This window comes from Nicotiana tabacum, chromosome 10 (assembly GCF_000715075.1).
Source record: "Nicotiana tabacum cultivar K326 chromosome 10, ASM71507v2, whole genome shotgun sequence".
Classification (NCBI taxonomy): domain Eukaryota; kingdom Viridiplantae; phylum Streptophyta; class Magnoliopsida; order Solanales; family Solanaceae; genus Nicotiana; species Nicotiana tabacum.
Window position 1 is genome coordinate 128,818,141 of NC_134089.1, and position 72,089 is coordinate 128,890,229.

General features: G+C 38.1%; 1 protein-coding gene, 1 long non-coding RNA gene and 1 other non-coding gene across 3 annotated transcripts; 1 reads left to right on the top strand and 2 right to left on the bottom strand.

Moving 5' to 3' along the window:
- Positions 1-2,518: 2,518 nt before the first annotated feature.
- On the bottom strand, positions 2,519-9,389 carry LOC107810719 (uncharacterized). Its single transcript, XM_016635530.2, has 4 exons — positions 8,885-9,389; positions 8,421-8,530; positions 4,153-4,257; positions 2,519-3,330 (listed from the first exon to the last, which is right to left on the bottom strand). The coding sequence occupies exons 1-4, from the start codon at positions 9,249-9,251 to the stop codon at positions 2,605-2,607; spliced, it is 1,308 nt and encodes a 435-aa protein (XP_016491016.1). The 5' UTR covers positions 9,252-9,389; the 3' UTR covers positions 2,519-2,604.
- A 10,892-nt stretch (positions 9,390-20,281) lies between these two features.
- Positions 20,282-20,388, top strand: LOC142165689 (small nucleolar RNA R71). Its single transcript, XR_012696338.1, has one exon. It is a non-coding gene; the product is annotated as a small nucleolar RNA R71 (small nucleolar RNA).
- A 24,245-nt stretch (positions 20,389-44,633) lies between these two features.
- Positions 44,634-49,818, bottom strand: LOC142164760 (uncharacterized). Its single transcript, XR_012695723.1, has 2 exons — positions 49,202-49,818; positions 44,634-46,629 (listed from the first exon to the last, which is right to left on the bottom strand). It is a non-coding gene; the product is annotated as an uncharacterized LOC142164760 (long non-coding RNA).
- Between the last annotated feature and the right edge of the window lie 22,271 nt (positions 49,819-72,089).

Consider the following 72,089-nt stretch of genomic DNA (forward strand, 5'->3'; position numbering starts at 1 on the left):
GTTGTTGACTAATGAATAGTACTTCTTTTCGGTCTCACTCGTATAGCTTGTTTGGTCAAACTTCTAAAATCAGTTTATCTTCTACTTTCAAAAAAATGCTTTTGATGAGAAACAGTTTGTCTTTGGCTAATTAATTTGAAACGCACTTTTGAACAGTAATTAGTGTCTCGCCAAGCTTTTAAGAATGGAATTTTTACCTCCTATAGCAAAGGTTAACACCTTATTTATTTTAAATAAATACCATTTAAAAATTATATTCTATAGATACTTTTTAAGGTTTATGGCAAAATATTTAATTTTGATTACTTCCTAGCCCTAAGCCACTAAATACTCTAATCAGTTACACTTTTTTCTTTCTCTCTCTACTTTGATACATCTCATTCTCTTCCCTCATCCTATTAAAATTTCCGATGGCGGAAGGGAGACAATCTTTGCTTGAGTATCACGGAGTTCCAGTTTATCAATCTATGGATAGCTTGAAATCCAATAATGGCATATTTTGGGGTTTTGCAGTATTACTTCATATGTCATGAATGTATTCTACTGGTTTGATTCTTCTCCTGGTTGCTTCGATTCACCGAGCAAATACCCAAGGCAATATGCCGTTTGAGATGGCTGGTGCCTGATTTCAACACGTTAGCTACTGACGGATCTAAGAAGTACGATTTTGTCGTGCAAAATAACGGTAACGTTGTGACATTGAAGACGAAGATTGTGAAGATTACCGGAACTCTAATTGATGAATAGCCGTTGGCTATTTTTATGGTTTGTTGAACTCTAATTTGCCGGAAATTAGAGTTTGTTCTTGAACAAAGACGATGAAGTTTGGGGTTGAGCAACTTGATTTTCTGTTAATATATTTCAATGTATTTTCATGTATTTCATTGTATTCATTATCTTTTTTTCTCATTGTATTTCAATGTATCCCACTATATTCTATGTATTTCATTGTATTCACTGTCTCGCTCTATACCATGAATGTATTCATAAGTTTTTTTTAATTAATATACTTTATGTATTCAGATATATTATATAATTTCTCTGAAGATTGCTATGTTTTTGGGGTATTTTTCGGTTGAGAATCTTTTTTATAACTGAATCTCATGTTTCACTCCATGAATACAGTCAAATACACTCGAATACAATAACTGATTAACTGGACTTCCCTGATTCACGCCTATTTTTGCTATTGTATTCATGAATACAACAGCTTAAATACATCAAATACATCTTATAACCACATAAAAGGTATCTATAATCTGTAATATAGCAAATTGTATCTATAAATGGCTAACTACTACTAAAAGATAGTGCTTTATGAAAATTTTTCTTTAAAAATTGATTCTAAGTGTATTTTTCTCAAAAAAATATTTTTGGAGAAAAGTTAGGAGTACTTTTTTCTGCTTCTCCTTAAAACCACCTTTTTCCATTAAAAATTTGACTAAATACCTCAATTTTTGGCCGAAAGCACTTTAGGCCCCAAAAATCACTTTTGCCCTCCCAAGAAAAAGCTTGGCCAAAGAGGCTTCTAAACCACTACATGTATTGCGTTTTTCCACAACGCCGTCTGCCAAACTATAAAATAAAACAAAGGGAAAGAAAAGAAAACCTAACAAACATAAGATAATTGGGGAGAATGACCCTTACTTTGATCTCACCAAATCTTCCATCTCTATCTTCAAAATTCAAAGGTTGCAGCGAATAGTGTGTTTGGTATGACGAAGCCATATAGAGTGAAAACTACTTTTCATGCTTGATATATACACACTCTCATTAGTAAATTGGAAAGTAAATTACAAAATATTTTTGAGTAACAAATATCGTGTCTTCCCTCGGAAATGTTTTCCTCAAAAAATGACTTCTGCTATACCACTATAAAATAACTTCCCCATTAAAATATTCTCGAGAAAAATATTTCAGTCATACAAAACACACCCGATCTCAAAGTAATTGGCTCTTTTCATTCCAATTAATTATTCTCAAATTATTTAATAATGGAATGCGATGAAACCGGGTCAAACAAAATAATTACTGATGATTCTTATAGTTTATTACAACTAATTGGAATTGGAATATATTGATGATTGCCAGCAGAAATTGGCAATTGTTTAAGATCATCACTGTTGTAGACCACTCCACTTTCTACATACAGGGTTTAATTAGAAAGGATCAAGTGGGTAAACATAAGGTGGTGCTTAATTCAAAACATTTCTTCACACTCTGGTTTTTCATTCTCAAACAAGAAAAAGAAAAAGGAAAGAGCAGAAAAGTCTGGTGCATAGTTCAAACAAGAAAAAGAAAAAGGAAATCGCCATGGATTCCACAATTTGACTATTTATATGTGGAAGTGGTCTCAACCTTTAGGATCATCTTTATCCATGAACTTTTAGACAATCAAATTACTAGTTAGGTGCTGCTATATATGTGGAAGCGGTCTCTCCATATTAGCACCAAACCAAGAATTTACTTTGGTATCGCAGCTTCAGTTGACCAAATTGGACTTTTAATACGAGTTGTAGAAGCGCTGAAAATCAGAATTTGACATTTTGTGCTGTGATTTGAGTACACGGAAAAATTTCCCAAAGGATGAGGTTCAGTTACACATTACAATGTGTCAAACCATGAATCAAAATCATCCATAATTTTAGACTTGGAGACCGGTTGAGAAGCAGAGGCTGTATGACCAGCAGTGGAGTTTACTTCATTAGATGGCAAACCATCGTTTTTGTTAGTTACAGTGGATGTTTCTCTGAGAAGGTCATCCAGTGAATCATCCAGACTGAGATCTGATATTGCAGGTTTAGCCAAATCATGGTCTCTCTTGGGCTGGCTGGAGTCCTCCGACCTAGATGAAGTCCCTTCTGATAACGGAGTTGGTGTTCCTGCTTGTGCCACGGAGCAAGGACTAGACTGATCAATTGCATTAGTGGATTCAAAAATTTCAATCTCACTGACTGAATCAAGAAGCATGTCAAGCTCTGCTTCTGCAGCTGTTGCCTTAAATGCAGACGGTTTCTTCGCAACAGAGCTCGTGTTTAATTCTGAAGCACACAGTAGTGAATCATTTATTCCAGCTCCTTCAGATTTTCCAGCCTCGTCCCCATAAGCACTCAAAGGGTTAGAGGGCTCATCAGCTGAAGTTGGATGCCAACTGCTGCCGGTTGTGGTGCCCAGATGCGAGAATTCAGAATGCTGATGTCTGTTTTTGTTGCCTTCATAGACACTAGTGGAGGTCAATGAATTGGAATCTTTTTCCGCGGTTGAACTCTTGCTTGAAGATAGACCCCCTTGACGTTTCTCTTCAGCTGCTGCTTGCGACGCCTCGGCGCACTGCCAGTTATGCAATACATGTATTAGACTAGATTACGAGATACTACAAAGATATCCTACAGGAATTCACAAAATAAAATTTTACACAATTATTGAATATTCTGAACTATAAAGTACTTGATTATCTTAGCTAGAATGGCCGAGAAAGGTACAGATTATTCTGAACTATAGTATACTCTATATATGATGTAAATCCCTACTTCTTTGGATTTACAGTGAACAGCCTGGAGTCACAAACATCAAGACGGTCTCAAGCAGTAACTATACAGAGTCATTAAATATGACAACAGCCAAAATTTTAGTGTCCAACACAAACTACAGAATGAAAAGAAGAAATGAGGTAATGCTGCATTCAACTTAAAATGATAGTTTAGAAAGGCATTGTGTGACTGCAGCATATTCTAACCAACCGAGAAGGTATTATAGCTGACATCCCAAAACGACTAAACACAGAAAACAAGGTTATCTTGCAGGGTAAAGAGGAGATTGACTAGAATTTAAAGCCTTACAAAAAAAAAATTCTCAATAATGGAACACTTGTCGCTAACTATATATGCTATATAAGACGAGAAATCGTTTAATGCTATTTTAGCACACTGAAGCAGTAACATAATAAATTTTTTGGAGTAGCTGGAGAGGAAACCATATATCTTTTGATGATTCATCTGCATCATATATACTAATGCAGGACTTTTCTATGAACAGACATTGCCGCATCTCAATTAAATGAGAGGTCTCATGTTTCCAGCATATATAACCATTAACCAACATTAAATTCTGGGAGATATAACATAGAAGGAAATCATAGATAAAAGTACATACTGGTTCCAAAGGAAGAAGATCTGGTTCAATGAAAAGCCTCTCTGATAGACTTGCTCTTTCAAGCTGCTCTGAAAGAGCATGCAGGTCAAGTGAAAGAAATGATGCCTGCAAATATAAGAGTGGCATAGTTATCATTGAGTTTAACCACATGGTAGTCTAGCATCTGGCTATCAACACAGGAAATAGTGAACGTCAATACACATCACATCATCAGGAATAGCTAGTGAGCAAGCATCTCTTGCATGTAAACAACTTTCTTGCCTTCATCGGTGGATAATCTTACTGTCAACTGATTGAGCCAAAACACATAAAGCATGTCTCATTTGACAGTCCATTGAAAGAATGATAGATTTCACTTAATTTATAAGGCAGGTACATTAACTGTTAGTAAATCTAATAAAGCATAGTTAACTTATGCATACAGAGGAGTCATCTATGGATAATTGGAAAATATTAGTGTAGCAAAAGGTACATGTTACAAAGCCATACGGTAAAGGAGTGGATTTTATTCAATCATAGCTTGATTTAGGAGGTTATGCAAATACACCTCCTCTTCATACTACAGCTTCTGTTTCTATTTGCTTCCAATGAATCAGCAGGGTCTGAGACTGACCAACCACCTATTTAGGTGGATTAAGGAAGAAGTCTTGGTGACTTGCAAAGATAAAAGTAAAATTCTTAATGTTAATCTTTCCAGAAGTCTGTATGGTCTGACACTAGCCTTCTTAAATTGATGGAAATTCAAATAAGGAAATTGTTTTGTTAAATAGTTGCCCCACATTGTTGTATAAGAGTTATTCTATGCCTTTTGGGTTGGGTGCTCATATTAGTTCACATGGTATGAAAAGCCATATTTTGCAAGCCCATTCTAATGCCTCGTGAGTCCCCATTAAAGTCCATGTCTGGATTCCAGAATCAGATTATACGTGCTGGAGGATGTTAAGTTATATATGTCATACGTTGGGGGCAAAAACGCATCTAAATAGTTTTAAAAACGTCTAGGCCACTTCATCGAGTGTCTTAATTTTTGAGTTGGATACTTAGATCTTTTGGTATTAGAGCTTGGGTTCAAATCTCATTACCACGGCACCACCCATAAACAAAAACATTTTCATGTTCTTGGCTCAAGAAAATCAGCCTACACTTAAGGAGTCTTGTTCAAGATCAAAATAAAAGATAAAAGTATCCCCATCTAATAGCTTAGACTTTTAAATTAGATCGTTTTAAAAGGCACAAAGAAACAAATTCAGATTGTAAAATTCAATTGCATGTATTACTTGTATTCCTGGAAGGATGGGAAAACTATTTTTAATTTGCATGATGTGCTAGACTTGCTAGAATATTTAGGAATTTGATGAATTCAAGCCTAGCTTACTTTTTTTGTAATTCCCCAGTATCAGCTTGATACTGTTTTTTAATAAAATCTTACCAAATGAAAAAAAAAATTAGATCGTCACAATTTAAAATGACATAGCAGGAAAACTATGTAATGATTATCTCAAGATTATACTACTCATTAGAATCGTCACAACTTAATATTGATATAGCAGGAAAGATCTATAACAACTAACAATCAGCTAAAGATTATGCTTCTCACTGGAAATCTCCGGCGTGGCTTTTCTTTAACCACGATAAAGCCAAAAATCTCGGGCTTAGATGACCTTACAACAAAGAATAGCAAAGATAATGCACATGGACGAAGGCAACAGGGGCCAATGGGTGTAATTGAACCGACTACCTTTTGGCTTATGTAGACACACATCATTGCGCCAAGACCCATCCTCCTTAGTTCTAAATATACAGTAGAACAATATATAAAAGTATACTCCCATCATTCCAGTTTATATGAATTTATTTCCTTTATAGTCCGTTCCAAAAAGAATGGCCCATCTAAATTTGGAAACAATTAACTTAAAATTCGCATTTTACCCGTTATGACAAGCTTTTACAGCGATACAAGTTTTATCGCATATCTGAAACACAAGTTTCAAAAGTTTTATAAATACTATGACACATTTAACACCACAAATTTCAAAAAATTTCTTTTTTCCTTCTTACCCTCTATGTCCAGTAAAATAGATTCACATAAATAGAAGCTAAGGGAGTATATAGTAATACTAACAATAGATTCACATAAATAGAAGCTGAGGGAGCATATACTAATACTAACCTTAGAGTTAATTCAATCCTGAAAGCTAGCTCATTAGATGAGGACAACAACCCATTCTACAACCAATGTGGAAAATGCCTGCCGCACACATATGACTGGATATTTGGAGCACACCCTTACGTAAACCAAGAACGAGCATGAATCTGGCTCTGATAGTGATACCATGTTATGAAAATAGATGTTGTGCCTAACTCGATCACAAAAGCTAGCGCATGAGGTGAGGTTGCCCAAAACCATATAAGAAGACAATATCCCACCATTTCAGCCAATATGGAAAACTTAACACTAAGCACACACCCGCTACCATAAGGTCATAGTGGGTACTACGATGTCCGCCCAACAATTTGCTTCTAGTTAACAAACTAGGACATACGTGACATTTCAGTAAAATTTTGGAATATAGGGCATACATATGCACCCTAATTACTTAATCCTCCTTCTAAGGTTATTATAGCAGTTCATCCAAATTCTCCACTTGTGGAATATGAATGTTTATGGCAGCCCACAAGAAGAAGGTTCATATACCGAACGAGTTGCAAGACATGGACAAGGCTGGACCAAAGAAGTTCGTCAGAGTTGGAAACAAAAAGAAAGTTGAAGGAGTTTCTGGAGGTAACTGAGATATCTTGGAGATGAAAATCCAGATGTATTGCCAAGAAATAAGGACATAGAAATCTTTCTCCAAAAAAAAAAAAGGAGACAGAAACATCAACCTTTTCTAGAAAATGAAAAATATACAAAGAAATACAATCATATAGATAAGCTGAAAGTGAAGGAAGATTGTCACTGATCTTATAGGTATAACTTATAAGCAAGAAGATATTATGGTTTTGTACCAAACTGTTTCAACAGGAGGAGCAGTGCCGAGTGGCGGCTACTTTTTAAAAATGGTAATTTACCAATTCTACGCGAGGGGGGCAGAGTGTGGCTCCAAAAACCATTCAGTGAAAAAGAAATGAATGAGTTAGCAAAGGTACATGATGGTGATAAAACCCCAAGTTCATATGGAGACACAATTCATTTTATAAAAAATACTGGTTAAGTAATTAAGAAAGATTTCATGGATGCTCTTCATACACCTCATTTTATGGATATTTTTAGTCACTTCTATCAACTTGAATTCACTTAAAGGAGTTCTAAAGCATCTTACAAAATTTTGGTATATTTATAGGTTTGCAAAGAAAAATGTTTCCATTTGTAACCGATGTTATCAACGTAAAAGTCATGAGGAACATATTAATCTGTGTTCCTGCAATATGTGGTGGCAAATCAGCTATGCGTTTGTCCCTTTGGCTTTGTGGATTTAACTTGATTATGCAATGTTCGTGTAGAGTACCATTTTATGCGGCTAAGAAAGGCGGGTGGAAAAATAAAGCAGATGTATGGAATATAAATTATTTTCTTTTAAATAACCAAAACCCTGTGCTAGCTGGACTGACCTTAGTCACAAGTTTAAAACACATGGGGAGCATGGGCCCACTTCTCTACCCTACTTACACATAGTACCAGGCTTCTATCAGCGGCAGCGTTCAAACCCGTGATGTGCGCTCAATCCCCACATAACGTATTGTGCTTCCTTACCACTGAACAAAAGCCCTCGGGGAAACACAGTTTCTGTCTGTATATATTTTGGGTTAATCTAGAAGGAGATGAATCAGAATTGTTTCGAAGGACGAGCTGAACCAATACATAGGCTCAAACACAAATTCCTCTATTTTTGGCTTATGGTGTAACATGGCAAATCTATGTGACTTAGATACTTCACTTGATTTATCCATATAATGTGGATCCCATGATTAATGTCGAGCTAAGTTCTTATCACTGTAGATATAATGAAGTGTTGTTTGAGGAATAAATTGCTTGTTTACAAGAAAGATTACAGTTCATTTGTTCCTTCCCACAGTTTTTCTATTAAAACAATAGAATCAAGAACAATACCATTGTAATAGAAGTTTCTAGCCTAACCTAAATGTTTGTGGCATTGAAAACAGAGATTAATTGTAATAAAAGAATGGTATCAGCATCCCAAATTTCTGTCCTTATAATTCCAGTAAATAAGACCAAAGACCACCCCATGGATTGAGATCAGAAAAATCACCTTACTCGGAGGAGGTGCCTTATCTTCCATTGCAAAATTGTCTTCCGCTATCCATGACAACTTGCTTTGCCTTTTGGCAGAGAGTAATGCACCAAGCCCCTGATAAAAGTCTAAAAGATATTGGGTCAGTGCACTATAACTTTGCAAAAGGAAATTTCTAGACTGGAAGAGCCACAGAAAGACTTGAAATACGGGAGTCTGCCCAAAATTTCGTAGTGTAACAACAATAACTGAGCAATGAATTTAAGATGCAATAAAATTGAAGACAAACCTTCACATTATCAAGCATTACATTGAGGTGGTAAACTAGTACAGCCAAAGTACAGCCAAGATAATATTTCATTATTGAATTATTGAAACATCACTTTTATAACTATGTTTCTGAATCTAAACATGCGTGAGACTGCTCTGAGTCATGCCCAAAAGCAGTATGCATACATAAAAGTTCTGGGACAAAGCATTACCATCTAAAACATCATCATATAAAGGAATACTCTCAGAAGAATATTGAAACTGAGCCTGAGCCTCGGAAAGCAAATACGCATAATCTGCTCCTTTACTTTTCGGCACGACCACATCACTTGCCTTATTTGCACCTCCCTGGGGTGCATTTTCAGAATCAGAAGCATATTCTTCTTCATACCGATCCCAATTCGAAGGGAGCTTCGATTTAGGTTTTTCCTTAACTTGCTTGACAGTAGGCTTCTTATCGCCGGTAGTAGAAGCGCCAGAACCAGCGGAAGAAGCCTTAGATGCATGATGTGGATTATGCTTCTTATTTAAATGTAATGAATGAGCTCTCTTCGACTTTGCCAATGCTTTTGCATCCATTTTGCTGTAATCTCAAATAATCACCTCTGTAGAACCAAAGAATTCCCAATTTCAGTTAGGATACTTGATTCTGGATCCACGTTTGGAAGATCAGAAGTTCGCAGAGTGTGGTTTCAGGTTCGGGCCTTTCAACTGGGTGCCCAGTGAGAGGTCGGGCCGGGTTGTTGGACTTTGGGTTTGAAAGTCCAGTTGAGAGGGATTGGGCCGGGCTATAGGATTTCGGGTTTGAAAGCTAATGGACTTTTTGCGTAAAAATTGCACGGGCGTCCTATTTGGTCGCTCCCATTTAACCTATACCCATTTTTTTAAATTTTTTAAATTTGTACCCACTTTTTAAATAATTTCAGCCCCTTTTTCCTCCTCCTTCGTTTTCTTCTTCTTCTTTTTTTTGGGGGGGGGGGGGGGAGTTGGCAGGGAATTGTGTTGTTTTCTAATTATTTTTTCCTAAATGTTATTTATATGCTGTAATTTGTGTCTGAAAAGACAAAGATAATTCAATTAATGTATATTGATTTAATTCATTGGAATAGAAGCTTATATCATTTGTTTACTGTCATAGATCCATGGTCACTAAGTCGATCGATGCATATCATAATTCGAAATGACACTTACAGAGATGTGATTAAATGGCGTTCGTTACCAAAGTCATTTTTACCCAAGTTTGGACCTAGGGACAATATAGATGGTACAACAAATCACAATTTAGAATCAAAAACTTTTGTCATAATGGTTGAACCAAACATACAATAGTTGCAGTGAAAGCATACATTCAAGAGGAAAAAGGGATCTCTTTTAAAAAAACTTCAGCTCTACAAAAACTTCAGCTCGCCAGGTACAAAACAAAACTTCAGCTCTAGAGCTGATGTTTGCCAGTTACAAAACAAAAACTTCAGCTCTAGAGCTGAAGTTCGCCAGTTACAAAACAAAAACTTCAGCTTTAGAGCTGAATTTTGCCAGGCCAGTTACAAAACATAACTTCAGCTCTAGAGCTGAAGTTCGCCAGTTACAAAACAAAAACTTCAGCTCTTAGTGATTCTTTTCATGATAATTCTGTTCTTTTCACGTTTATTGTTTCCAAAATTTATGATTTAGATACTGTTGGCAATCTGATTATTTATCTAGTATGTTAAAAAGCTTTTTCAAAAACTTCAGCTTATATAGTGCTGAAGTTTTTACAAATGAACTAAATAACTTCAGCATCTTCTGCTGAAGCTTTTGAAAAAGCTTTATGACAAAACTAATGAATCCAGGACAAAAAAAACTTCAGCTTATTTGGTGCTAAAGTTTTTACAAATGAACTAAATAACTTCAGCATCTTCTGCTAAAGTTTTTGAAAAAGCTTATCCAGGACAAAAAAACTTCAGCTTATTTAGTGATCACGCCCAACTATGCCTTATAAAAGGACAATGCGGACGTTGCAAATATAACCTGAGTATTTATGCCCAGAGTCGAATCCACCGAGAATTAACCTATCAATTACTTTCGTTGGACTTACTAAATTCTTTAGAATCAACTTCCCCAAACGTTGTGAATAACAGTTGATGGTATATTTAATAACTAAGATTGAAAGTTAATAAACAGTTGTAAACTAAATTTGCTTAAGTTGTGAACAATAATGAGAAAGTTCTAAGGTGCATGCATTGGGTTGATAATGAATTTTTGATTTGTTTAGATATGTAAAAATTTTCTATAGTAGGATAAGGTCAAAATGCATTACTCATAGTGATACAAGTTAGTGATTTCCCCTATTGATGGAATCCCTTCTGTTTATATTTCATATAGATTTACCAACACATCTCTATCAACCATGAACACCCTTTTTACCTTGAATCTCTCCCGAGTAATCACGATAATTTACTAGACGCACTCTCCCGAGATACGCTAGCTGGCTTTGTTTATTATAGTTCACTTTAGATTGCACCCAAGACTTCATTATCCCTAATTCCGCCTTTAAACCCGCAGTTATAGATCCCTCTTATACTTTGGGAGTGGTATTGTTCAACAATTACCTAAATATGCACTCTCTCCCGAGTTATGCATACTAAATAGGCACAACTAATTGAGGATCCTGTCAATTAACTACAACAAACACGTAGTTGAACAAATAGAGATTAAACTGGCAAACAATATTAACATAATCAAGAAGTTCATCCTTCAATAGGTTCCATCAAAACCCTAGACAAAGGATTTAGCTAGTCATGACAATGGGTAAATAAACTATGAAAATATTCATGATCAAAATTGCAAGAAAAATAAAGAGAAGAAGAAAATATGATGTTTTGGGTGATCTCTCAAACTTGTTTCTCTTGCCAAAGTACTTTCTAAACATTACATGCCTCCCTTGGACGAGTTCTATTGTTTAATATAGGGTTTTGGGCTAAAAATCCCGTGTTTTGCACTTCAGTCCCTCAATTTTCCGCTTCATATCGCGGTCCTACCGCGGTCACGCCAGGACCGCGACCAACTAGCCTCTCAGAATCCGCAACAGCCTTCTGCCATGGTCCGACCGCGGTTACGCCGGGACCGCGGCAGTCCATCTCCAGTTCTGGTTTTGCTGCCTTCGCGTGGTGCACTTAGCGGATATTGTAAGATTGGCCTCTCTTTCTCCGTAATTGATCTCAAAAGTACTCCATAGACTTCTTTTATTGTATATAGCCTGCAAAACATGAAAAGTACTAATCAGAGCATTTTGTTATCACTTTTTACCATAAAAACTATACAAGAAGGTGGTTCTTTAGGGCTTAATTATAGTTCAATTCACCTATTATCAACACCCCACACTTAAATCTTTGCTCGTCCTCGAGCAAGTTGAACCACACTTCTAGGCCTAATCGTTCGATGCATTACCCAGTTTATGTCACACCCGCCATTATGAAAGAACAACCTAAGCAGTGCAACAGCCACACCTCATATGAAGACTCTAATGCCATGCCACACTCGTGCTTACTTTAGTTACTCTAAACAGAGGTGAAAACTTGCCTTTTCTTCCTGAGTCACATGCCCTTACATAATATTTCTGAGAGAAGTTCCACACACATAAAATCAAGCAACAATGAACTATAGATAGAACGAATCCACTCACTCTCGGCAAAGAACATTCACATGCCACACAGATGCACCATAAGCTTGCCCTTAGTGTAATACTCTACTAATCGAGTTGTTCAGTCCAAGATCAAGAGGAGTTTATTTGGTTATAATGTAGGCTAAGGGACGGGTAAGATATATTTGGATATAGTGACTAACCTCCCTAAGCACTTTTAATACAATTGTTCCCTTTATTCCAAATTTCATGTTCAACCCAATCATTCTTCCACTTTTCATAGGCTACCCACACCTTTTTTTTAACAGCCATTGCACCATTCAAGTATTTTCCTAATTTTCCTTTTCCCACTCCATTACTACCCCACACTTTGACTTTTATATGCTCTTTAACGATTCAAGTGCTTCTAGGAGGTACAGGTTCAAACAGTCAAACTATTCAAACACATGGAAGTAGGTTGTCGTAAGATTATCAAAGAACAGGCTTCAGGCTCGAAGGGGTTAACTATGGCAATATGTACAGGTGGATTCATAATTATACAGGCTACATAAGGAAATGCCTCAATCATCTCTAAGACCAAACAACTTCTATTTAGCTTTGCAGACACACATGGCAAGTTCTAGGTATCGCATGCAAGCACAGAATACAAGTATTATCTCACACACACTTGGCATGTAACTCATTCCGAATTAGTTTGTCAACACATTCACGTGAGCGTTCAAGAAAGACAAGGTGTGCAGAATTAAGGCATAAAATTACGAGTCTACAAACGAGCCTAGACGTCGCACCCTCAAGTTCGTTTTAGTTATTTGCAGGTGTGTACATTACGGGTTGCATTCTTGCCTTCACCCATCTTGGTCCAATAGAGTCCTAAGGGTTCTAAAAATATTAAAGAAAAATCTACCTGACCCGGTTCAAGAAAAGCCCTTGGAAAAGAACCGTGGTCAAAAGAAAAACCAAGGAGGAATTACTACACTACCTAAAAAGAAAAATAAAATAAAAAAAATCTAAATGGACTACTTCCCTCAAGAGTACTGTCCAAGTGGTTCGTCCTCAGGAAGAGTCTCCTACATTTATTTATTTTACAATCAATGTATATGTATACTAACAATACACCACTAAAGCAAGTCTCTCACCCCACACAAAAAGAATATGGCATGTCCCCATGTCATAACACAAATAAAGTGCAGAAGGGTAAGAAGACTTCCCTAAGCGTCAATCGGAGTCGAAGACGGTGCTGGGATCCACATGAAAAGCCCTCCCCAAAGCACGGAACCAAGCCATCATCCAGCTCTCAGAAACTGACATGCCGCTGAGACATGGCATCCATACGCACATGCAGGCTATCCACCGAGGAACGAAGATCTGCCACCGCTTCCTCCAAAGAATACAACATGGGTCGGCTGAACTGTGATCTAGAGAACCCTGCCCCAGTATCGGGTTGCTGAGAGGATCCGGCTCCATCATAGGATCTCCTGGATAGTGCCATGGGTGTTGGGGCATCATCCTCATCATCAAGCTCAATGGTTGTGGGTGCATCTCTGCCCACTGTGATCTTTGAAGCTCTGAATGTCGCTTTTGCGGGCAAAGCTCCATCTGTAGGATTGGTGGGGACACCATCCAGCAGACACAACCTCGTCACAAGTGAGGGGAAGTAAAACCCCTTAGATAGCAGAGGTGACCAAAGGATCATTTCCTCTCCACTAATTCTCGCCACATCAAAGTCTTTCTTGGTGACGAAGCACCACACCAATAGAGCCCGTAGGTGGTTCACATCTGTCGTGTTGCCTGTGGGCAATAACCGGCTGCAAATAATGGTGAACCAGCACTTAGCCTCATATGTGAACGACTTGGAGTGAAGGGTAATGTTTTCCTGTATCCAGATTGGTCGACCCCCTACGCAGATTGTCTCAATCATAGTGTCCCAAGTGACCCCTTGGGTGTCGTGGTAATGATCAATATCACCAGTGAACTGGGGCAGCTGCAAGACCTGGGGAATCTTCAGAATTGAGGCATCCACCACCCTGCCCCGCATAATCATAGACCGTCACAAATTTTCCGGGCAGTTCGCGTAGAACTCCCGGACTATCATCGGGTTTGCTGTCTCAGGTTCATCAAACAAGAACTCCATCTCCCTCCATCTGATTTCCTCATACATGTCTGCTTTTTCCATACGGAGGGCAGCCTTGTCAACAGGAATCTCAGGGATAAAGCTTTTGGTGGCCTTAGCATGAAACGCGTCCTCGGCCTCCTGTGACTGGAACCTGGTGGCATCATATGTTGGCATTTGGGAAGTTCTTGCCGAGCTTTTTCGCCTTTTTCGGGCCATATTACCTCCAAACAATTCAGGGTAACAATCAGATGCATCCTAACCTTCTAAAAATCGCCCCCAAGTTAAGCACAATGAAAACCCAACCATTTAAACATCAATCATGGCCAAAAGAAGCAAATAATGGATAAAAGGAAAGAAAAGGAAGAAAGAAAAAAAATACACTAAAACACTACACTAAGTTATGTAAAAGAAAGAGAAAAGAATAGAGAAGCTTACCTTGAGAAGTAATGGAAGGGATAGGTTGTGGAGAGAGAAAGATGGAGAAGAAAGGAGGGGCAACAATGTGGGTTTGAGGGATGGGAGATGGTGTGAAAGAGAGAAGAGAAGAGAGAATGGGATGGGGGATGCGGGTGGTGGGAAGAAAAGAAGGGTTTGGGGGAATAGTGGGGGTTAGGTTTATTAAAAAGGGGGGAAGAAAATAAAAAAAAGGAAAAAAAATATGCACTTACCTGGCCCGCGTTGGTCTGTCGCGGTCCTACCGTGGTTACGCTGGGACCGAGGTAGACCCCTTTCATAGGGTTGTATCTGACCGCGGTCCTACCGCGGGTACACTGGGACCGCGGTAAACCCCTTTCAGAGGGTGTATTTGACCGCGGTCCGACCGCGGTTAGCTGGACCCGCAGTCTGGGCGTGTTCCTGCTACTTTTTTTTGAAGTTATGCATTACACTTACAACACATTCGTGGGTTGCCTCCCACGCAACGCCTGATTTAACGTTGCGGCATGATGCAGATGAGCGTATTTAAGGCTCGCTCGACCTCTGTGGTTCAGTCAGGTGTAGCTTAGACACTTCCTTTGGTTCGCTCATGCCCACATATAGTTTCAATCTCTGCCCATTGACTCTAAATGTACAAGATTCTTTCTCTGTGGCAATCTCGAGAGCACCTGAAGGGAAAACTTTGACCACTCTAAATGGTCCAGACCATCGCGACCTGAGTTTACCCGGAAATAGCCTTAATCGTGAGTTATAAAGCAACACCATATCTCCAGGATTGAAATTTCGCTCCACAATTTTCTTGTCGTGCAACCTCTTCATTCTTTCCTTGTACAACCTTGTGCTCTCAAAAGCAAGATGTTTGAACTCATCGAGCTCATGCAATTCTGTGATCCTTGTTGTGCCCGCAACCTCGATGTCTAGATTCAGCTGTTTCAGTGCCCACCACGCTCTATGTTCAAGTTCCACTGGCAAATGGCAGGCCTTCCCGAACACCAACTTATATGGTGACATACCAATCGGTATTTTAAAAGCAGTTCTATAGGCCCAGAGTGCATCATCTAACTTTTTCGCCCAATCAGTTCTTGTGGCGTTCACAGTCTTGGTTAGCACACTCTTTATCTCTCTGTTGAACACTTCAACCTGCCCACTAGTTTGCGGGTGATAAGGGGTAGCCACCTTATGGCGTACATCATACTTTGCAAGCAACTTCTAGAAAGCTCTATTACAGAAGTGGGTGCCTCCGTCACTGATAATCGCTCTTGGTATCCCAAATCTGGTGAATATGTTCTTCTTCAAAAACCCCACCACCACTCTTGCATCATTAGTGGGCAACATTGCAGTTTCTACCCATTTGGACACGTAATCCACAGCAACAAGTATGTACTTATTACCATAGGAGCTAATGAAGGGACCCATGAAGTCAATCCCCCAGACATCAAACACTTCCACCTCTTGAATTGGGTTCATGGGCATCTCATGGCGACGGGAAATGTTCCCGGTCCGCTGACATTCATTGCAGCCCTTCACCCATTGGTGCGCATCTTTAAACACTATTGGACAAAAGAATCCGGCCTCAAGCACTTTCACAGCTATCCTGACCCCTCCAAAATGTCCTCCATAAGCCGATGCGTAACAAGCCTGCAAAACAGAAGATTGTTCTATCTCGGGGACACACCTCCAGATCATATTGTCAACACAAATTCTAAACAGGTAAGGCTCATCCCAATAATACATGCGGCAGTCATGATAAAACTTTTTCTTTTGTACAGATGAAAGGTCATAGGGAACTATACCGCAGGCCAGGTAATTTGTAAAATCTGCATACCATGGCACTTTCTCAAGATTAGTAGCGAGCAACTGCTCATCTGGAAAGGTTTCTAGAATATCTTCAGCCTCAACTGCATTTTCAGCTCCCTCAAGTCGTGATAGATGATCAGCGACTTGGTTCTCTATGCCCTTACGGTCACGAATTTCAAGGTCGAATTCTTGCAGTAGCAACACCCAATGAATCAGGCGCGGCTTAGACTCCTTCTTCTCAATCAAGTACCTGAGAGCTGCATGATCAGTGTATACAATTACCTTAGAACCAATCAGATATGATCTGAACTTGTCGAAGGTAAACACCATAGCCAACATCTCCTTCTCAGTCACAGTATAGTTCAGCTGGGCTCCACTCAGCTTTCTACTAGCATAGTAGATTGGATGCATCAGCTTGTCCTTCCGCTGTCCCAGCACTGCCCCCACTGCGTAGTCACTGGCATCACACATGAGTTCGAATGGTTGCTCCCAGTTGGGGCAACAATAATAGGTGTTGTGACCAGTCTCTTTTTCAGCTCCTCGAATGCTACCCTGCAATCATCAGAAAACAAGAAAGGGTGATCTTTTTCTAACAACTTACAGAGAGGGTTGGCAATTTTTTAGAAGTCTTTTATGAATCTCCGGTAGAAACCGGCATACCCAATGAAGCTTCTGATTGCTTTGACTGAAGTTGGATGAGGTATTTTTGCTATTACATCCACTTTAGCATGATCCACCTCAATTCATTTGCTTGACACCCGGTGCCCCAAGACTTTGCCTTCTTGTACCATGAAGTGGTACTTCTCCCAGTTCAAAACCAGGTTAGTCTCGATACACCATTTCAGCACACGCGTCAGATTTATTAGGCACTCATCAAATGAATTCCCTACCACTGAGAAGTCATCCATGAACACCTCCATTATGTCCTCTACCATGTCAGTGAATATGGCCATCATGCACCGTTGGAATGTGGCGGGTGCGTTGCATAGGCCAAAGGGCATCCTTCGAAAGGCATAAATGCCATAAGGGCAAGTGAAAAAGGTCTTCTCTCTGTCCTCCAGTGCAATGGAAATCTGGTTGTATCCTGAGTACCCGTCCAGAAAACAGAAGTGTGACCTCCCTGTCAGTCTGTCTAACATCTGATCAATGAAGGGAAGTGGGAAGTGGTCTTTCCGGGTGGCTAGATTTAGCTTTCTATAATCCATGCAAATTCTCCAGTCCGTGACTGTTCTTGTAGAGATCAATTCATTGTTATCATTCTTAACTACCGTCATACCACCCTTTTTAGGTACACATTGAACTGGGCTAACCCAGCTGCTGTAAGAGATTGGGAAGATAATTCCCGCGTCTAACCACTTTATTACTTCCTTCTTCACCACTTCCTTCATGTTGGGGTTCAGCCTTCTTTGGTGTTCCCTGGAAGGTTTGTGTCCCTCTTCCAGTAGAATTTTGTGCATACAGTAGACGGGGCTGATCCCCTTTATGTCTGCCATGGTCCACCCAATGGCAGTCTTGTACTCCTTAAGTACCTGCAAGAGTTGTTGCGCCTAAACATCTAACAAACTAGATGAGATAATAACAGGTAATGTGGAGTTAGGTCCAAGGAATTCATACCTGAGATGGTTGGGTAATGGCTTTAACTCCAGCTTTGGTGGTTCTTTGATAGATGGCTTGGCTGGAGAAGTCTCTCGATTTTCCAAGTGCAAGGGCTCAAATTCTAGAGTTCTATCCCATAACCCTCTACCCTCTAATGCCAACACCCATTCCGCCAGTTCCTATCCATTCACCTCATCCAAATTCATCAAACATGCATCAAGGGGGTCCTCAATGGTTATCACCTTATCATCAGTCTCTACGATTACATCCACGGCATCAATAAGAGAACAATTGGCGAATTCACTTGGTCGCCTCATAGATTTCTGCACATTGAATGTTATCTCCTCATCGTTCAATCTCATCTTGAGCTCCCCGGTTTCACAATCAATGAGAGCTCTCCCTGTGGCCAAGAATGGTCTTCCCAAAATTATGGGAATCTCTTCATCCACTCTGCAGTCTAAGATCACAAAATCTGCAGGGAACACAAATTTCCCTACCTGAACTAGCACATCATCCAGTATACCAGAGGGTCGTTTCACTGTCCTGTCAGCCAGCTGCAACAACATAGAGGTGGGTCTAGCTCTTCCAATGCCCAGCCTCTTATAAATCGCCAGGGGCATAAGATTGATGCTGGCCCCTAGATCACACAGTGCTTTAGCAAAAGCAAAATTACCAATAGTGCATGGAATTGTAAAGCTCCCTGGGTCAGATAGCTTTTCTGCAATTGGTCTAGTCACCACTGCACTACATGTCTGAGTAAGAGTAACTGTGGCCAAGTCTTGGAAATCAAACTTTCGGGACATCAAGTCCTTCATCATTTTTGCATACCCAGGCATCTCCTTCAAAGCTTCAATCAATGGCATGTTTACCTGGATTTGTTTCAGCATTTCGAAGAACTTCTTGTATTGTTCCTCCTTTTGATACTTAGCCAGCCTCTAAGGGAAAGGTGCAGCAGGTCTCTTCTTCCCAATCAACTGGGATTGATCCTTATCAGCTGCTACATCAACTACTGGTTCCTGGACTGTCTCAGCTTCTTTCTCGGTCGCATTCTGGATGCTATTTTCTTCCTGGGTAGGCTGGACTGGCACCTCCATCAGTTTCGTTGACTCATCCAGCTCAATGGGCACTAGTATAAGTGTCTCAGCTTGTCTAGTTTCTCGAGCCCTCTCTTGATCTACATACAGATCTCTGCCATTACGTAGACTTACCGCCATCAGCTGCTTTGGGCCTTGATCTTTTGGATTTATCTAGGTGTCTGCAGGTAGTGTCCCATGAGGACGATTGTTCAGAGACAGAGAAATTTGGCCCACCTGCACTTCAATATTCTTGATTGATGCATCATGTGCATCCACTCTCTCATTAGTCTTTGCATTAAACCCAATAATTTGCTGCATCATTGCCTCAAGTCTAGCAAACCCATCTTCCTGCCTTCCACCATGCTGCTGCTGAGGAGGGTGATACCCCTGCTGCTGATTCTGATTATTATATCCCTGTGGCCTTGGGTAAGGTGCTATATTGTTAGGGGGTCTCATACCTCCCATGTTTCCATTGTTGAACTGTGGATGGACTGGCCTGTATTGCTGATTTTGCTGGCCCCAATTCTGACCACCCTGTCTCTGGCCTCCATAATTAGACACATAATTCATGTCTTCAGGGTAGTGGTGATGATCATGTTCTGCATTCTATTGGTTACCGATTGGCTGACTAATGCAAGATGTGCACAAGCCCCCATTAGTAGTATCTATAATGTGTACATGCTGTTTCTGCCCTGACTCTTCCACCTTTTTGGTGAGTATACTCATCTGTGTCAATAAGGTGGCCATATTTTCAGCCATAGAGTTGGATGGATCTAAGGGCACTGAGTGAACCACTGGAGTGATCGGTGCATTCCTGGTTGTCCATCCCGAATTTTGTGCCATCTTGTCGAGCAGACTCTGGCCTTCTCTCCATGTTTTGCTCAAAAATGCTCCACCAGCTGAAGCTTCAACAATGTTCTTCACGCTATCTGACAATCTCATGTAAAACCGCTGCCCCAACATCAGATCTGGAATACCATGGTGCGGGCATATAACCAACATCCCTTTAAAGCGCCCCCATGTTTCATGTAGTGTCTCCATTGGTCTCTGTTTAAAACTCAAAATTTCATCAATTTGTTGAGCAGTCTTATTGGGTGGGTGGAACTTGTTATGGAATTGCCTGACTAACTCATCCCAAGTTGTTATAGAATTTATAGGAAGTGAGTTTAGCCAAGTCTGAGCAGCTCCTGTCACTGAGAATGGAAATAATAACAGCTTGATTGCTTCAGGAGTTACGTTGGGCTGCCTTTGGGTTTTGCAGATAGAGAGGAAGTTCTTCAAGTGCTGCTGAGGATCTTCGACTTGCGACCCCGAAAATAGTCCCTTGTTCTGCAACAAGTGCAACATGTTATTCGTAATTTGGAATGACTCAGCCTGTATCTGCGGAACTACAATGGCTGTGGACAAATTTTCAGCTGTGGGTTGTGCCCAGTCATAGAGAGCAGCCTCTGGCACTATTGGTACCGCTGGGTTTTCCTCGTGATCCCCCATGACTGCTTCGAATTGTGCAGTTGTTGGTTGTTGTTTGTTTTTCCGATTAGCCCGATTCAAGGCCTTGAAAACTTTCTCGGGATCTGATAATGCTTCAAATACTTCACCAGATCTCGATGAGTTTCTAGGCATGCACCTGTGCAACCAAGTCAACAAACGTTAAAATTTCAATGTAAAAATTGGGTATTGAGAAAAAATGACTACAATAAGAATTTTGTACTTCTTTCAATTGTAATTGATAACACCGTTAATTCCCCGGCAACGACGCCAAAATTTGATCACGCCCAACTATGCCTTATAAAAGGACAATGCGGACGTTGCAAATATAACCTGAGTATTTATGCCCAGAGTCGAATCCACCGAGAATTAACCTATCAATTACTTTCGTTGGACTTACTAAATTCTTTAGAATCAACTTCCCCAAACGTTGTGAATAACAGTTGATGGTATATTTAATAACTAAGATTGAAAGTCAATAAACAGTTGTAAACTAAATATGCTTAAGTTGTGAACAATAATGAGAAAGTTCTAAGGTAGTGATTTCCCCTATTGATGGAATCCCTTTTGTTTATGTTTCATATAGATTTACCAACACATCTCTATCAACCATGAACACTCTTTTACCGTGAATCTCTCCCGAGTAATCACGATAATTTCCTAGACGCACTCTCCGAGATACGCTAGCTGGCTTTGTTTATTATAGTTCACTTTAGATTGCACCTAAGACTTCGTTATCCTTAATCCCGCCTTTAAACCCATAGTTATAGATCCCTCTTATACTTTGGGAGTGGTGTTGTTCAACAATTACCTAAATATGCACTCTCTCCCGAGTTATGCATACTAAATAGGCACAACTAATTGAGGATCTGTCAATTAACTACAACAAATACGTAGTTAAACAAATAGAGATTAAACTGGCAAACTATATTAACATAATCAAGAAGTTCATCCTTCAATAGGTTCCATCAAAACCCTAGACAAAGGATTTAGTTACTCATGACAATGGGTAAATAAACTATGAAAATATTCATGATCAAAATTGCAAGAAAAATAAAGAGAAGAAGAAAATATGATATTTTGGGTGATCTCTCACACTTGTTTCTCTTGCCAAAGTACTTTCTAAAACATTACATGCCTCCCTTGGATGAGTTCTATTTTTTAATATAGGGTTTTGGGCTAAAAATCTCGTGTTTTGCACTTCAGTCCCTCAATTTTCCGCTTCCTATCGCGGTCCTACAGCGGTTACGCCAGGACCGCAGCCAATTAGCCTCTCAGAATTTGCAACAGCCTTATGCCGCGGTCCGACCGCGGTTACGCCGGGACCGCGGCAGTCCATCTCCAGTTCTGGTTTTGCTGCTTTCGCGTGGTGTACTTAGCGGATATTGTAAGATTGGCCTCTTTTTCTCCGTAATTGATCCCAAAAAAGTACTCCATAGACTTCTTTTATTGTATATAGCCTGCAAAACATGAAAAGCACTAATCAGAGCATTTTGTTATCACTTTTTACCATAAAAACTATACAAGAAGGTGGTTCTTTAGGGCCTAATTATAGTCCAATTCACCTATTATCATTTAGTGTTGAAGTTTTTATAAATGAACTAAATAACTTCAGCATCTTCTACTGAAGTTTTTGAAAAAGCTTTATGACGAAACTAATGAATCCAGGACAAAAAAATTTCAGCTTATTTAGTGCAATTACAAACAAAAACTTCAGCAAATAGAGAACAAAACTTCAGCTACTATGCTTAAGTTCAGCAATTACAAACAAAAACTTCAGCACACTTGGTTCAGCACACTTGCTACTTCAGGCCTGTCTACTAGAATGCTGAAGTTTTACGTGATTGCCTTTGCTACTTCAGCCCCGTATGCTGAAGTTACGCGAAAAAGTGGGTACGCTTGCAATTTTTTTTGTAAAGCAGACACAAGTTAAAATGTGCCCCAAAAAGCGGGTATAGAAATGCCCCCTATAAAATGCAAGAAGTGGGAGGAGAAAAAAACACTTGTAGCTTCGTCAATTAAAAGATAAGGCACCAACTGAGCCTCTTTTAATGCATTTTTGTATCCAATATAAGAATTATATTATTCAATGCCCTCTCGAACATGAAAATAGATGGATTTTAATGTAGCTTTACGATTACGAGTATAAAATGTGCTCGCTAAAAGATTGGTTTGATGACCATGTAAAAGGAAGAAGAATTAACCCAAATAACTGTCAATTCAACCACTTAACCTAAAATTAGATGGTGGAGGTATAATATGTGTATAATTTATATATTATATGTGTATAATTATGTATAATCAATGTATATGACTAAAAAAATGAATATGGCCGGCTATTTGTCTACTCCTCAAGAAATGTGATAGAGATTTCATGCGAATTGCAAGGTCATCCCTAGTGAGAATCTTACGATTCAGCATAAGCTTTTGGTTATGGATCTAGAGATCGAGTGGACGAGGAGGAGTAGGTTTATGTCTGGTCTACCTAGGGTCAGTTGGGGTGCATTGACTAAGGATAAAGCCTAGGAGTTGAGGGAAAAGTTGCTGGCTATAGGGCCTAGAGGAGTAGTGGGGATGCGAGTTGTATGTGGACTATGACAACGAACTATATTAGAGAGGCGGCGAGAGACGTATTAGGGGTCTCGAAGGTTTAATTTGGTGGTCACAAAGGGGACTGATGATGGAATGAAGAGGGTCAATAGAAAGTGGAAGCTAAAACAATAGTGTATTTGAAGCTTGTAGAGAGCATAAATGAGGAGGAGAAGAGGGTAACAGGGAGTGGTATAAGAAAGCTAAGAAAAAGACGAAGTTAGTGGTTATTGCGGCTAAGACCGCAGCGTTTGGTCGTTTATATGAAGAACTTGGGGACAAAGGCGGGGAAAAGAAGTTGTATAGGCTGGCGAAGGTGAGAGAGAGGGAGGCTCCGGATCTGGACCAAGTGAAATGCATTAAAGATGAGGAGGGTAGAGTTTTGTTGGAGGAGGCACATATTAGGTAGAGATGCCAATCATACTTCCGTAAACTCTTGAATGAAGAGGGCGATAAGAGCATTGTGCTGGGTGAGTTAGAGTACTTAGTGCGCCATCGAGATTTTGGGTACTGTAGACGCATAGGAGTGGGGGAGGTTGAAAGGGCTATGCGTAGGATGAGTAGGGGTAAAGTAACCGGGCCCAACAAGATCCCTGTGGAATTCTGGAAGAGCATAAGTAAGGCGGGCTTGGAATGGCTCTCTACGTTGTTCAACATAATTTTTAAGACGAAGAAGATGCCTGAAGAGTAGAGGTAGAGTATGATGGTTCCGTTGTACAAGAACAAGGGGATATTCAAAACTACAACAACTATAGGGGTATCAAGTTGTTGAGTCATACGATCAAAATTTGGGAGAGGGTGATAGAAGGGAGGATGAGGAGGAGTATGTCCATTTCTGAGAACCAATTTGGCTTCATGCTGGGTCGGTCAACTACTGAAGACATTCACCTTGTGAGGAGACTGGTGGAACCGTAAAATAATGTGAGCATTAAGCCCAAATCTTTAAGAGTAAGTAGTGAGTAGCTCAAGACCTTCATAGAGCCCTTTGGATGCGTATTAGGAACTATATAACTCAAAATAACATTTTGTTGGTGTTGAATGATCGAAATGATATTGTGAAGATTAAAAAAAAAATAGGGCTTAGTGGAGGTAACGAATTGAAAATCTTTTCTAGAAATATATAGCCGCAAAAAGAGGGATTAATTTGTCTATTAATTAGCTTCCCTCCACCCCTGTGGCAGTGGCTAAAAAATAAAAGAAGAAAATAATTCCCCCCATTACAAATGATAATCATAATTTGCCTAGTTAGAATGATATATGATGTGCTACTTCTGTATGTAAGGGCATGTACCTAGAGGGGTTTATAAAGAATTAACAACCGTTAAATTAGCCTTCAAAACTGCCCCAATACTTAAAATCTGGTTTATCTCGCAGAAATTCGTATTAAGACCAATCCCCGCGTTACCTGTGTAGAGAACTAGAGATTCTATGAGATTCAATTTGAATGGTTGGGTCGGGTTCAATTAGGGTGAGGCGGGTTCATTGGTGCAATTTACAATTTCATCCATGTGGATGAATTACAAGGTGCCACGTTAATTTGTTTAATCTCTCACACTTCTGGGGTACTTTAATGTCAAAAAATAACATTAAGGGTATTTGTGTATTTGTGACCCAATATGTGGAAAAAGGGTAAATTTAAACTAAATTCAATAGGTTTAGGGGCATTTTATCCCTTTTTCGTTATATATATATATATAATAACTCAATATTTATAATAATTCACTTCTCTGGCTAGGTGTGATGATGATATAAGTTGAACTTAAAGAAGAAGTGATGATTTATACAGCTATGAGCTAATCCCAACTTATTTGACTGTTATTAGTGTATTAGTAATTTAGTATTGCCAGCACCCCAATCATGTATGAAGAAAAATATCTTTGTTAGTCATAACATAGACGTTGTTTTGCAATGTGCAAATAGGCCACAATTAGGTTAATTGTGCACTAGGTTAAATTAAAAAAAAGGCCATATAATCTCATGTTTCTTTTCTTTTTTAGAGTGGCAAACCAAGTGGGATGAAGGACCCTATTTTGAACGTTTGAACCCCCTTTTTGATCCTACAAACTAGCCTTTTCTCTTATCATTCTTCCTATCATCTATCTGTCAAGATTTATTTATTCCTAAAAAAATTGGCATATTTAGCTAGTGGAATTCTATTGATCTAAGGCAAATCCTAATTAAATGGTAAAATGTTGCTTTTGCTGGCAATTATCATATTTAAAATTCAAGATTTCCTTATCAAATTCCATGTCTGTTGTCTCATTTATAAAAGTGAATCATAGGACTACTAGGCAATAGATAGGGACCACCCAATTCACCTGGAGATGGAGAGAAATAAATGAGGTGAGAGTGGGTACTTTTAGCTAAATTTTGCTTTACAAAAGAAAATTAAGATTCTTTAATTATTGGTCATGGACACTCTATAACGCTAATATTATCACTTATCATCGCATTTTGTTTATGTGCTATATGATTAATAACCTAATCATAAGTATCACAATAACAATCTTATTCATTTAATTCACAAGCACAAAAATTGAAAATTTATAATGGACATTTCACTGAAAATCTGTCAGAATATGGCTCGTTGCAAACGATTTAACCGGAAATGTCTGTAAAAAAATCTCATTTCTTTGCGTGATATGTGATAGATGCAAACGATATATATATATATAGGGAGTAGTGAGCACCTCGATTTCCCGGTGAGGCAAAAGAAACAAGGACATGACTGCACGGAATCGGATTCGAAACCAAGAGCCTCTCGCATCAGGGCCGAGGAAAACACCTGCCCTCAGAGTCATCGAGACCACGCCCCCCGGGTACGGTTCGAGTTCTGGGACCTCGGAGAGCATTCCCGAACAACTATGCACGATTAACAAAGGGCCGTAATATCTGTGTCCGACCGGATTTCACGACGTGAATCTCCGCCCGTATCAACGGCAGACCAGTGATTAGCGAAGAGGAAGATTTTACCTTTCTTAGAGTTGTACTTAGCGTAAAACTCCTCTACTATATAAAGGGGAAGCTAATTATTCATTAAATACATGGTAGCACACATATCAAGGCAAAATACATTTGTTTTCTCTGCTTCTAAAGATTATTTTAAGTTCTTAGTTCTGTTCATAGCCCTTCATAAAGGTTTGGTTCCGAATTGAAGGCGGGCTAATTGTTAGGATCGCAACTGAGCCTGAACTCAGTCTTATAACTAGTTTGCCCATTTATTCTATCATTAATCTGCTCATCTAACGCTAATAATTATTTGTATTGAATTAGTCCATATATTCTTAAAATCGCACATAAATTCAATTGTTATCCATTTTTAAGGGTAAACAGTTTGGCGTCCACCATGGGGTTAAGGATAACAGTGGTAATTTGATACAAATTTATATAATGCACTCTGTTTTACGCTTGTTCTTTGAGATTTTAATTTTAGGTCAACTTAAGAATGTCAAACTCTCAATATGCTCACTTGAACTTTGATGCTGAGTCTGGCCACCATGGCGAAATCAACAATATAGTACCTAGCAACGAGGACACCCTGTTGACCCAAACGGAGTCCCAGTTACGGACCCTATCGATGCCAACTCACAGGTGCCATTGATGCAAACACGCCGACCGACCCCGAGAATAGCATTCGTGGAGGAGCCCGATCGACAGCTCGGGGTATGCACGATAGCGAGGGTGAAAAATCAATCTGCGGGTGATCTTCGAAATATTACAAGCTCAACAAATAGCGATAGCCCAACTGCAGAACCAAAGTTGTGCCCCCAGCAGAGTTGAGCCCGAACCATCCCAGAAAAACGCCCGAAGAAATGAAGAAATCACGGGGAGGCTGGGTAAAGTTGAGCCCGGGACCAACCCCGAAATGATAAATATGCTTAAGGAACTGACAAAGTGGGTGGAATCAGGAGAGAAGAATATTGAAGCCAATGACCAAAAAGTAGAGACCTATAACTCCAGAGTTGATAAAATTCCAAGAGCACCCCTGATATTGAAAGGCCTAGATTCCAAGAAATTTATCCTTTATCTTTCATTCCAGCGCGACACCGAAGCCAATCCCGAAGAAGTTCCTTATGCCCAAAATTCTGAAGGATAACGGAACCACAGATCCAAACGAGCACGTGACCTCCTACACATGTACCATCAAGGGAAACGACTTAGAAGATGATGAAATCGAGTCGATTTTTCTGAAAAAGTTCGGAGAAACCCTATCAAAGGGAGCGATGATATAGTATCACAATTTACCCCTAATTCTATTGATTCGTTTGATATGCTTGCGAATGCCTTTGTAAAAGCGCACGCCAGGGCCATCAAGGTCGAGGCCAGAAAATCGGACCTTTTCAAAGTTAGACAAAGAGATAAAGAAATGCTCCGGGAATTCATGTCGAGGTTTCAAATGGAACAGATGGACCTGCCTCCGATTGCGGATGATTGGGCTATTCGAGCATTCACTCAGGGGCTCGACCCCCAAAGCTCTTGGCTTCACAGCAGCTGAAACAGAATTTGATAGAATTCCCGATGGTAACCTAGGTCGACGTCCATAACAAGTATCAATCAAAAATCAAAGTCGAGGATGACCAGCTTGGGGCCCCCTCTGGGTCTGTTTATCCCATCAAAACTAGTGACAGACCTAAGAGAGTCATCGATCATGAACAAAGATCGATCAGAGACTGGTATCAACAGTATAGCGGAGATCGAAGGGGTAGCAGATCTACCCTTAACCCTGGGAGAAATGAAAAAAGGAATGATCGAGGCCACAATAGATAGGGGCTCATAAGCAAAAATGATTTCGACAGGCCACTTGGGACTAGAGAGGCACCGAGATTATCGGAATATAACTTCAATGTTGATGTTGCCGGTGTCGTATCCCCCATCGGACGCATCAAAGATACCAAGTGGCCTCGGCCATTGTAGTCTGATCCTATCCAAAGAGACCCTAATTTGATGTGTAAGTATAATAGCACTCATGGCCACAGGACCGAGGACTACCGATAACTAAGAGAATAAGTGGCCCGATTATTCAATAACGAGCATCTCCAGAATTTTTGAGTGATCGAGCCAAAAATCACTTCAGGAATAGGGATTCTAACAAACAGACCGAATAAGAGGAACCTCAACACGTTATTAACAAGATCATTGGTGGAGTAGACATCCCCTAGGGGCCAATGCTAAAGCGCACTAAGGTGTCCATCACAAGGGAAAACGAACCCGAGATTATATCGAAGGGAACCATCTCTTTCAACTATGAGGACGCTGAAGGCATTGTGCAATTGCATAATGATGCACCGATAATATCTGTACTCATAAATAAATCTTGAGTTAAGTGTGTGTTAATTGATCCAGGTAGCTCGGCCAGTACCATCGAATCGAGGGTCGTAGAGTAGCTGGGTCTATAAGATCAAATAGTGCCTACAGTCCGGGTTTTAAACGGATTCAACATGGCATGCGAAACTACTAAAAGAGAGATAACTCTGCCAGTGAACCCCGCCAGGACCATTCAGGAAATAAAGTTCTTTGTGATTGAAGGGAAAATGATATATAATGCTCTATTCGGACAGTCATGGATTCACAACATAAGGGCAATACCCTCGACGCTACACCAGGCACTAAAGTTCCTCACACCGGGAGGGATCAAGACTGCTTATGGAGAGCAGCCGACCGCAAAAGAAATGTTAGTGGTCAATGAGGTGATCCTGATGTCTGCACTATCAACATCAAAGAACTCAGAGCCGGTTAGGAAGGAAGAAATTAAATAGCAGTCACCGACACCAGCCCCGACCGAACAAGAGAAGTAGGAAGCAGGCGAGGATGATGATTACGGAGTTTCTAGGTCGTTCATCACACCTGACAATTTCGATGCCACCAAATCGACGGTCGAGGAGCTGGAGCAAGTTATATTGATTGAACACTTACCCGATCAGAAGGTATACCTAGGCACGGGGTTAACTCTCGACCTCAGGAAAGAACTCATTCAATTCCTTATAGCTAACATAGATTGCTTCGCCTGGTCCCATCTTGATATGATAAGGATCCCGCCAGAAATAACCACTCATAAGCTGAATTTGAATCCGAAATTCCACCCAGTTAAACATAAGATGAGCCATCAGTCCAAAATCAAGCATGCATTCATCAAAGATGAGGTATCCAAACTCCTTAAAATAGGTTCCATTCAGGAAGTTAAATACCCGGATTGGTTGGCTAACGTAGTAGTAATGCCTAAAAGAGAAATAAATTAAGAATGTGCGTAGATTACAAAGACTTGAACAAGGCATGTCCCAAGAACTCTTTTCCTTTGCCAAACATATATCGGGTGATCGATGCGACAGCCGGGCACGAGATACTCAGCTTTCTCGATGCTAATTCCGGGTACAACCAAATGCGGATGGACCCGGGCAATCAAGAAAAAACTTCATTTATCACTAAATTCAGTACCTATTGTTATAACGTAATGCCATTCAAACTAAAAAACACTGGTGCCACTTATCAATGCCAAGAAAACTGAATGTTCGAAGAACAAATAGGAAAATCAATGGAAATTTATATTGACGACATGTTAGTTAAGTCTCTGCGAGCAAATGGCCATTTGAAACATTTGTAGGAGACCTTTTGACATACTGAAGAAAAACAATATGAAGCTGAACCTGGAGAAATGCACATTCGGGGTAGGATCCGGGAAGTTACTTGGATTCATGGTGTCCAACCGAGGCATCAAGATCAATCCCGATAAAATCAAAGCTATAGAAGACATCACCGTTGTGGACAATGTCAAGGTCGTTCAGAGGCTAACCGGTGCATAGCCACCCTAGGCCGGTTCATATCGAGGTCTTCCGATAAGAGCCATCGGTTCTTTTCATTATTGAAGAAGAAGAATAACTTTTCTTGGAATCCAGAATGCCAACAAGCAATGGAAGAACTCAAACGGTACCTTTCAAGTCCACCTTTGCTCCATACTCCGAAGCCGGATGAATAGTTGTACCTGTACTTGGTGGTATCCGAGGTAGCGATAAGTGGAGTCCTAGTCAGGGAAGAGGAAGGTACCTAATTTCCTATCTATTATGTTAGTAGAACTCTAGGCGAGGCCGAGACGAGGTATCCTTAGCTGGAAAAATTGGCACTCGCTTTGCTAATCGCCTCCAGAAAATTAAGGCCATACTTTCAATGCTACCTCATATGTGTCATAACTTCTTACCCACTAAGGAATATAATGAATAAACCTGAGCTCTCGAGCCGGCTGGCTAAATGGGCCATAGAAATTAGAGGGTACGATATCAAATATCGACCCCGAACTACAGTCAAATCATAAATTTTGGCAGAGTTCATAGCAGACTTTACGCGTCCTTAATATCCGAAGTCGAAAGGGAATTGTTATTAACCTCGATGACTTCCTCGAGAATCTGGACCCTCTTTACAGATGGTGCCTCAAATGCAAAGGGGTCCGGACTCGGCATCGTATGAAGCCTCCTACGGGTAACATAGTTAGGCAATCTATTAGAACTGTGAAATTGACTAACAATGAGGCCGAGTACGAGGTCATGATTGCAGGTCTTGAATTGGTAAAAAGCTTGGGAGCCGAGGTGGTCGAACCTAAGTACGATTCCCTCATTGTGGTAAATTAAGTCAATGGGACGTTCGAAGTAAAAGAGGAACGAATATGAAGGTATTTAGACAAACTGCAGGTAACGCTGCATCGATGAAATGGACCCTACAACACGTACCCCGAGGCCAAAATAGCGAGGCTGATGCTTTGGCTAACTTGGGGTCATCGGTTGATGATGATGAATTTAGCTCAGGAACGGTCGTATAACTCATGAAATCGGTAGTGAAAAAAGGCCATGCCGAAATAAACTCAACAAGTTTAAATTGGAGAAACAAGTATATAGACTACTTGAAGACTGAGAAGTTGCCCTCGGATCCTAAAGAATCGAGAGCTCTACACACGAAGGTGGCCATGTTCAGCATGTCTGAAGATACTCTGTTCAGAAGAACATTAGATGGCCCGCTCGCCATATGCTTGGGCCGGGAGATACCGAATATGTTTTGAGGGAAGTTCAAGAAGGCACATGTAGAAACCGTTAGGGGGCATAATCTTTGGTTCGTAAGATAATCAGGGCTGGCTATTACTGGATCGACATGGAGAAAGATGCAAAGGACTTTGTACGAAGATGCGACGACTGCCAGAGGCATGCACCAATAATCCATCAACCTAGAGAACTACTACATTAGGTTTTGTCACCTTGGCCATTCATGAAGTGGGGAACGGACATTGTCGGTCCCTTGCCATGAGCACCTGGTAATACTGTTTATGATCGATTATTTTTCGAAATGGGTCGAAGCTCAAGCGTTTGAGAATATTCGGGAAAAAGAAGTCGTTGACTTCATTTAGGACCACATAATATGCCGATTCGGGATACCGGCCAAGATAGTTTGTGATAACAGGAAGCAGTTCATCGGCAGCAAGGTAAACAAATTTTTCGAAGACCATAAGACCAAAAAGATCTTGGTAACACCCTATCACCCTAGCGGGAACGGACAAGCGGGATCAACGAACAAGACTATACTTCAAAACCTAAAGAAAAGGTTGACCGGTGCCAAAGGGAAATGGAAGAAAATTTTGTCCGAAGTCTTGTGGTCATAACGTGTAACCTCGATATCTAGTACTGAGGCCACTCAATATTCATTGGTCTTCGGTGTCGAAGCACTAATACCGATCGATGTCGGGAGAACCGAGCCTCAGGTTCCGATATGCGACCGAAGAATCAAATGGTGAGGCCATGAGCACGAGCCTGAAATTATTGGATGAAAGGCGTGAGGCCGCCCTAGTCCGATTGGTTGCCAAGAAACAACGGATAGAAAGGTATTACAACCTTAGAGCCAACCTCTGACACTTAAATATTGGGGACTTGGTGTTAAAAAAAGTAACACTGCACACCCAGAACCCGAACGAGGGGAAGTTGGGGCCGAATTGGGAAGGACCATATTGAGTCATCGGGATTACCGTTAAAGGCTCGTACAAACTCAAAGCAAGAAATAGTGCATAACTACCGAACAACTGGAACGTGACATATTTAAAGCGATACTACTGCTAAGGTACGATCTCATTCACCTTTTCATGATATTATGAATCGGACTAACACTTGCAGACAACAACCAAAGGAGAATGTGACCATTAGGTCTGAAAGCATGCATTGCACTATTTTTCCCTTGAACCGGTTTTGTCCCAAATGGATTTTCTGGCAAGGTTTTTAAGGAGGCAACAAGTAAATCGTGCTAAATTAGAATCGAAGACCGGTTTTAAATCGGAGTAAGTGGTCTCATTCACAGTATCTGATCCCTCTCAAGATCAACCTCGAATACAGGGGGCCATCACCCTTGGGTCAAGCTTTATAGCAAGGAAAAAAGGAAGTTTTGTGCTTAAACAGCCTAAGATCGGTGGTTAGGATTTACTGTAAGGGCCAAATGGTCAAGTGAACCATACCCACGTAGGCCACCTTAGCCATAATACGAGCTTTTACACTCTTTCAATCTTGTACTTTACACACAAAAATAAAAGAAATCTTCTACCTCGCTATTACATATTTTTGCCTATTTAAGTGTTAAGCCTAAGGGCTATCCCTGCCCGGGGACTATCAAGCCCAAGGGATACCCCTATCCGAGCCCAAGAGTTACCCCCACTTGGGGACTGTCTTCCAAAATAAGTTCGAATAACTCGAGCTTTCAAAACCAAAAGGCACAAAACCTATTAGGTATTGCCTAACCCTAAAAGGCCATGGCCGTCTTGAAAAAATGGTTTGGAGATGTCCGAAGCCCGTAATCAAAGCGTAAGGACTTCAATAAAAATTCAAAACCTGCTAAAAGGTTACCCTCGGCAAAGGCATCATTTAAGAACACTTAAGCATCTTGGGAAAACTCCCGGTCACTCCGAGTTTTCAAAAGTTTCGAGAAAAAATCGCATCGAGGCATGTTCTGTTCGGATCTCCGAAAAATAAATGACTTATCACTATGTTTGATTCTATGCTAAGGCATCAAAAATATTTGCAAAAATGGAATTGTGAAGAGATGCTAAAAAAGTTGAATTGCCAAAAGGAGAAAGTTTTATATATTCCGAAATATCTTTACAAAATCCCAACAAAAATGGACTCAAAATGAACAAAAAAATGCACACAACACACAAAAAAAATCCTAAGGCATTCACACCTGATCTTCACCGGAGCCCGATTCATCACCAGAACCATCGGGGCCTTCAGATTCTTCAGAGCCCTTCTCACCTTCAGATTTAGCTAGCTTCTTCGCCTTGGCCTCAAATCTTTTTGCCTCATCGTTCTTAGAAGGTAGGTCGAAGCCTCGGGCATGGATCTCTTCGAGGGTCTCCTTTCGAGATAGCTGCCTCACGTACTCAAAAATGGCCTTCAAGCAGGCCTTGGCTGCTTCGACATCGACCTTGTATTGAGCCACTATCTCTTCAGCATTAACCGAGGTTTTATCCAACTTGGATCTCGTTTCTTCGAGCTCTTTACCAAAGGCGTCCCATTTTGTGATGGTCGATCCTAGCTGTGCTCGGAGATCTTCATTTAACTAAGCTTGTTTATCAGCTTTTTCCTTTGCTACTTGGAGCTGGACCTCCACCGAAGACAGATTTGCCTGGGCAGTTTCTTTCTCTAAGGCCAGGAGATCCATCTTGTTCTTCCACCCGTTGGCCATGACTTGGATCTCGTCCATCTCCTTTTGGAGTTCGTCGATCTTTTGTTGGACCTACGAGGTTTTGCCATTAGCCACTACGACTAGTTCTTCATTTCTAACTTCGAAAACCTTTACCTTCTCAACCAAGTCGGCGTCCTCCCGCCGCAGGACCAACGCCTCTTCCTGAGCCCTGTCCAACTCGGCGTGAAGATTCTTAATGACCCTTCTTGCTGCTCGTTGAGGAGCTTGTACATATCCTTTTTCTGGGCTAGCTCCCTAGCCTCGAGCTCAAGCTGATTGACCTCGACCTGGTACCAAAGGAAGCTGTTGTAATGAAGTACCGAGGCTTGCAAAAAGATGAAAAACGCGAGAAATATCAAAACCTAAGAAAGTTCGAAGGAATGTAATGATGCCTTACCCAGTTCAGCGCCTGCTGCGCCTCATTGAAAAGGCACGACACGTTCACCTCATTCATTTTTTCTTGGTCCTCCTTGGTCACCAGGCATCAGAGGTAGCTAGCTATCCCCATAGGAGTAGACAGGACTCGAGCATCCTCAGGGACGGATAGAATAATCAATCTCTTGCGATCGAGGACCACACTCGATGTAGGGAATTAATTGTTCAATTTCGGGCTAGACCTTGACCCGCCGGCTTCCGAGGATGTGTCCTTCTTCCAAACTTCCAAGTCACTGAGCCAGGAAAAATCTTCCAAAGCGGACGAGTCCACACCGTCAAAAAAGGAATGAAGGGGATCGTCCGCGCAATGGACCCCTTCATTGAACTTCTCCTTTCCTGCTTGAGCCTCCTCGAGCATGGATTTGGTGTAGAAGGGTGTCCCCATAATTTTTATTACACCGGGCGCTTCCTTCGGAGTAGAGCCGACATCATAGGGGTCTCAGCCCCTCTCCACATTAACCTCCCGAGCCCAAGGGAGGTCTGCCTCACGAATCTCCCCCTCGGCTGCCACCTGCCTTTTAGAAAGCATCGTTCCATGGGCAATAATAATGTCATCTTCTTCGGGTTCGTCCCTTAGCCGAAAAAGCAAATCGGAATCCAGCACCCCAGAATTGGAGCTTTTCTTGGGTTTACGAGCCACTCTTTTCTTTAGCTTCACCACGGGACTCGGGGAGCCAAAGGCATTTCTTTTCTTCTTCTTCTTTTCCCCCATGGCGACCACGGGTTGTTCCCGTAGTGGAGGGATCAACGGACAAGTACACGTCCTTGTCCCCTTCTAAAGGCCTAAGTTTGGTGGTCCTAGGAAAACCTACAACAATAAAAGGGAAGGAAAGTCAGTATGATGAAAGTTAGAAGGATGGTGTTAACTATTCAGGGAGAGATCTTACCATGAGAATGGGCCTCCCATCGGCCCTTCAAAAGTTTGCATCATGAGCGCTTAGAGTACGACATCTGTGTACAGATGCCCTTGATACATTCCTTTAACTGGGGGACCACATTCGGAACTAGGGCGACAGTTGCACAACCACAATTATGAATGAGAAGAAAGAAATTAAAGGAAAAATTTACAGTTAAGGAGAGACTACACTTACGAGATGCATTCCACTTCTCAGGGAAAGGTGTCGCGCCCCCTTTTTTCCCTTTTTGATGGGGAAGTCCGGGTTTCGACATTCATGGGGGGAGACAACTCGTTTCCTTTTGGGAATTGGGTGTTTGAAGAGTCGTCACCTAACGGATTATGGTGTATTAGGGCACCTAGAGCAATTAACTCATGAACTAGTTTGCATTACCAGAGATTAGGGTAAGAGCTTAGTACCTTTGAGGGGAAGGTGTTAGGCACCCCTCGCAGTCCACAATGGTGGGTCCCGGCTGAACTTAAACTATGTGAATTAGTCATTAAACAATTTCAACACGTATTCTCAAATAAAGGCATGTTTTCACATTCTAAATACATGTATGATTCAAGTAATGAAAACAAGGTTTGAACAATTTGAACATATATAAAGAAAAGCAAATTCATTTAAACAACGAGAGTTGGGGAAAGGGAGGTCCTAGGTTGGTTAGCCTACAGGATCATACCCACACAATGCTCGATAATCACTCCTCGATGAGGGGCTACACATGACATTAGCGCGTAGTCATCATATCCTTACTACCCAATTCCTTCCCCTTAGTTATAGCCTAAAGCGTTCTAGCAATCTGGAAAGATATCCTATGCGTGCACTACTTGTCCCTTCCTTATGGCCCTAGAGGTATTTAGGACCTCTAATTTTGGTAGTTCTAGACCATCCTAAGGTGCTTAAAGGAGAAAATCTAGGCGTCAACCAAAACAATTAGGACTGCATTAAAGAGGGAACAATTAAAGGCTCATATTTTACCTCCACAAATAGAACAAATAAGTGCACGTCTCAAACAAAAGTTTTCAGATAAAAGAGGTCCTAGAACAGCATATATAGGTGAGCAGAGAATATGCAGTATTGAATTAGGACCAAAGTGTCAAAGACCTATTCAACTTGCCTACTGATTTTAGACATGTTTGAATATGAGCAGTCACAGATAACAGAACATAGTTTTACAGTTGCAGGATTTTAAGCGCCCTATAGGCTTGCCTAGGCGTATAATAGTGATATCCTATGAGCATGATATCTATTATTGATTAGGAAGGCAGTAAATCAGTAAGCAGTTTTAAACGGGTAATTTGGATCCTATAGGCATGCTTTCTAGTGATATTGATTAACATGAAAAGAGTAGGTTATTTAATTAAACTGATTCAGAACTTACCAGTATAAGCTTAGAGTTAAACTAATTTTAGGTCTAACTAAACTGGTTTTAGATCCTATAGGCATGATTTCTATTTGAACATAAGGTGAAGCAAGTAGGATTTATTTGATCAAAGCGAAATCCCTATAGACATGATTTCTATTAAAATTGATTTTAATCTTATAGGCATGATCTAAGGAGACGAATTTGGATGCATGTTGTAAGGGAAACTGAACTTCAATTACTTTATACCCTGTAGGCATAATAGCTAATTATAAAACTGATTTAGATCCTATAGGCATGGCTTCTAATTATTAAAAATAAAGCATGCAGAATTTATTTAAACCAAAGTAGATCCTATAGGCATATTATCTAACAAACACATTTGAATCGAAATAGACCCTATAGGCATGTTATCTACCCGACTTTACCCACAATATATAACTACCCTCCCTTTTCACTAGTCACCCCACTGTTTGTTTACAATAATTATTACAGACTAATAAATTGAATAAAAATACATAAATAACATAAATTAATCTATAGGGAGCCCGAGGTAGGCCCAAATGATTTCCAAGCCTCCAGTAGTCTCAAATGCCAAAGTTCCATAGCTAATTTCATGTCTAGGTGTGTCAGAGTTTCCTAAGGACCTCAAGGATCCCGGGCAATGCTCACACCTAGACCTTGCTTAAATAACAACTGATCATTGTATAGTGTGGAAGTGCCAGCCCTGATATACCAGAGTTCAAAGAGATCTCAAGGGTCTCTAAGCAGTACACATACCAGAGGGGCATGACCTAGTATTCTAGGAGTAAGTGAAAGTGCATAATGATTTGAAAGAGTTTAAAAGAAAGGTCTTAAAACTGAAAAGAACTTCTGAAAACCATTAGTGATAAAACAGTTTGAGGAAAGTGTAAAGAAAACAATTTTGCAATCTGAACACAAGTCATAGAACAAACAGTTTTAAGGAGTACTTTGGCAAGCAGCCTTCACATAAGGGAAGATGGATTGAGAACATAGAGATTACACCTTAATGGAGCACACAAACAACAGGATACATAGAGTTTTGATGGGGTTCTATAGAACTAGTAGGTAGAATGCAGGTCATGCAGTAAAGATCACAACAGAAACATGTTGAAGCCATTCTAGGGAGAGTAATTAACTTAGTAGGAGTGAGGCAGAACAGACAAATACTTAGATAGGCATGCTAGGCAAGTATTAACAGGTGAAGGCATGCTAATTACACAAAGGCTGAGTCTAGGCATGCTAGATAAATAGTAGGCAGTCAAACAGGCTTAGTTTCATATGTAGACATGTTAAACAAGATAGCAAACAAGCAAGTAAAATGGAAGCATGCTAATTACATATTTGAATATACGGTATTAAGCATACTGGTAAGCAGTAAACAGAAGCAAGAATGAACTCAGGTCATATGGACTAAAGTAGTAAGTAAACACATAGGTTTTGATTCTTAAAATTAGTTAGAAGCATACCTAGTTAAAGAATGAAAAACACAAGATGTGAGAAAGGTATTGTGCAATTTCCAGCCTTGGCTTGCCGCTGCTAGAACAACAGAGATCACAAGTAGCAAGGAGAGCAAAGAGAGACTTTTTAGAGTGTAAAAGTGGTAGTTTTGAACTATTGTTCGTGTATTGAAGTTAAAATAAGAGGGAGTTTATATAGTAATCAAGAGTTAAACAAAATAAGGTAAGGGATCAATTATGTAGCAATTAGGGAAATTCGCAAAATCAGTCACACACGTAAAATCAGTAAGTCTTCCCCTTAATCAAGGGATAATCAATCAACGGTAAAAGCATGATAGATATTTAAGGAAGGGAATCAAGTAAGGCTTGGGTATAAAAAAGGTAATTAGGGGTGAATGAACATGAGTTCAGTTAAGGAAATAATTGGCAAGAATCAGCAAATAACAAATAAGGCAAGAGAAAATTAATTAAGGCAAGAAGTTGAATCAAACCGAGTAGAGAAGTAAGAATCAAAGGTTTTGTTAAGGAAAAGAGTTTCAATCAAACCAAAATAAGAACTTCAGAATAGTCCAGGGTTTAAGAGATGTCACACCTCCTTTTTTACCTACACCCCGAAGGGTATAAGGGAGTTTTTCCAATTTAAGTGACAATCAAAACGAGATTAATTTATTTAAAATTCAGAGTCGCCACTTGGGATAATTTATGGTGTCCCAAGTCACCGTTTTAAATCCCGAATCGAGGAAAGATTGACTCAGTTTTACAGTCCGCGAACACAAAAGTTCGGGTAAGGAATTCTGTTAACCCGGAAAAAGGTGTTAGGCATTCCCGAGTTTCGTGGTTCTAGCACGGTCGCTCAACTGTTATAATTGGCCTATTATATGATTTTAATACATGTTTTAGCCTATTGTGCAATTTTAAACTTTATAACCACTTTTAATTATTTTTTAAGGAAAAATTGCAACGTCATTTAAAATACGTCTTGAACCACGTCACATAAATGCACTCGCGGCTCTCGACATATTTTATCTAACATTGTTGAGATTTGGATTCGGGTCACATAAATGTGCATCTGAGTTTATGTATCATGACCATGTCACGGGAGCCGTACCCATAGTCACGATATTTATTTATTTTAAATACCGAAAGCAACTAGCAATATAAATTATCTAAAGATTATTTTTGAAAGGAATATGGGAGGGCCTACGGTAACATTAATTTTGATGACATATTAATTCTTATCTAACAATCCAAATTATGTGTACTTTTACAGAAAAGATAAACTATTTAATATCTATGTATTTATTATCACCATTAGAGGGTTTGTCTTGAATTAGATATGCTAAATCACAAAGTCACAATAACGTAATCAATTAGCACAGGAAAAAGCACAAGCAATTTGTAATCAAATAGCCATAGAGTAACTACTAGCATTCTAGACCAGTTTATTTAATAAAAAAACAAAATCTGAATCGAATGATATAAAAACATATGCTTACTAAGTTAATCCAACATAAACAATAAAACAATTCTAAGGATAATTACACTAACAACAGAAAAGTTAAAAATCACTTTAACTTCAAACAAAGTCCAATTTTTTTAATTGTCACTAATTCTCAGAAAATTCTAACCATGTAAAGCAAAACTACATAAACTTAAACAATAGCCTTAGATATGTACCTAATTGCCAGCAATCCAAAGGAAAATTAGAAGAATAATTGAAAGGGACCGTGACCGGATCAGAAACTAACGACGGCGACCTCGAACGGACCTCAAATCAGAAAAATCCTGCTTAAATCCTTAAATAGGCAGCGAGCCTCAAAATAAAGAAACTGATTTTGCAAAGTGGATAATGAGAAGAGTGTTACAAGCAACCACTACTGAAGCCAAACCAGATTGTTTAATCCTTAAAGCTTCTTCTAATGCTATTTCACAAAATAGGTTCATTGACATCTTCACATTTTGGTCTCTACTCCACTCTTGTCAGGTTTAACTCGGATTTTGACGGCGTAATCAACGACACATTTGATCGCTACCATGATCTTCATCGTTGGTTGGAAATTGTTCGGAGAAAATAGAGATTATTTTGAGCTAGACACGGAAGTTGCTATTTGTTTTCTTAATGCGGTTGTTTCATTTTTAGAACTGGGGTGTGTCGTTTTGGAGATTAGAAAGGTGGGGTAATTTCTAAAATGGGTGGCTGCCATTTCTTCTTTTAGTCTAGGTCCAGGTCTTTTGTTTTTGTAAAGAAGATGATATGAGATCTTAGCTGATGGGTCTCCTTCTAAAAAATGGTTGCCCTTTGTTTGTAGGTCTAGGGTCCCTTTTAAGTGTCTTCCTAGGGTTTTAGGGTTATTGGGCTTGGGTCATTATGAGCTAGGTCCAAAAATTAGGCCTAAAAATGGGTTGTTCAAGCCCGAGTTTTATTCTTTCCCCGCGAACGAGACAAAAATACGATCTTATTTATTAATTAATTTTATTTAAGTAAAATAATTATTAAAATAAGACTGACTATTAAAACAAAATATTTTTGGTATTTTTGAAGATTAAAAATGACTACAAAACATTAATGAAACTATTTTTATAGTTTTTGTTTTCTTGTAATAAAATAAAGTAAAAGAGTAAAAATGAGTTGAAATAGCTATATTAGGCCTAAATTAAATATTTACGCGCTAAAATATGAAAAATCTTGGGGAGGGTCAAAAATCACATGTCTACAGCTGCCCCTCTTTGACTGGAAACGCGAAGAGTTTTCGGACAAAGAATGACTAGACAGGTGTTTTGACCCGACCTTTATTTAAGGAGACCAAAACTAAGAGAAAAGGGGAATGTGGCCGAGCTCTGGTATCTGAGCTGCCTACATATCCTTAGCTATAAAGGAATCAGGCCACGTGTAGTTCAGAGATGAATAAGGTAATGGAGTATGTCGAGGTGGAGAGTCGATTGAGGTGCCGTCAAGGTTCCAGTCCGCGGTCCCGTTATTACATCAAAATCAAAAAATGAAAAAGACTAACCAAGCCTGTCAACTATGAGTTACAAGATTCCTATCTATAAGTCTTCTGAAGCTTGATCTGGAGTCTTGAATGGTTCTTCATGCATACTTTAGATTTGAACCTCGGCACTTGTTAGCTGCAGGTGCTAGCTCGTTCTTCTTTAGCTTTTTGGATCAAGATCGGACATGCAGTGCTTGTGACCTCAGTCATGTCTTGAGCAATCGCCTCTTGTTTCAGCTTCTGTATTTTGGATTCACTCCCCTTTTTTTCTTTTCTTATTTTTTTTTTTGTTTTTTTAATTCTGGGCTGAGATTACTTCCATTGATCATCTCGTATGTTGACTCGCCTTCTTGCTGCGAGCTTCTGCTACTTCTAACTTGAATTGTTTTCCTTTGAGACTTGAACTGCTTTCCCTTGAAACTCAAATTGTTTTCCCTTGTTCTCTAGGTGGGCGCCTGATTGCTGAAACTTGAACTGTCTTCCCTTGAAACTTACACTGTTTTTCCTCGAAACTTGAACTATTTTCTCTTGTTCTCCAGGTGGGCGCCTGATTCTACAACAAAACAGACAAAACAAAAGAAATTTTTCTGCCCCAGTTTACACTAGGAAGATTTGTGAGTTGTTAGCAAAACTATAAATCACCTACACTGCTGATGGAGGATGCAATGACTTGACTAGGACATGCGTCTCCTATGCGTGATTGAACTTGCCGAAACTATAAACTAAGCTTGACTAAAGTAAAGACTGACCCTATTCTCCAGGCGGGACCCCTGATTTCAAAAAAAACTAAAAATTGACCTTTTTTTTTCAAATCCAGACTTCCCTTCTTCTTCTTTTTCGAATTCAGACTTCCCTTTTTTAATTATTATCCTAGGAGAAAATTCATCGGACTAGGTTTTTTATCTTAGGAGAAAAAATCATCAGACTAAGATTTCGATCCTAGGAGAAAAGTTCATCAGACTAGGTCTCTTTGTTACTTCTTTTTTGGTATCTTAGGAGAAAGGTTCATCCGACTAAGATATTGATCCTAGGAGAAAATTCTTCAGACTAGGTCCTCTATCTCAGGATAAAAATTCATCAGACTAAGATTGTGATCCTAGGAGAAAGTTCATCAGACTAGGTTTTCTATCTTAGGAGAAAAATTCATCAGACTAAGATTTCGATCCTAGGAGAAAGTTCATCAAAATAGGTTCCCTTTTTTTGTTATCTTAGGAGAAAGATTCATCAGACTAAGATTGTGATCCTAGGAGAAAGTTCATCAGACTTGGTTTTCTATCTTAGGAGAAAAATTCATCAGACTAAGATTTATTGGGAGAAGATCCATCAGACTAGGACTTTTTATCCTAGGAGGAAAAAATATGAAGATCAATGGCGAGATTTTATGCACAATAGCAAGACAAATAAAGGCAAAGATTTGAGAAACTTCCCTTTGTCGGCTCTTCTCTTCTTTTCTTTTCTTCTTTTTTTCGTTTTTTTTGTTTTTTTTGTTTTTTTAACCACTTTCCTTGCACTGCTTTATCCTGTTTCACATAAAGAAAAATTTGTCAGTTTTGAAAATGATGGTCAGTTTGTGTCCTTGATGTCTTGGGCAGCTTGACTTTTGCTCGATCAGCTTGAGTCGGTTTCAAGAGACCTTTGTTCTACATCAACCTTGATTGTTTCATACCCAGTACCATTTGTATTTGCAGCTCAAACAGTCTTATCCCAACTGGAGATCTTTGCTTAGGTGACCTTTTCTGATATCTTGAATGACTTCCTGCTTTTGAACAATTTGTCTGTTAGAGAGAATCACCAGTTATCTTTGCTTGCGCCAAGTAGGCTGACAAGAGTCTTTAGGGGGAGCCTTTGCATGAATCCTCAAGGTATATTGACAGTAACAACTTAGTGCTGGCCAAATTTTCTTTATGCAATTGAAAAGCTGGTAGCAGATTTTGAAATCTTTTCTTGCTTGTTTTGACAAGGACAGACTCGGAGTGAAGGACACAATTATGCAAAGAAACAAGTATTAACAATAAATGCCCCTGTCGGAAGGACAGAAGGAAGAGTTCTTTTTTTTCTTTTTCAATAACTAGCCTTAATGATCATGACATGCATTTTGGACTTAACGACCGATCTACCAAACTGATCCAATCTTCCCTTTTACCACTCTTATGACCTTTGAAGTCGGGCTTGTTTATGCCAATTCTTCGCATTAGCTTCGCTTCTCACTTTCGACAAGTAGTGCCCGAGGGGTTTTCACCAACAAGTCTCTCTCATTTATTCATCTCTGCTTACCGTCACTTTACAGTGCCCGTAAAGGTTTTCACTAGTAAGACTCTCTTATTTTTCTTTTTCTTTTTCTTTTTCTCACTTTTTGTGAGTAACTTGACAGTGTTATATGTCGTGTGACAACCGTTGCTCATTGCATGCTTCTTTTGGCATTCTTGAAAGATTATCGGGAGAAGGTTTTTGGATAGGGTTGGATGAAAGGCCGACGTGAGGCTCAAAACAGACTAAAGATGACGGAGTTTTATACTTACAACTTTTGGAATTGACTCTTTTAAAAATGAAATAAAATCTTTGCCCCAGTTTCAGCTATTTGGGGGATTATTTTTTGAATTTTTTTTCTTTTAAATTCTTATTTGGTTGGACCGAACCGTGAGGCTGCCTACGTATCCTTTTTTTAAGGAATCAGGTCGAACGTAGTTCAAACATCTAACCTAAACTATTTTTCATCTTTCTTTCTGTTTCTATTTTTTCTTTTTCTCATTTTTTCTTTTTTTTTTTCCTTTTTTTTTCTTTTTTTTAGTTGCCCCAGTTTCTATTTTTGAGGGAATGGACCTTCGACAGTTCTTTTCTTCTTTTTTTTTTTTCACTTGAACTTTCAAAGAGCTACCCCAATTTGTACTCTTGGGGCATGGACTTTTCTTTTCTTTTTTCATTTTTTTTTCATTTTTTTTACTCTTGACTCTAAGCTTGATTCCAAAATGGGGTGGTCAAAGAAAATAACACAGGCTCAAAGGGGTGACAAAGGGTATAAAGTGTTTTGGGTAGCAAAAAAAGGGCTTCCTAACCTCGAGAACGCCAATTATAGTATCCTGTCGTGATCACATCATTGATGAACATGCCCGTCTTCTTGGTGTTTCGTGGTCACAAGACACTTTCCGTCTCTTAATGTCAAACTTTCCAACAAACTTCAATTGATTAAACATCCTCAAGCCCAATCTTCACAATAATTTGAAGGTGAATTTTACTCGACCTTAATTCCAAAGTATTTCAACTCTATATTCATCCTCAAAAGTGCTTTTTTCAGTTATCCAATTCCAGATTAAATCGGTTCCTAAGATCTGGCCAAAATTTCTGCATGTCATTAGAACTAGCGACAAAAGAACTAGGAACAGAATGACACTAAAGGACAAACTGTATTTTATTGAGTAAAGGATGAAAGGGTTTTACAACTAAACAAGCAACCCAAAATACGAGTTACAACCCTAAAATAACCCGAATAATGAAAATAGCAACAGAATAGACAGACAAGACTCAGACAAACAGAATGGAGGGATAGAAGGGTTTGACTCAATAAAACAAATAAAATCTGGATCACAACCCTGAAATAACCCAGATAATAGAAAAACATCAAAACAAGTTACCAAGATTCCATCCTAGTGAGGAGGGAATGATTTTTCAATCGCTAGGCTTGACATTTCGCCACAAATTTGGTCATCAGAATCAGCAGAGCCTTCTCCAATTTCAACATCATTAACTTCAGTTAGCAAGTTCCCAAGAGGATTCTCATACTCCCTGTCACCACGCAACATCCCCACAAAGTGTGCATCATCATGTGCAGGTAAAGGATTCTGCACGATATTCTGGGTGTCACTGTCTTGGATCACAATCAGGTTTTCCTGGATCATCCTTTCTATTTCTCTTTTCAAATCCCGACAGCTTTCAACATTGTACCCCTAGGCATTGGAATAGTTTTCACACCTTTTAGAAGGGTCAAAACTTCTTGCACGTGGGTCCACATGATTTGGAGGAATAGGTGCAATCATGTCATAATGCTTTAACTTCTCAAATAAGCTTGCATAGGACTCTCCTATTGGTGTAAAATTATCTTTCAACATTTGTTCCCCTTTATACCTCTGGCTTGGATGTGGGTTATAGGGCACCTGAAAATTTTGTGGAGGCTGTTGGAGATTTCGTGGTGCTCGTTCTCACCTTCTGGGTATTTTGGTGGCTGGACAATATACTGAGGTGGAGTGACAGAGTTTGAGGGTTCTGAGGTGGATAATACTGCTCAGGGGGAGTCATGGAAAACTTGAAGAGGCTGCTCATACCTTCAAGATGTTCTCCTGGGACCTCTTCTCGACCCTGATGTCATCATGATTTCTTCAACCTTCTCATTTGTGTCGCTAAAATTATCAGACTCAACCCGGACAGCCTGAGTTGCGGCTTTAAAAACTACTTGATTTATAATTTTGCCTGTCTTAAGACCATTTCTACCATTTTGATTGCTTCCGAGAAGGAATTGCCAACTGCGGACATCATGTTTTGAAAGTAATCTGGCTCTTGCGCTTGAAGGAAGACATTGATTAGCTCGTAGTCATCCATGGGTGACTTAACTCGAGCTGCTTGCTCTCTCCATTTAATGGCATATTCCCTGAAACTTTCACTTGGTTTCTTCTTCAGGTTTGAAAGGGAAATGCGGTCTGGGGCAATGTCGATGTTGTATTGGAACTGATTGACAAAGTCCTGTGCCATGTCATTCCAGACGTACTAGCGAGATGTGTCTTGATCCAATAACCATTCGGATGCTACTCCCGTAAGGATTTACCTAAAATAAGCCATCAGCAATTCTTCGTTTCTTCCCGAACATCTCAGTTGATTGCAATACCTTTTCAGGTGGGCTATGGGGTCTCCATGTCCATCATACTTTTCAAATTTGGGAGTCTTGAAACCAGGCGGCAAGTGGACATCGAGGAAAATGCATAGATCTTTGAAAGTAACACTCTTTTGACCTGCCAACTCTTGCATGTTTTTCAACCGTTGTTCTAAGCTTTTCACTCTTTGAGTCATTTCTTCCTGTACCATCTTTCGGGCAGGCTTTTCAATGTTTGCAGGAAGATCAAACGAGTACGAGTGGTACTCAGGAGAGTGGTACTACTCTTGTTGTGTAGCAAATTGTGACTCATGACGAGGCTGTCTTTGACCACTGGCCCATGCTTGACACATTTCGGTCATTTGCTGTTTCAGTATTCTATTTTCCCCAAACACAGTACACTCTTGTTGAACCCTCTGACCCTGAGTCTCTTGAGCACTTGTAACAGCTTCGATGTCAGTTATCATTTTTCCTTGGATCTTGTGTTTCCAGCTTACCACAAACCGACCACCTCAACTTTCTTCACAATTCAAAACAAAACATGTTAGAATGGACTCAGTCGGTCCTTATTATTATCAACATTTTTTCATTTTTTTTTCATTTCTTTTTAATGGTGATCGAACCTGATGTGGGTTGCCTACGTATCATGTGAAAACTGAATCAGATCTTGCGTAGTTCGGGAAGATCATGAATAAAGTAAATAAACTAAAAAAAAATTTGAATTTTTTATTTTATTTTTTCGAAAGAAAGACTTATAAAGAAGAAAGGGAATATTTTTGGATTTTGATTTTTCTTCAGTATTTTTGCAAAGAAAGATTTCTAAAGAAGAAAGATTTTTTTTGAATTTTTTTTCTGGAATTTCGAAAGAAAAACTTCTAATGAAGAAAGGAAATATTTTTGGACTTTTACTTTTATTTATGAAAGGAATGCTTCTAAAAAAAGAAAATATTTTTGAATTTTGAATTTTCTTTTCAATTTTGAAAGAAGAATGAAAATATTTTTGGATTTTTGGAAGAAATTAAAAGAAAATATTTTTGTATATTGTTTTGTTTTAAAACAATTAGGGTCTAAAAGAAAGGCTTTCTAAAGAAGCAAGTAATGGAAAATATTTTTGAATTTTTTAAAAATTGGGGTCTAAAAAAAAAGACTTTTCTAGAGAGGAAGTAAAGGAAAATATTTTTGGATTTTTTGAAAATAATGGGCTGGAACCGATGAGGTTTGCCTACGTATCTCACATCCGGTGAGAATCAGACCCGCGTAGTTCGCCCAGTTTTGATGGAACAAAAGAAAATATGACTTATTTTGAAATAACTTTTTTTTTTCGAAATTCAACAGAATTTCAGGGTAATTCAAATACCTACCTCTCACTCTCTTTTCTTTTCTCTTTTTTTTTTCGATTTTTTTTCATTTTCTTTCCTTATTCTAGAAGCCAGTCAGCATGCAAGCCAAAATAGACAGATCCGCAAGTAGCACGTAAGATGTATCAGGATGGTCTTTTAATTTAGGTGCACCTGTCCTAGACGGACCCAACCCCTGTGTTGAGTCTCCAAAGTCAAATGCACATGATGCAGATAAGCGTTCTTACTAGGGATCCAGCATGAGGCTGAGTTATTCTAGGTTTAAAACCTGGGTGTATTGTTCTAGACCTGGCTTATCCGAGCGGACAACTCGAGCCAAGGGGGGGTTGCGTACCGGTAACCAAAAGATTATCCGGCTTTGCAACTTGTCCGAACCTCGTTCTATTTGGGATATGACACTAACAGAAAGAAGTCACGACCAGCGTGCACTCCTCAGGAGGGAGAAGAGTGGGGTTTCATAGCAGTTTATATACAGTTCAGATAATATCAAAGCTGTAAAAAGCAACATTTAGCACATTAGGCTCAAACATGTAATAAAATCAAATAAATATAGCGAAATATACCAATTATTCTAAGCTCGAATTCTTGAACCCTGAACCAGAGATTCTGGGTTCGATCCCCAGCAGAGTCGCCAGAGGTGTCACACCTCCTTTTTTACCTACACCCCGGAAGGGTATAAGGGAGTTTTTCCAATTTAAGTGACAATCGAAACAGGATTAATTTATTTAAAATTCAGAGTCGCCACTTGGGATAATTTATGGTGTCCCAAGTCACCGGTTTTAAATCCCGAATCGAGGAAAGATTGACTATGTTTTACAGTCCGCGAACACAGAAGTCCGGGTAAGGAATTCGGTTAACCCGGGAGAAGGTGTTAGGCATTCCCGAGTTCTGTGGTTCTAGCACGGTCGCTCAACTGTTATAATTGGCCTATTATATGATTTTAATACATGTTTTAGCCTATTGTGCAATTTTAAACTTTATAACCGCTTTTAATTATTTTTTAAGGAAAAATTGCAATGTCATTTAAAATACGTCTTGAACCACGTCACATAAATGCACCCGCGGCTCTCGAAATATTTTATCTAACATTATTGAGATTTGGATTCGGGTCACATAAATGCGCACCCAAATTTATGTATCATGACCATGTCACGGGAGCCGTACCCATAGTCACGATATTTATTTATTTTAAATGCCGAAAGCAACTAGCAATATGAATTATCTAAAGACTATTTGTGAAAGGAATATGGGAGGGCCTACGGTAACATTAATTTTGATGGCATATTAATTCTTGTCTAACAATCCAAATTATGTGTACTTTTATAGAAAAGATAAACTATTTAATATCTATGTATTTATTATCACCACTAGAGGGTTTGTCTTGAATTAGATATGCTAAATCACAAAGTCACAATAACGTAAATCAATTAGCACAGGAAAAAGCACAAGCAATTTGCAATCAAATAGCCATAGAGTAACGACTAGCATTCTAGACCAGTTTATTTAATAAAAAAACAAAATCTGAATCGAATGATAACAAAACATAAGCTTACTAAGTTATTCCAACATAAACAATAAAACAACTCTAAGGATAATTACACTAACAACAGAAAAGTTAAAAATCACTTTAACTTCAAACAAAGCCCATTTTTATTAACTGTCACTAATTCTCAGAAAATTCCAATCATGTAAAGCAAAACCAAATAAAATTAGACAATAGCCTTAAATACGTACCTAATTGCCAGCAATCCAAAGGAAATTAGAAGAATAACTGAACGGGATCGTGACCGGATCAGAAACTAACGTCGTCGACCTCGAACGGACCTCAAATCAGAAAAATGCTGCTTAAATCCTTAAATAGGCAGCGAGCCTCAAAACAAAGAAACTGATTTTGCAAAGTGGATAATGAGAAGAGTGTTACAGGCAACCACTACTAAAGCCAAACCAGATTGTTTAATCCTTAAAGCTTCTTCTAATGCTATTTCACAAAATAGGTTCATTGACATCTTCACATTTTGGTCTCTACTCCACTCTTGTCAGGCTTAACTCGAATTTTGACGGCGTAATCAATGACATGTTTGATCGCTACCATGATCTTCATCATTGGTCGGAAATTGTTCGGAGAAAATGGAGATTATTTTGAGCTAGACACAGAAGTTGCTATTTGTTTTCTTAATGCGGTTGTTTCATTTTTGGAATTGGGGTGTGCCGTTTTGGAGATTTAGAAAGGTGAGGTAATTTCTAAAATGGGTGGCTGCCGTTTCTTCTTTTAGTCTAGGTCCAGGTCTTTTGTTTTTGTGAATAAGATGATATGAGATCTTAGCTGATGGGTCTCCTTCTAAAAAATGGTTGCCCTTTGTTTGTAGGTCTAGGGTCCATTTTAAGTGTCTTCCTAGAGTTTTAGGGGTATTGGGCTTGGGTCATTATGGGTTAGGTCCAAAAATTAGGCCTAAAAATGGGTTGTTCAAGCCCGAGTTTTATTCTTTCCCCGCGAACGAGACTAAAATACGATCTCATTTATTAATTAATCCTATTTAAGTAAAATAATTATTAAAATAAGAATGGCTATTAAAACAAAACTATTTTTGGTATTTTTCAAGATTATAAATGACTACAAAACATTAATGAAACTATTTTTATAGTTTTTGTTTTCTTATAATAAAATAAAGTAAAAGAGTAAAAATGAGTTGAAATAGCTATATTAGGCCTAAATTAAATATTTATGCGCTAAAATATGAAAAATCTTGGGGAGGGTCAAAAATCACATGTCTACAAGAGAAAATCACGTAAAGAGTCAGCAAATATTGTAGACAATCCAAACATGCAAGGAAGGAATAGTCAGGGCTCAACACATAGTTTTTTAACGAAGCAAATTGGTAAATCAAAATTCAAAACAACCCCGATTTAAGGAGAAAAATATTGGCTTACCATGAATAGTCGGATTGGACATAGACATATAGAGTCAGTAGACAAGTTGAACTAAGAAACTCAATAGAGGCATATTAGGATGAGAAAATCACAAGACATCTAATTATCTAAAGAAAAATCACAAAACCAAAGCAATGACAAAATCAATACACAAGTAGCTCAGAAACCAAACAAAAAATACCGAAAAAATTAGGGCTTTTAGTATAAACGAGTTAAGGTTAGAGCAAACCTAATGAAATCGGTTGAAATATATAGGAAATAGAATATTAAACACTTAAAATTATCAAATGTTTTGGAAAAAGAAATTTCCGGAAACCCTAGTTTAGAGAAAATGAAAAATCCTTTAAAAATCAGATGATTCTTGTAAAACTCATATGAAATAGGTCCAAACCATCTCAGATCTATACAGATCTAAGACATTCAGAAGGAAGAAATTAGGGTTTCGAGAAGAACAACACAGAGGTGAAGAAGCAAGCTTAGAAACCCATAGATATAGGAAGATCTTACTCGGAATTGAATCGGAACAGCCTGAAACAGGCGAGAAAGGGCCATAGATGCAATCAGACTCACCCTGGTCCCTCGAGAACCTTAGAGATGGCAGTACCAACGTAAGAGAGGCCATTAGAGACCTGATGGTAGTGGGTAAACACCATGAAAGACAGCAAATGACCGATGATGTAGGTAAATTAGGGTTAGGGCTTGAGAGCTTTTGGAGAGGAAAGTGATTTCAGGGCGGCAGTTGGTGAGAAATGAGAGGGTTTGGGGGGTCGTTTGGAACTAAAAAAGGAAGGGGTTAATTGTGGCCGTTGATCTCTATGATCAACGACCGAGATTGAATGAGATTGGGGTTGGGTCGTGCATTATGTTTTGGGCTGGTAGGTTTAGGTTAAAAATTGGGTCGGGTATTGGGTCAAATTTGAATAAAAATAGGGCCAAATTTTAAATAGCTAATTTTAATAACTAAAAAATTTATAAAAATAATAAATGAGTACCAAAAAATATCTTTGTATACTAAAATAATTTAAAATAGTTATTTAACATTTTAAAAATATAAAAGACCATTTTATGCATAAATAACGTAATTATACATTAGTATGAGCTATTATTGCAAAGATGTACAATTTAGCTTAAAAATGTAAATGTGATTACAAAAATGCGCGAAAAGTATTTAAACATTATGTTGGTATAAATAATGAATTTTGATGGCTAAATCATCACAAAAGTAATTTGAAGGATAATTATTGGATATTTATATAATGAAAGAGAAGAAATAAATTGATTTGGAGCTTTTTAAAACTATGGAAAAAATTAAAAAACTTGTGCATGCTTATAACTGTATATGTACTATTTTGAAAGTATATATACGTGTTTAAAATATGTGAGGAAAAATTTGGTATATGAACGAGTTAAGGTTAGAGCAAACCTAATGAAATCGGTTAAAACATATAGGAAATAGAAGATTAAACACTTAAAATTATCAAATGTTTTGGAAAAAGAAATTTCTGGAAACCCTAGTTTAGAGAAAATGAAAAATCATTTGAAAATCAGACGATTCTTGTAAAAAATCAAAAGGTTCTTATAAAATTCATATGAAATAGGTCTAAATCATCTCAGATCTGTATAGATCTAAGAAGTTCAGAAGGAAGAAATTAGAGTTTTGAGAAGAACAATACAGAGGTGAAGAAGCAAGCTTAGAAACCCATAGATATAGGAAGATCTTACTCAAAATTGAACCGGAACAGCTTGAAACATGCGAGAAGGACCATAGATGCAATCGGACTGACCCTGGTCCCCCGAGGACCTTAGAGATGGCAATACCATCGTAAGTGAGGCCATTAGAGGCCTGATGGTGGTGGGAAAATATCATGAAAGGGCAGCAGATGACCGACGATGTGGGTAAATTAGGTTTAGGGCTTGAGAGCTTTTGGAGAGGAAATGGATTTCAGGGCGGCGGTTGGTGAGAAATGAGAGGGTTTGGGGGTCGTTTGGAACTAAAAAAAGGAAGGGGTTAATTGTGGTCGTTGATCTCTCTGATCAACGGCCGAGATTGAATGAGATTGGGGCCGGGTCGGGCATTAAGATTTGGGCTGGGTAGGTTTAGGTTAAAATTGGGCTAGGTATTCGGTCAAATTTGAATAAAAATAGGGCCAGATTTTAAATAGCTAATTTTAATAACTAAATAATTTATAAAAATAATAAATGAGTACAAAAAAATATCTTTGTGTACTAAAATAATTTAAAATAGTTATTTAATATTTTAAAAATAAAAAAAACTATTTTATGCATAAATAACGTAATTATACATTAGTATTGGCTATTATTGCAAAGATGTGCAATTTAGCCTAAAAATGTAAATGTGATTACAAAAATATGCCAAAAATATTTAAACACTATATTAGTATAAATAATGAATTTAGATGGCTAAATCATCACAAAAGTAATTTGAAGGATAATTATTGGATATTTATATAATGAAAGAGAAAAAATAAATTGATTTGGAGCTTTTTAAAACTATGGAAAAAAATAAAAACTTACGCATGCTTATAACTGCATATGTACTATTTTGAAAGTATATATACGTGTTTAAAATATGTGAGAAAAAATTGGGTATATAAACGAGTTAAGGTTAGAGCAAACCTAATGAAATCGGTTAAAACATATAGGAAATAGAAGATTAAACACTTAAAATTATCAAATGTTTTGGAAAAAGAAAATTTCCGGAAACCCTAGTTTAGAGAAAATGAAAAATCATTTGAAAATCAGACGATTCTTGTAAAAAAAAATCAAAAGGTTCTTGTAAAACTCATATGAAATAGGTCCAAACCATCTCATATCTATACAGATCTAAGAAGTTCAGAAGGAAGAAATTAAGGTTTCGAGAAGAACAACACAGAGGTGAAGAAGCAAGCTTAGAAACCCATAGATATAGGAAGATCTTACTCAAAATTGAAACGAAACAGCCTGAAACATGCGAGAAAGGACCATAGATGAAATTGGACTGACCCTGGTCCCTCGAGGACCTTAGAGATGGCAATACCATCATAAGAGAGGCCATTAGAAACCTGATGGTGGTGGGGAAACATCATGAAAGGCGGCAGATGACCGACGATGTGGGTAAATTAGAGTTAGGGCTTGAGAGCTTTTGGAGAGGAAATGGATTTCAGGGTGGCGGTTGGTGAGAAATGAGAGGGTTTGGGGGGTCGTTTGGAACTAAAAAAAGGAAGGGGTTAATTGTGGCCGTTGATCTCTATGATCAACGGACGAGATTGAATGAGAGTGGGGCCGGGTAGGGCATTAAGTTTTGGGCTGGGTAGGTTTATGTCAAAAATTGGGCTGGGTATTGGGTCAAATTTGAATAAAAATAGGGCCAGATTTTAAATAGCTAATTTTAATAACTAAATAATTTATAAAAATAATAAATAAATATCAAAAAATATCTTTGTATACTAAAATAATTTAAAATAGTTATTTAATATTTTAAAATTATATAAAAAACAATTTTATGCATAAATAACGTAATTATACATTAGTATGGGCTATTATTGCAAAGATGTGCAATTTAGCCTAAAAATATAAATGTGATTACAAAAATGCGCCAAAAATATGTAAACACTATGTTGGCATAAATAATGAATTTAGATGGCTAAATCATCACAAAAGTAATTTGAAGAATAATTATTAGATATTTATATAATGAAAGAGAAGAAATAAATTGATTTGGAGCTTTTTTAAAACTATGGAAAAATTAAAAAAACTTATGCATGCTTATAACTTCATATGTACTATTTTGAAAGTATATATATGTATTTAAAATATGTGAGGAGAAAATGGGTATCAACAAGAGGCATGAATTCAGGGGAGTCAAGTCTTCGGTCTTCACCCGAACGTAGCGTCCCTGCCAGCCCCGGTCTCGGTCTTCATCAATACTCGAAAAGGGGGCCTTGCTGGCCCGGCGAGTAAGCTTGATCAGTCCCCCTCGGAAATTCAGGGACTATAAACGAAGTAGATGATCGATCGCGAACCTAGGAGACTCGGTCTTATTCATGAACTAGCAAAGGAGGATCACGATCCTCCACAGAGATGGATGGATTTGCCCAAGGCGCACCTCGTACCTCTTGCAAAAATCTAGAACAATCGGGTCGACCGGGCCCAGTGTGAAGGGGTAAGTGTAAACACTTAAGTACCCCTCCACGTGGGTAGTATAGCATCCTCGGGTCCGGGGACTACCACATCCTTGCCTTCCCAATTGCAGTCCTTCTAGACCACGGGAATAACGTCTTCAGTCACAGAGCATATGTACCTTGATGCTCCTTCACCCCGGTTCTGTTTGTGTGAGGGTTTCTCGACCTTAAAGTCGTCTGCAATTGAGCAGCCCTCCGGGAATAAACACTTCCAAGGGAGGCTCGGGGGCCGGTTCGTCGGCAGCCACCACGGGAGAAGCCATTTCGAGGGCAACTACTTCAGGAGCAGCCGCCTCAGTACCGGTCGCCGGTTGGGAAGATGAAGATGCGACTTGTTAAGGAATGGATTTAGATATTTTAGCCATTATTATCTGGTAAAATTTGAAGGTTTGAAGAAAAAGTATGGAGGTTTGGAAAACCGAGTTTGAAGGATGAATAACTGAGTATGAAAATTTGAAGGAAATCTGGGTAGAAACCTGGAAATCACTATGAAGATTTGAAGATCAAAATATAAAGGTATGAAGGTTTGAAAGAAGTTTGATGATAGCTCGAAAAGTATAAAAAGAACAAAGGATGGAAGCTTTTATAGGGAAACAGGCAATGCTTCGCATTCAGGGGCAACCTGTCGATGAGCGACACGTGTCCGAAGTTAGAACGACGTGACTGATGGGCCATTTCGGCTCCTTCATTGTAATGTACGGATTAAGGAACCGGAGAACATATATCGTTTCACATTGTTTCGGCAAACCTACTCTCTGAAAAACGAGTGGACTATCTGTATACGGGTAAAACCAGTGGTAGTGAGCACCTCGATTTCCCGATGAGGCAAACGAAGCAAGGACATGACCGCAAGGAATTGGATTCGAAGCCAGGAGCCTCTTGCATCAGGGCCCGAGCAAAACACTTGCTCTCGGAGTCATCGAGACCACGCCCCCAAGTCCGGTTCGAGTTCCGGGACCTCGAAGAGCATTACCGAACGACCATGCACGATTAACAAAAGGCTATGATATTCGTATCTGACCAGATGTCACGGCGTGAATCTCGGCCCATATCTACAGTAGATCAGTAATTAGCGAAGAGAAAGATTTTACCTTTCTTAAAGTTGTACTTAGGGTAAAACTCCCCTACTATATAAAGGGGAAGCTGATTATTCATTAAACACATGGTAACACACATATTAAGGCAATATACATTTGTTTTCTCTGCTTCTAAAGATTATTCTAAGTTCTTAGTTTTGTTCATAGCTCTTCATAAGGGTTTGGTTCCGAATCGAAGGTAGGCTAATTGTTTGGATCGCAACCGAGCCCGAACTCGGTCTTACAACTGGTTTGTCCATTTATTCTATCTTTAATCTGCTCATCTAACGCTAATAATCATTTGTAATGAATTAATCCACATATTCTTAAAACCGCGTATAATTGAATTGTTATCCATTTTTAAGGGTAAACAATATTGTTGACACAGAATACTACGTATTGAAAGTAGCATTGCACTAATTATTTAAAATCTTGAATCGTCTTAACTAATTAATCACCCCCTTGAGAAAATCCTACTATCCTAAGTTTTCCCGAAATTCAAATCACATCACACAAAAAGATTAGCAAGAGCATTTTTAGCATCTTTGTTACAAACTCTTATCTATATGGAAAAAAGGGAACAAACTGATAGAATTAGTGCCATAGAAAACCCTTTTCGGCAACTTTTTTGCCAATAGGATTAATAGACACAAGCACGCATTCAGAATCAGACGTACGTGGGGGGACTTTTCATTATTGAAACTTTACACTCATACTTGTCACACTCAACTAATTATGACAGCTACCTTATACGCTTGAAATTATTTCCTAATCTGCATGATCTCTCTCTCTTAACATATTTTACCGACAGCAATCAAACATATGTAGATATGTTTTAAGTTACATAAATGGATCGTATAATGATTATTTTTAAATCATCGGTATAATTTATCCTAAGCTACTAATTAATGCTATAAAATATAATTACTTATAATTTTCTTTTCAATGATCAGATCGTGTAAAAATCTTTTATGCTATCAGTATATAAAATTTAAATCTAGAGAGATAAAGGGAAACATGATTAGGTTTACTACTTGCCAACGTTTTAAATAAAGTTAGAATCCATTATAGTACGCTAGAAGACACTAGAACGTATTCTAGTTTTAACAGATCTTGCCTCAATAATTCATTTCATCTTTGAAAAAGGAAGTTTGAATTCCTCACTTTGATGGTCTTCTTCGCAATCATTGGTATATAGACTGTTAGTCATGGCATATGAAAGATAAAGTTCTCTTACCTAAGCCAATTGCATTAAAAGCTCCGAAATAGATAAGTAATTTATAGTTACTATAGTTCAATTAGCTAGAAACTAGTATTAGTATCCGTGCGATGCGCGGATAATTAAAAAGAACGATCTACACGATAAAGTTTAATATGTTAGTGTTAATACCATCTTTACAATCAAACATTAAAAATATTTTAAGATTCCAGTAAAACTTTCATTCCATCTTCTAATAAATGTTCCATACAAATAATGATACTATACAATTTATTTGATATGAATGTTCCACAAAAAATAATGATGCTATACAATTTGCTTGATATGTAGCACGTGCCTAAGAGAATATTTTTGTAGCAAATGCTCATGACATATTGCAGTGCATTTTTCAGAAGTTGTCCTCTGTATTGAGGTTTATCACTACAAAAAAACATGGGTAAAAACTCAAGAATTTCTGGTGAACCCCTGTCACTAACATTTTGGAAAATTGAAAACCTAATTATGCGTAAGACACCTTACATTTCCTAATGCTTGTATTGAAAGTACGAAAATCCCAATAGTTGCATGAATTCGATCTCCCTAAAATAAAAAAATTGAAAAGAAATTTAAGTTAGTAAGGCGCATAAGTTGAAGAAAATACATCACAACTCGAAAAAATAACATGTAAAAGAATATGCACCTTTTCATCTTGAATAATTAATTCAATTAAATTAGAATTTTTTGGTTTCTCGCGGTCTGGAATGTGCCATAATCTAACAACACGACCCTTCAAATTTTAACTCATTTTGGACATTAATATTTCACTGATACAGTCCTAAGTAATATAGAGAAGCCAAACCTAAGCAAAAGTTGTTTAAATAAATATTTCTAAGGAAAGACAATCTAGTAAATCAATTTTTAAATATATGAAATCCTAATATTTAAAAAGGTATGTGTAAATCAATTTGTATGAGTGAGTGCGCATAAAATGATACGGATGTTCATTTTTTAGCTTTTGTTCTTATTTTAATTTTCAACGTTTTTTTTTGTGGTTAATTAAAATTTGTTAATCACAAAGCCTTAATTTTTCTTGTCTTTTTTCTTTGTCCTCTTTTTTATTTTTCAATATTATTTCCTTTAATATAATATAGATGAAAGATACAAAACGTTTATTTAATTATTTCTTTCTTAAAAAAGAATACCTACAATAACTGAATTATACACAAAATTTAATTAAAGATATATATAATAATGTATATTGTTCGTAAATAAGGTCAGATACAAAGCTTTTACTAAATATAGAATTATTATTTCAACTTAAAATTAATGTGTAAGATACAAAACGAAATTGTAATTAAGTCTTTCTCAAAAAAAAGGATATCTACCATAACTGAATTATACACAAAATTTAATTAAAAATACCTATAATTATAGTATATTGGTCTGCTTAATGAAAATTGCGTCTTTTTTTTTTGTGTACGACCAAAATATTCTACTTTGGTCATTAAAAAGAGAATATTTTAATTTAATTAATTCTTTCTTAAATTTTTCAGTCTATTTTCTTTAGTATAATATAGATGTAAGACAAAACATTTATTTAATTAATTCTTTCTTAAAAAAGAATACATACCATAACTAAATTATACACAAAATTTAATTAAAAATACTTATAGTAATGTATATGATACATATATTAATGTATATTGTTCGCAAATAAGGTCAGATGCAAAGCTTGTACTAAATATAGAGTTATTATTTCAACTTAAAATTAATGTGTAAGATACAAAATAAAATTTTAATTGATTCTTTCTCGAAAAAGGATGCCTACCACAAAAGAAATCCTTAATAGTATCACAAATCGGTGATCCTGTAATTTTGTATGGCAAGTGTGAGTAATCATATATTGTCATGTCACAATGATCTTTTTCTTTTACTTATTTTTGGACTTTGGTCCATAACACGTTTTTGGAAAGAATTTTTTCTTTCCATTTTTATATCAGCGGAATATTTCACACCTTTTTCTCTTACCCATATTAGCTAAAAGCATTAATTTCATATTTCAACATAATATTTGTCATATGTAATATTACTCCAAATATATGTTTACGGACAACTCAATTTCGTATTTCATTTCCACCAAAAAAAAATTAAAATAGATATACATATAGATACAAATATACGTATAAAATAGATATATAGATTAGATTTGTCTAAGATCTATTTAGATTATGTATAAGATTCATTAAACTACTTCCATTAATTATATTTCTATTTTTAATTTTTAATAATTAATGTTATCTTAAAATTTTCAAGTGGCTTCATTTTAGCTTGCCACTTGGCTTAATAACATGCTTCACTACTCTCCTTTTAATATAATATAGATATATATATAGATAGATTGAGTAAGATCTTATTTTGCTGCTTGAATTTATTTAATTTTTATACTCAATAAATTTTTATATCATAAATAAATTTTAATTTTATTTTATATTTTAACATACTCCAAAATATAAATAGTGTTGATACCCAATTTTTTTCTATGTATTTTTACATGCAAATACTTTTAAAATAGCATATATATGCATATATAAGTATGTCCAAGTGTTTCAATAATTTTTCTAATTTCTAAAAGATTTTTAAACTGATTTATTGCCCATTTTAGCAGTACAAAAACCAATATTTATTCCCAAAATTATCATTTTTGGTGAATAACTTACTTTATTCTCATATTTATACCAAATATTGCTAGGGTAATTTTGATACATTTTTTACAAATTTATTTGGTATTTTAAAAGATAAATTGCATATAATTGCAATTTTAGCCTATTTTAAGATTAATAACATTTTATAATTATGAAATTGGTTTCAATATTTTTAAATTAATATTTATATATTATTAATTGACTCAGTACCTTTAATTTATTTTCAGAAGTTGTTTTACTATTTTTATAAAATAAAAGGAAAATACTGGCTATTTAAAATCTGGCCCCATTTTATTTCAATTATAGCCCAAATTGATCCCCTAATTGACCCAATTTCAAACCCCTAACAGGCGAACCTAATTTTAATCCAACCCACCCCGACCCAAACAATTTAACCCGCCCGACCTTCTATTTTAATTCAGGTCGTTGATCATTTTGATCAACGACCACGATCATTCCTTTCCTTTTTAATTCACCCACACCCCCTAACCCTAGCTCATTCCACTCAAACAGCCGCCTCTGAATACCCTCTCTATCTCAAACTCTCTCGAAGGTTCTTGAAACCCTAATCGTCTTCTACCATTTTCAACCTCAATCTCACCAGAATCTATGGCCTCTCAGGCCATGGATGGCCTATACTCACCTCCCTCCGCTCTTAAACGCTTGGTGTTCGAAGTTTCGAGGTCTGACCTCGATGGTGTCCGTTCAGATCTTTTCCGATTCAAGGTTCTATGGCCCCTCCGGCCTTGCTCCGGCGTATCCAAGCATTATGAGCCTATGTCTGACTTATCTGACTCAGATCAGACATTTTCCAAGCCTTTCTCGCTTTAGGGTTCTTCTGAAATCCTAGCTATTCGAGGTTTTCTCTGATTTTTTACTTAAATCGGTTCTATATTTGTGCTCTACTTGAGTTCTTAAGCGTTTTCCCCAATTTTTCTTTCAAAATTTACTTCTCCTCGATTTAGGGTTTCTGAAAAGTTCAAAATGTTTCTCCGACTTTTCTGTTCCTTTTTCTTTGTGTGTATTTGTCATGCATGTGCTTCTACTGCTTTCTTATGTTTTTCCACTATATATGTTCTTTTGTGCCTTGTCTTTCTACTGTGTTTCTACACCATGCTCGCATGTTCATCCTGCTGTGTTTTCCTATATGTTTTGTTGATATACTTTTCTGGTATTTTGTGTTCTCCTACTGTATGTATTTTTTACTGAGTTCTTAAGTTCTTTGTTTGCCTTTTACTGGACCTTTGTTTGAGTTTCCTTTAAACATGTTTATTCTACTATTTTCTTAAATGCTATTCTATCTCTTTTCTCTTCTGAACCCTGTTTAAGTCCCTTCTAAAAGGTTTTTCTTAAACATGTTCCTTCTACTCTCACTATGCTTCAAATCAGTTTCTTCACTCTGTTGCTTCAAACTCGCTATTGTATCTGTTTGTTTTCTCATGAGTCTCTGAAAGAGACCTCTGAGCCTGTTTCAATTATTTGCCTCCTCGTCTTTGTGTCTGATTCGAGTTGGGAAACCCAAGAATTTGGAGGTTTTGGTGAGTTTTGATCTTGTGTTTGGACTAGGGTTCTATTTTGGAACTCTTGACTCTCTCAGACTCACCCTGAGTCTGTCAACTAAGTTTGAATTTCTTTGTTTACGACTCTGAACTTTCTCTTCTATGCTAGACTCTTCTACTGATTAGCATGACAGCTCTTCGTGCTTAAGCACGGCTGTATGTTTTTATATGTGTGATGAATTCTTTCTTCCGAAAAGTTTTCCAACTTATGATTGATTCAGAATCCTTTTTTTAGGTTTGATTGATTGTTACTGATCTTCCTTAAGTAAAACCTTTCTTCACCTTTTCTGACTGGATTCATTTATACCAAAATTCAGACTTTGTGATTTACTGGCTGTTAATTGATTTTCTTTCCTTATTTGCACAAACTGTGTGCTACCAGACTTTTGCCTTAAATAAATCTCTGTGCATTTACCCTTCTTGTACTGCAGGTTTTGATCAATCCCTTTCCTTAATTATTTTACCCATTTGAAATCAGAATACCTCAATTAAAGGGGAACTTTTGTAATTGATTTTAAAACTATTCTCCTACCTTATTCTGTTTGCCTTCTATACTATAAAAAGGGCACGACCCTTCTGCACTTTAACACACTCTCAATTTAACACTTTTATACTACTCAAGTATCATAGTTCTCTAATCATAGCATTCTGACTATTTGCTTGCACTTTGGCTTCACAAGACTACTGCTTTCTTTTCTTGTTTCCCTGAAACTGGTATGTTCTAGTTTGATTTTTAGCCTCATCCCAATGTGTTTATTTTACAGCTTTTACACCCATGTCTTCCTTATTGCCTATGTTTAATGTTAACTAGCATATGTTTCTACTGTGAATCCCTGCACCTTCTATGTGTTTGAGTTGAAGTTCAGAACATGGCAACATCCAAGTTGTTGCTCATGTCTGGACTTGATCCCTTAGGGGATCCTAACTCCCAAACAATGTGGCTAACAGGCTGGTTGGGGTGTACCAGCACTCTAATTGCTAGGTATGACCACTAGCTTGTCTTGGCTTTTCCCAGAATCCCCTCTCTGCACTTACACTCTCTCTTAGATTCTAAGTTCTGCCCCTGCCTATGAGCCTTGCTTTGGGACCTTGAGTTCCCTCTAAACTTGGACATTCAAGGGCTGGCCCTTCCACACTGCACTATAACTCAATTCTGCAATATATTTGGGTGTAAGCACTGCCCGGAGTCCACTTGAGACTCTTAGGGAACTCTAACACATCCCAAATAAAAGAAAGGCTTCGGAAATTTGATCTTCGGAGTTGGTTTACTTCATGCTTCAGACAGAAGTCTGAATCAGACTCTCCTTGTTTGGAATTTTAAGTTTCTGGTGTAATTTTTATTCATTTTCTCGGGCTGTAATAATTTGTAATAACTTATGGGGGTTTTAGTGAAAAGGGAAGGGTCAATCATGCATGCAAAAGGGGTAGATATCATGTTCATATGGAGTTGTTATATTTCTGCACTCATATCCTGCTTACAATTGTCGCTTCTTCATTTCATATGTAGAAACCATGTCTATAGGTTTCTGCACTTCTACATTTCATAGAAATCATGTCTATAGGTTTCTGCATTTCATATAGATTCTATGTATATAGGATCTACATTTTCACGTTGAAACCATGTCTCTAGGATCTGCATTTTATATAGAAAACATGTCTATAGATTCTGCATTCCCAAACGCTGCATATCATATAGATAACATGCCTACAGGACTTCCTGAATTCTGCATATGCATCTATTACTAGGCAAACGGTTTATAGGTTTAAACAACAATCAGTATTCTATATGTCGCACCTCCTTTTTACCGCGCCCGCGGGGGCGCGTGGGGGAGTTTTCTCCAATTATAGGACAGTCGAAACGGGATTTATTTAATTTCAGAGTCGCCACCTGGGAATTTTAGGGCGTCCCAAGTCACCGGTTTTAATCCCTGAATCGAGGAGAATATGACTCTGTTATTTATTCTGCGAACCGGAAATCCTGAGTAAGGAATTCTGTTAATCCGGAAGAAGGTGTTAGGCATTTCCGAATTCCGTGGTTCTAGCACGGTCGCTTAACTGTTTTTATTATTGGCTTAATTATCTCGATTTTTATTAAATATATTTTTATCACGTAATTTTACTACCGCTTATACTTATTGTGATTAATGACCCTTCTTTGAATCGAATTACGTGTACGTATATTCGTGTTATAAATTTAAAAATGCGGAATTGTGTCACGCGTACGTGTACACGATAACTTTTGATAATATATTTATTAAACAATCATTTTTTCGAAATTGTGTCGAATCAAGAAAATTTGTTTTTCTTAAATAGTGAACCGCACATCTCGGGTTTTTTATGAAATTGTTTTAACGCCTTTGGAAAAATCCTTTTCTTAAATATTCGCTCGAAATTGCGCGTACGCATAATCCGAATTTGCTTTTAAAAATATAATCAGGGTACGCGAACGCATCCCTAATTGCGCAAAATACTTGTAATGGTATTAGGGATTTTCCACAAATTGTTTATTATATTCATATATTTTTTATGTGAAAATCATGAGAACTCCCATTTTAGAGGCCTATAAATTCTTTGAAAAGAATTCACAATCTATTAAAGGTTGCCCGTCGATTATAATTTCCGAGTATAAATTATATTCATTCCAACTATTCAAATTCAAAGAACAGAATAAAAATATGATTAATACTATTTTTTTTACAAATATGACATATATATATATATATATATATATATATATATATATATATATATATATATATATATATATATATATATATATATATATATATATGCCAAAGAATAAATTGCATATGAAACTGAAAATGAATGATTCATAAAGGGAGGAAATATTTTCCAAGAATTTTCATTATTTTTATTTAGTGCAAATTCTATTTTTACTTACCATTGATTTAAAGTGTTGCAATCTGTGCATGTACATCTCAACTTATTCTCATATACTTGTTTTTAATCTAATAGGCGAAATTATTTTAATTAATTATGCTTATGATTGAGTTGGGATATATATATATATATATAATCAAACCCATTTGATATATATATATATATATATATATATATATATATAATCAAACCCATTTGATTCTCAATCTATATGAATTATTGCTAAGCATTATCTTTCACATTGTATAAGTTCCTAGGCCCTTTATTATTAAGAAAGAGAACAAATCTTCCTGTTGACTTAATAAAAAGATATTGCATACAATATTACTCATCATATTTGACATCGTGAACATAGCGGATTATACTAACGCGTCTTTCAACTATTGATTATAACATAACCAAGGTTTGTGCCAAAAGATAGCAAATTGCAACCAACATCATCCAGCTTTAAACAACAACTAACTTACTAACAAAATAAACCAATAGCGTATTTTTCCTTGATATTTCCATATTATACTATACCTAGCTAACAATACCATAAAGTGTAAATAAAAGCCAACTTTCTACCATGCTTCCAATTTACACAACTCAAAGATAACTAAACTAATGAAATTTTGACATGGATAACATTATTACAAAGTTTTATATGAATTTCAAAATAAGACAATTAACTTGTATCCATCGAGTCGAACTCACTACTGGTTAACCAACATGAAACCAAAGCTGAAATTTTTAACTAAAGAACTCAAATGAATAGAAGACAGTATTACAATTCAAACTTTATTTATTTGTCATGTTGAATCTCTTTCCAACATAGAATTTAAGAGATATATACCTGAAAATGAAGGTAGAAGGAGTGAATTTCAGCAGTAGCAGCAGTAACAAAAATCAGCAGAACAACAGTATTTCCACAGATTTGAGCAATAATAAGACTCGAGGAACCCAGATGCACAGTGACAGTACTTTTAAGAAATTTCAGATTTTTTAACTGAACAAAGAGGTCGAACAAATCTGGACAGATTTAATACAAAAATAATGTTTCTGATTTTGGGACTTAGAACAAAGCAGACTAAAAAGCTTTCAATTTCAAAACACAGAATCAGCTTCAATACTAACTTCCGATGTAGAATTCTGTTTTAATGTTTCTGTTTTCCTTTCTTTCTATCTTCCTTTTCAGATTTCTGTTTCTGCTTGATTTTCCTCTCTTTTATCTGTTCACTCTTTGTATCTCCCTTAAAAATCTCTCTCTAAATCTCCTTCCAAATCTGTCTGAAAACTTCCTAAATCAGTCCCAATTCCCTCTATCTTATACAGGTCTATCCCCCCCCCTTTTTAAGTGCTGCCCGGACCCTTTTTATCTTTTTTAAAAACAGAAAATTTCCATTAAAAATCTGTTTTTTCCACTTTAAATCCCATTAGGCTAACTTTTCCCTGATTTTCAGCAGCCCATACCCTTTGTTTCCCATTATCACACTAAACAATAGCCATTAACTTTCCACTTTCAGCCCACTACTATTAGCACATTACCCTACTGTTTCTATCCCAGAAATACCCTTAAAAATCCTACTGTAATTACAGTCTTTACTGCCCAGACCAAAGACTGCCTAAATCTTAACAGGTTTATCTGAATTAAACTGTTTAGCAGCTAAGAACCAATTCCTAAATCAAAACAAACATTTTGTCTTTTCAATGATAGCTAATTGATCCCACACCCAATGTCTAATAGCTAATGGACAAAACTAAATTCAGATTGAACACTGAACTTGTATACAAACGTATTAACAATACACAGCACTTAACAGAACAAAAATCTGAATTGAAAATTGAATTTAGCATAAGTGCAGGGGCATGGTCAGTATATTGACACTGCCTGAAACTTAATGCTAAGAAATCAACATCATCTTATTGAATTTCAAACAAAGCTGATTTAATTAACGAGTATTAGTCAAACTGATTATTTACAACAATTGTCAACAAACAACTGATAAACAGATTATTTCAAACAGCATTTTCAGAAACAGAATTCTATAATATAACTAATCGACGAACTTAATCGAGTCGATTACACACATTGTAATTAGTCACAACCAACAGAAACAATTCACATTCGGATCAAGTAGATAGGTAGGAGGCAGAATCACGGAATTAAACAAAAATATGCAACATTACACAGGTTACTGAAACAAACATATATAATACAAAAAGGAAATAGAAAAACATACCTCTGAATCTTTAAATTTAACCAGACTCAAACTCAACTTGGATTTGGACTTTTTGAAATCAAACAGACCTTAGTCGAAGTATTTTCAACTGAAAATACTTCGACTAAGGTCGATTAAACCTCAATCCTTCGTTTGAATTGAAAAAAATTTCCAAGATTGGAAAATTTAGGTTTTCAGATCTTGGATTTTAAATCCGAACATTTCCGGGTAAATTCGAAGGGGACCAAATATGACACAAGGGTGAGGGTAGCCTAGAGGTCATTTGGTGTCAGTTTAGAACAGATCTGAGTTTGTTCTTGTTTGGTCCGAATCTTCAAAAGAAGATTCGAAAAGCTCGGAAACGATTCGAGCCAAACAAACTACAGATCCATACTTAGGGTGGTTAGGGGAAGCTATGGTGTCGATTTGGGGCTGTTAGGTTTAGATCTAAGTTTGGCTCGAATCTTCAAATGAAGATTCGAGAACCTTCAGGAAGATTCGAGCCAAGCGGCTAACATATTTAGATAGAGGGTGTTCAGGGGGTTCTGGGTTGTTAAGGTGGTGACCGGCGGCGTTGATGCCGCCGGATTTCAAGCGGTGGGGAATAAGGGCGGCTAGGGTTAGGGGTTTAGTTCAGGAAGATGATGAACAGAAGAGGAGGGGGGTGTTTAGCTAGGGGGCCGGGGTAAGGATATTGGGCTTATATAGGGACGGAGTGGGTTGATGCTGACCGTTAGATCTAGTAGGATGAGTGGTCAGGATTTATTCACTTAACCAAACGGTGTCGTTTGGTTTCCTGCTGGGGTCGGGCTGAATCGGGGCACTGGGTCGGGTAATGGACATCGGTTAAAGTTCGTGGGATCTCAGCCGTTGGTTGGCTTTGATCCAACGATCCCTGATAAACCACAATCAAACGATGTCGTTTTGACTCGTTTGATTTGGACCGGATGCCTGGGTTGTTTGGATTGGGCTGTGGGGGGGGGGAGGGTAAATTGATTTGGGCCTGGATTTTAATCCAGGTCCAATTTTTTTTTTACAACTTGTATATATATTTTTTTATTCTAATTTCATTATTAATTAATAAAATCCTAATCAAAAATTATAAAAACAAAATTATCATTACAATAGTATTAACTATCTTTTAATAACCATTAACGCGTAGATGAAACACTAATCACACAGTGGAATAAAAAAAATAGAACAAAAATGCATATTTTGGTGATTTTATTTAAATTATCTTTCAAATACATAATTAAATCCTATATGCATGCAACATGTATTTTATTTTAATTTTCATTTTATTATGACAAAGTAAACACTTACGGACATAACACAAATATTTAACACCACGCAAATTCAAAAATTATACAGTAAAAGAAATTTATTTTATTTTTTTGATTTATTTTGGAGTAGTTTTCGTAAGGCAAAAAATTACGTGCTCACACTAGATACCATGCCTATAGGACTTCTGCACTTCTATAAATGTTTAAAAATCAATAACGCCAAGAAAACATGCCTATAAGAGTAATCAACCAAATCTGAATCATCTATCTCGCTTATAAGTCTAAAAATCAGTAGTAGCATTGCTTAATAATTGCAGAACTTATGTTTTATGTAACTAATAAGTCCTCTTCTCTAGAATCGGTATACTTCTGCATTAATAGATATCATGCCTATAGGTTTTACCTAAGCAAGACATAAGGTAAATTAGCTATCTGAATCAGACTTCGTTAATTACAACCAGCAGGCAGGTCTGATTCGGATTTCTTATCTGAAGTATGTAATAAACCAGCCTGCCTCACCCTTTTAAGTTTAATTAGACCATAATCAGTACGTGCAAGACATGCTAAACACTCTGTATTTAAGTTGAGGAGGCCTGTTTGAGCCTTTAACTGTTATATGTTTCCCAATAACTGCTCTACGTGTTTTTGATTGTCGCCTTAGATTTTATCCTTTTAAACCCAAAAGCCCAAATCTCCCTTCCCTTTAAGACTGTAGTCCCAAATGCCTCTGAGACTAATAGGATCGGGGCGAGTAATAGCATACAATAAGTAACGAAACCATTCCGCGCTTTAATACCTTAACGGGGTGGGAAAGGGTAGATATGGATATGATGATCGGTGTGCTAATACCACGTGTAACCCCTCTTCTGAGGAGTGATTACCGGGTATTGCATTGATGTGATCCATATTATTTGTAAACCTAGGACCCCCCTCCTTTTTTCTTACTTGTTTGCTTTATTTTCAGAACTTTTTTAACTACTTCAACTTCAGCTTTTCTCTATTTTCTCTCAACTTCAACTACTTGCAACCATTATGTGAAAACCCTCTTTGTATTGGAAACCCTTACGTGTCTATTTGTTGTTCGCACTTAAAGTCACAATTGTAGCATGGCCGGGAACCACACTATTGGATCTCGAGGGGTGCCTAATACCTTCCCCTCGAGATAATTTCTAGCCCTTACCCAATCTCTGGTTTTCTAAATCAAAATCCTTCTTAGTGTCCTAATTCACTTTAATCATTAGGTGGCGACTCTTCAATCCAAACCCAATTCCCAAAAGGGAACTAGTTGTCCTCTCGAATGTCATAAACCCGATTTCGTGAGAAAAAGGGGGCACGACAGCATGGCGACTCTGCTGGGGACATTTAGGCTTTTACCATTTCAGGCTATTATTATGAATTATGCTTCTTTATGCGCAATTATTTGTTTATTTCTTTTAAGCATTCAATTTTCTTTTCGATTGTGAAACTGACTCGTCTCTTGTTTCTCTCACTTGTCTCTTTTACTGCTTTCCTCTATTGCACTCCTTTATGACTGTTTTAAATTATTGTAATTATTACTTTATAACGTTTAAATATGTGACAACTTGTTTAATCATTGCATAAACATGTTTTCAACATCATATTCCACTCGTGCCAAACAAAATACCATAGCAATGCTTATAATGAATGCTTGCGCCCTTCCGATGTTATCACCCCCTAAATCTGGCAAAGGCATATTTGCGGTAAAACCAGTCGATCAACGGTGTAGTCGACGGTTCCGTGCCTTTCCCTCTTGAGTTGTCCGCTCAAGGGTACCAGTCTAATACCCCATAGAAACCCTACTCTATTTAATTGTGCATGCATCATTGTCAAACCTAGCCGAGTCAATTATGTTGTCCGAATAATGACTCTTTAAGATAGCCTTGTCCAAAGTCCACTAGGTTTCCTTGAAACCCAAACGGACACTACCACGTTCTGTGCATTTATTTGGAAAACTAAATGCTTGTTATGCCGATTATTGATATTTAATAGTCGAGTCTGTTGGGGGTAAGGGCCTAACACTTTTGTCTTGCATAAAATGAGGCACGAAGTCCCCAAATTCGGCATGGTAACCAACATCCACCCAAGATTGCTAAGCTGGTGGGAGGACCTTCATTCCAATGATCAGACTCTTGTCCGAAAATACCTAGGAAATCTACCTTCTCTCCTGGAGGTCCAACCCAAGAACAAAATCATAGAAGCTGCTACTCTGTTCTGGGTCTGTGATCGGTCTGTGTTTCGCTTCAGGGAGATTGAGATAACACCCTTGCTAGAGGAAATAGGAGGATTGACTGGTATACCATGGGAGACTCCGGGTTTGTTAATGCCGGAAAATCGCAAGGGTAGAGGTTTCCTCAAGATTATGGGCCTAAAGAAGAATCCAGACTTGACATGTTTGAAGGAGTCTTACATTCTCTTTGATTATTTGTACGAAAGGTACGGTCACAGCAAATCCTACCGTACTTATCCGGATGAGTTTGCCCTTACATCGTTGGGGCATATTCACCAAAGGGTCTTTGTCTTCATGTTCTATTTCTTGGGGATGATAGTGTTTTCAATGAAGAAAGCAAGGATCCACACCAGGCTAGCCATGGTCACCAAAATTTTGATGGAGGGAATTGGGGGACAACCATTTAGCATAGTGCCTATGATCATCGTAGAGATATACCAAGCCCTGGAAAAGTGTCAACAAGGAGCCCCACACTTCGAGGGCTGCAACTTGCTACTCCAACTCTGGCTCATGGATCATCTCCAAAGGGGTGAATATCGGCAAGAGATTCAACATAGAGACTGGGACGATCATATAGCCTTCCATCAACCAAGGCGAATAAACTACATGCCCAACATGTTTGCTCAGCCAGAAGATATCAAGGGATGGGTGAAGCTGTTTGAAAATCTGACTGAGGATCAAATATAATGGATGTTCTAGTGGTTCCCTACTGAAGAGTTCATCGCCTGATCCAGGGACGCACCATTTCTGATACTGATCGGTTTGAGAGGAACCTACCCTTATGTCCCTCTCCGGGTTATGAGACAGGCTGGTAGGAAACAGGTTATACCAAGGATCGACAAGATGAGTCACTTCCGGGCCGACTTCCAAGCTGATGACAGTCCTTATAAGTGCCAAGCTCAGCATATGTGGCATTGCGAGATCATCATGGGGAGAGATACTATCGAGCCAGACAGATACCATGTTGGTTGCACCCCATACTATTCAGGATGGCTGGAGGACAATCACAATGGTCTGGGCCAACCTGGGTTTGTTCGAGGTCACAGAATCATCGATGAAAGGGCTGAAGCACATGTCAAATACAACCAACTGCACAAGAGGATTCGGGAATGTGAAAGAGAATACCACAAGATTCAAGAAGCCCACCAAAAGCTGATTGAAGAATGGAAAGACATGGTTGTCAGCGCCAACAAGCGACTAGGATACTTGGAACAGGGTCTAGTGGAGCTGGAAAGGAAATTCATCAAGAGGATCGAGGACTGCCAGAATGCTGAGGGAAACGAAGGTGAACACCTGGTTAGAGCCTACTTGCTGCTGGGACTTCGCGAGCTGGTGAAGCTGTTCGATGGAGCCAAAAATGCCGAGTCTTGGGAAGGTCCTTCTGGGACCAAATAGATAGGAATTTACCTTTTCGTTTTACGAATGTAATAAGGCCAATGGCCATTAGTGACATTTTTATTTCCTATTATTTAGTGTCATTTTGGGATTCGTCTACTTTTTATCAATAAAATGAGGCATTTAGCATTATAAGATCTCCAAATCAACTTGTCGCTAGGCCTACCTCGGGCACAAAGAGGTTCCCCAAATTAGGACACGATTTACATTCTTGCACTATGTGTTTAAATATCGCAACATTTTTTCTTGTAATCCTCACTGACTTGTTACCTTTTTGTTTTAATTTTTGTTTATTTATTCCCTTCCCCTAAGGTTAGTTCGTGCACTCTGGCATCATCATCATACTCCACAAGATCAAAGGGCCCTCCACCCACTCCTCTTCCAAGTCCTGTCAAAAACAAGAACATAGAAAAGATGGAGGATCTGAACAACTCAACTGAACGGGTAGAGGTCACTCATGGTACTCAGGTCTCCAAAGAAAGTGCGTCCCAACTCGAGCAAAAACTGTTGAAATTTCAGGAGGAACTTGATCTGGTTGGGAACTTAGCGAGCTTATCATTTTCCCTCACCACCCCAGATGTCAATTTTCCTAACGGTTAGAACCCCACACCTCCACAAAATATTTCGAAACCACAAAACCATCCCGCTCCCCATCATCACTGCAATATTGCTGCACTTCCAACAACACGCCACTACTCATCCCTGAACCATTGAACCCCACAAACAACCATCTCCACACTCACCATAACACCCCCATCTATGTGGAAACCATACCACACTCCATTCAACCTATCTTAAGCACATCCGAGTCTGATGATAAAGATTCACTCATCAGGAGTCTAGCTAAAGAACTTAAAAAGTTGACTAGATGAATTCAGGGCGTCGAAGGAAGCAAAGGAATTGAGGGGCTAAAAAATGAAGATCTCTGCATACAGCCCGATGTTGAACTG

Coding starts and splice junctions, on each gene's coding strand:
- LOC107810719 (XM_016635530.2), bottom strand. CDS start 9,251: ATGGATGCAAAAGCATTGGCAAAGTCGAAGAGAGCTCATTCATTACAT. Junction 8,531..8,884: donor ATATGATGATGTTTTAGATG/GTAATGCTTTGT, acceptor AATATCTTTTAG/ACTTTTATCAGGGGCTTGGT. Junction 3,331..4,152: donor ATCTTCTTCCTTTGGAACCA/GTATGTACTTTT, acceptor CATAACTGGCAG/TGCGCCGAGGCGTCGCAAGC.